Here is a 72,089-nt window from a genome sequence, read left to right on the forward strand (position 1 = left end):
CTTCTCCTCTCCCTCGGACCCCCAGACCCTCAGACCTGATTGTGTTGCATACAAAGTCAGGAAACGGCTGGCCTTTGAGAGTGCAGGGAGGAAGCACTGGTCACTGGCTCTGCTCCAGAACACAAGAGGTACCACTACAACACAAAAGAATATGGACTCAGCTCATGTTCATACACATGTGTCATAAGGTTTAGAATTAAGGCTATCAGAAAAAAAGAAAAAAAGAAAAAAGTATAATTTATAAAGTAGGTTATTTTCATGATAATTTATGAATTCTCCTTGTAGGCGTATCTATCTATTGGAAAATAGTAATAAAACATTGTGGTATATTTAGTAAAATAAAAAAAATCAAATCTCTGACCTGGACAAAAAGTTGTAGGCGTGAAGATGTTTCGTTGCTCTTTTTCAGTTCTGTTACTATGGATCAAATCTGGAGCACTGAGGTATTACACATTGTCGTATATTGCAACATCATAAAACTAAACCGCAATGTTTATGTTTCATTTTTATGTTTTCCCTTTTTGCATAATAATTTAATACTACACTTTTTTGACTATTAAAATCATCCCTGATACGTGAGTCATAGGCCATGTTATAAAAGACGTAAAGCGCTCCGGTCTTAAAGGGAAGGCCACGCTGCGGCCTCGTGCGCTCCTCTCAGGCTGCAGCTGACGCCAATGCGGCTGATTGGGCTCGCGCGGCTCATAATTGATGAGCTAATTGAAGAGAGGGAGGGCAGTGGCGGGAGGTGGTGGCGAGAGGTGGAGGCGGGGGTCTCCCACTCACACACAGCCGCGCTCCAATCACTAAAGTTCAGTGTGCTTCCCTTCCTGCTCCGTGCACAGCTGAGGGCACAAGCTGCAGGCTACATGTGACGGACTGGGCTCGGCACACACACTTCTCTTCCCCCTCTCGCACCTCGCACACGGAGCACTCACACCCGGTCTCACCTTTACTTTCGGCGCTGCTTTTTCCAACTTTTCTTCGTGAATGATTCTCTCCCGCAGTCCTACTTCCACCGCCACCTCTCCAACTCCGATTCCAAGTTCTGGCAAGAAGTGTTCAGACAGCGCGCCGTCCTCACGCCCTCACCTTGCCACCTCGTCTCTAGTGAAGTTCAAACGCCACCAGGACTCGTACAACAGCTGCACTCGCACTTGGGGCACCTCTCACTCCACCACCAGAAGCTTACTCCTCAGCGCGGCGGACGCATCTCAAGCCCGGGTCAACATGAGTCTGAAGGACGAAGCCAACAACAATGTGACCATCGAAGAGGAGGTGAGTGTGCACTTCACTGCCCAGGACCTGCTCGGACCACACACACTGGTCCTGGAACAGGCAGCGAGGAGTGGAGGATGTAGGGCGAGTGCGTAAAACAAGTGCGGAGGAGAAGGGCACACTCAGAGCACAGGGAGCCAGAAACCAGGCTTAAATTAATTGGGCACGTGAAGCTTTTGTAATGATTTTTTCTTGGCTTATTTGTCTTTGGGCACGACCTGTAGCACTATTTAAAATGGGTCTGATAGGCTATAAAAACTTAAAACGATAAGGAATTTAAGCAAATAATGGCATGCATTATTTCCATTGTCTATGCAGATGTCCTAAAACATAAAAGTTTTTTTAAAATGCAAAATTAAAAAAATGTACAGACCTGAAGGCAATACACATGTTTAGGTGAAATAAAATGATAACTTTTATATGAGTTATACTTTTAAATATTTGCCATAACCTTGATATTTTTTTAAATGAAGGGGTGATGAGTCAAATTGCCCCTGATTTGTATGTTTTAGTTTCCACAATAGCCATGTACATAATGCAGCCCATGTTTAGCATCTGTTTTGTCAAAATGTGTGCACTTTAATTTTAGGCCTATACATTTTAATATAAAAGGGAAAAAATGGGATGCATGAGCCGTAAGTATTGTCCTGCATTCTACAAACCAAATGGCCTATTAAACCGTCTCAAATATTTGTATACTAAGCATATGTTTGTCTATATAGTGATTAGGGCCTTTGGAGGCCTCTGATCAGATGTGACGCAGTCTCTTTGCGCTGACAGAACAAACAACAACACATTGCGTCATTCAAAGATTCAATTGACACCAAACAAATGCTGAAGTCCTGCCGGACTTTAAATCTACTACATCCAAGCACAATAGTGTGAATAGAGTGCTAATGAAGCAAATGAGTGTTTGCCTTGACTTCTCCTCGTCTTTGTACCACAGTGTTCTGCTCTAAGTGGCTCCTCACAAGGAGAGTTAGGGGGCCGCGGGGGCCTTTTGTCTGCTGCTCCGGTGCATTGTGATGGGACAAAGCTATGTGGTCATTTCCCATCTTAGCCCAAATGAGACACGATGGAGACCAGCCCACGCACTTGTAACTGTTAACCCTGTGTCAGATCATGTGAAGTCTGCAGTAGGGAGGGCCAAGGTTATTCTACGACTGGATGGGTTTAATCGTGATTGTACAGGTCACAATGTAGCTATACAAACTCAAAAGGAAACTGAGGTTTATGGAAGCCAAAATATGTAATTTCAATCTACTGTACATCTCTTCCAAAAAGTAAATGATTAGGTGGTGTTATCAAATGAATATATCCATCTCCATGTACACAAGCAGGTGATTCAACTAGACTGTTACAGGTCAAATCTGTGGAGAGGCAAGCCCACTCACAGTATGAGTGCCCGTTATTCAATATATAGATTTATTATAATTTTTTTTTTTTTTTCGGAAAAAACGCCTCTAATTTCATAAATGCAAGTTTGACATGTTCAGTCATATATATTGTGGAACATTCCTGACAAAATATTTCCATGGGGACAAGCAGGTGGTGGACCCTGCACCAGCAAAGTTATAATGTGCCTGTTAAATTAAAATGAAGCTGCAATAATTAAATGCTCTATTAGACTGTGTGAAAAGTGGTGGTGGTGTTACGGAAAATTGTCTTCCAAAATAATTTTCATATGATGACATCCTAAAGCTCCTGCCTCTCCACATTGCTCTGTGGAGGATGCTCTTGTCGGCCTGAGGAACTCTGTAGGAGCAGTGTGAAGCCCGGTCTGTGGCTCCATTAAAGGAAGGAACTGGCGTCTTGCTGTGCTGCTCCGGCCTCTCCTGCCACGCTCAACTATAGGCCCCAGTTCAATATAGCATCACTCTATAGGACTGCAAGATTAATCCCAATTTGAATGAGCACAAATGGCAAATCAAAGGCTACAGTTTTTGAAGTACCATAATTTCCTTCACAAACAACAAAATATTCAATTTGATTCTGCATAAAAGCTGTATAGAGCTAAACTACAAGGTTAACAAACATGTTCTGAAATGTGATTAATGTAATTTTGTGTGTAAAAAAAAACACAAATCGTTCATCTCAAGTGTACATCCTTACACTTCAGAATAACTTGTAGTTTAGTAAAGTGTTTACTGTCGGTTTGTACAGATGAATATCATTTTAAGTTTTTTCTTTTCTTTTTTTCTTTTTTTTTTTTTTAAAGTAGCAATTCAGATTTGTTTCTCCAATGTTTGTAAATGATTTTGTCTTTTTCCTGTAGGTCCGGACACTATTTGTCAGTGGGCTTCCCGTGGACATTAAACCAAGGGAACTATATCTTCTCTTCAGACCCTTTAAGGTAACTGTACAACTCATTATGGGATATTGTCAGAGGTGGGTCATATTGACAAAAATTAATGCTTCAATATTATCAACATTTTAATTTTTAGACCAGTCTACTTATTTATAATCTATGACACCCGTGGATCATTGTTATAACTTGGACATTTTAAATTGTTTCTTTTACTCAAATAATTTTGGATCAATATTACAAGTCGGCTGACTTCCGCATTAAACTGCAGTGCGCAATGGGAGCTGACATCATCCCAACAAAGCGCTGCGCAGTTATCAGACCCTACAATTAATAGCTGCACATTGTGGATTTTAAAAAAATTTGTACCAGAGAAACGGTGAAAATGTGGGTGAATCAGAGCAATGACATCTTGAATACAGGAGAATGAAGATTAGTCAAACATGCATGAATCACTCTTAAATACAACCTCAAGAGGGTAAATGAGAAGGACTTGAGGCTTCATTGCAAAAAATCTGTACTAAATCATAAACTTGTCTGGAAAATTATGCTACAAGTTCCAGGCTTTTTTATTTACAGTCTGTATATTGCCAAAACTGCTGCCATATTTATTTAAAATCTCTCCCACCTTTAATTCCGCTATGAGCCAAAGAACCATTTGAAAGTGCAGCACGATGAGCTGTCAGCCCTGTTCCCACTGAATGTACAATGGGTGTATTAGCATATATGAAAATGAGGCCAGCGCATTGTTCCCACTCTTCAATTCCATAAACACACCTCCCTCTGTGGACTAACTAACCAAAGTGAAGTGGGTTCGCTCGCACATGGATGAGCTGCAGGAATGTGTAAATGAGTAGCTCGAGATGGGCCAAGCTCTCAGCTGGTCCGGCAGCTCTCCTCCTTTGCACGGCTCCCCACACATGTATCTGCAAGGAGAGCACAGCATGGAGATGTGCATCTAGCTTCTCTGTTAGCAAGTTTTAAAATGGAACATTGGAGTGAACTGGAGCAGTGGACACAGACCACATCACTATACCTGGTAGTATCGAAATGGTTTGAAATTATACTGTGACAACACTAAGGAATAGACTTGTTACTCAATAGCGATTCCAATGCTATAATAAAGAAACAATATTTGGACAATAGAATGTGATTTCAACAAGAAACCATAGTACTTTTTCTTTAACCTATGGCCTTGTATCTGTGTAATCAAACAGTCGTCATTTGGTCTTGTATTCTGATACGGCTCAAGATAATTCTAAAGCTATTCAGAAAAGATTAATCCTGTGAGTGTGACTTATTTGGTACCGGTACTTGCTCACATGAGTATCTGATTTTCGATACTTTTGACAACCGTAATACCTGGATCAGACCAGGACTGAACGAGGTCCAGGCTTCCTGTTACAACTATATTTGTGTAAGTGAATGTTATTTCAGGACAGATAAGGGCACCTTTTTCTTTCCTACAATGGAGAAAATGCAATACAGCAATAGAATGCCTTTGACCTTTAACAATTGATACACATTTGGCCGTCAGATTACAGAACTTAAGTACAGTGTTTTTGTAATCACACGCTTCATTGTTCCGCTGTTGTAAATACTGGAGAGGATAACTTTAGTGCCGCAAAGTGCAACTAAAGGTAAAGTTGCTGTAAGCCGTGATGTGTATATGGTAGTGGTGTCTGATGTGTTCTCCCTCTCTCCACTGACGGGCTAAATCTGGCTTAAGTCACTCCAAAGGATTCTTTGGGTCGATGGAGGCTGTTTAAATTTCCATGACTGTAAATCAGGATTAAGAGAAGAGACCATCTATCAGAAGCACACTCTAAACTCCCCATGTAAGGAATGCGGTGCTCAAAGTCCTGTTTTCTGTTCACTGCGCCTATATTTGGAAGCCTTTCTCATTTGTTTTCATTCATCGCTAGCTTTTCTCTAGTTGAGTAATTTTGCCTTTGTCAAGAATTGAGTTGTTGCTGTTTTTCTATTCAAGATATAATTTATTCTAGGGCTGTCAAAAAAGCAATACCCAGTATTAAACAAATTCGAATGAGCATCTAGTTTTGAGTTTGGTTTTAGTACCTATACAAGTGTCTGCCAAATGTTATAGCATTTTTAACGCTTACAGTTTGGCCTTGTTCCTAACGATTTTGAGAACATTTCAATGGAGCATTAGATGAATAAAAGTGAGCATTAAATGATTGTTTGATCTTGAGTAGGAGCAGGCCTCATTTGTGTGTCTGCGCTCATGCCTGACAGGCTGCATGTGACTGTTCCTGATGACTGCTGTCTCTCCACAGGGGTACGAAGGGTCACTGATCAAGCTAACATCAAAACAGGTGAGTCTGCATCACACTTGAGCATGAAGAAGTATCTTCTAGTCTCCCTGAAGGAAATGGGCAATTACTTGATACGATAGGCATGCACAATAAAACTGAAATCTCAAATGTATAAACATGGACTGCTTTCATATTATCTGCTGTAGCCTCATTATGTCATTTTTAAATTGTTGGAGCAGTCATAAGAATGTTTATGTGCTAGTTTTATAAAGGCAAGACTCTTTAAGATGGCATTTAAAACATTTTTAAGTTCAAATCAAAACGACAATTATAAAATCTGCATTGAAGTACATATCAGCTTTTGTAAAAAAAAAAAAACTTAAATTCAATTGACCTCAGTTGTGTTGAACAAATAATTGAACATGAAATGATCGTAGCAGAGTTAAGTGAAATGAAGGGTAAACTGTTGCGTGGGGTCAGGGGCGGGGCTGTGCTATACTCTGCTAGACTGTGTGCTCTGTGTTGCAGCCTGTCGGGTTTGTCACTTTTGACTGTCGCTCTGGAGCGGAGGCGGCTAAAAACGCACTGAATGTAAGCACATACTTGCGCTATCCAAATAGATGTAATGCTGTGATGTTGAACATGTCTCTGTACGCTAACATCTGCTTATCCTGAATAACTGGGAATACAAACAAATCTGTTACTAAGACTAAAAGCCCAACCCCTTGTGTCTCTTATAATTCAATGACAGGGCCTTTTTTGGAAAGAGGCCAGAGTCCCGTAGACTTACGGTAGTTTACTTTGACATTGGTCCACTTCCCTTCTTAGTCTGGTCTAGCTTTCCTTATGTTGCATATCACTGCTTCGTCGTTCCTCCTTCTGTAGGCACAAGTGTAGTGTTACTGGCCACATGTCGAGTAGTGAAAGTCTTATGTTGTCACAATATCTAACACTAGCCTTCAGCCACAGTGGCAGTCACACACAGACACACACAGACTCACCTGCATGTGGGCACAGCGCTTAGGGCACAGACACAGGGTTTAACCACATCGACTCCACTTTCACTTCGCCTGCTCTCCTCCTCCTCGGGTACGCCACTGCTCAGTACCACGGCCAGGTCCTGCACACAAGGGCAAATCATATTGTGGAAGCTTTAACTTGGATTATTGATCATTTGACCATGTACATTTGTGCTAGTAGTAGGCACTACTGGCTATTGGCCCTCTTTCTGGAACTCCACACGGTGCTGTAGTACTCTCCGTGTACACCGCCCTGTGAGCAGAGGGCTGCGGTGAATGACCTGAGTACTGAGCGTGGTCCAGGAGAGCAGGCCGAGTGAGCAGAAGTGACAGTTTACTGAGCCCACGTCCCTTACATGTGTGTCCCCGCTCCCCTCGTCTCTCCCCCAGGGAATCCGCTTTGACCCCGAAAGCCCCCAGACCCTGCGCTTAGAGTTTGCTAAAGCCAACACGAAGATGGCAAAGAGTAAGCTGATGGCCACACCGAACCCCACAAATATCCACCCCGCTCTAGGAGCACACTTCATTGCACGGGACCCATGTAAGTGTACTGCTGCACCTCATAGGCTCTCCACCGCACCCTGCAGTGCAGGACTATTGGGCTTTACTCTTAAGTGTACTCTATCAAATGTGTCTAACCAATGAAGGACTAACTCACCCTTCACCTGCATGTGTCCTGACTTGAACAGCTCTGCTCATGATCAGGGTGAAGGCAGTGTCTTTGACTCTCAGTAACATCATATATCCTGTATATGCAAAGTCTGTTTGAAAAAGACAGTCAGTACTGATATATGGATTCACTGTTTAGTGTAGAGGAGTTAAGTTGAGTTTCCTGGTGCGTCCACAGATGACCTGACAGGGGCAGCCTTGATCCCAGCCTCCCCTGATGCCTGGACCCCATACCCCCTGTACACCACTGAGCTGACCCCGGGTCTGCCCCACGCTGCCTTCACTTACCCTGCGGCAGCGGCAGCTGCAGCGGCCCTCCACGCCCAGGTGAGTAACCACACAGGTCCTGTCTAATGTAGTGTACAGGCATGTTTTCACTAAACCATGTTCAGAGCATCTACTGCATGCATCTGAGACCTGACTGTAGTACAGAGTGGCCCAAATGTCTCCACTGCTCACTACCTGGCTATGGCGCAAACTCTTCGTTACTATGGCAGACAGTTTGGGCCCTACTCCCTCCGCTCCTATAAGAATTTATGTTGCCATCATGAGATCCTTGGAGGTAAATGCTGTAATTTAATAGCCATGACTATTGAGGTTGTCTTTACATTTCTGAAGCTTGAGTTGATTTGTTCTTTGACTGATTACAAGTCTTTGAGTGTCAGTTATAAGGGGACTAAATAAAACACTTTTGTAGAATATATGTAGTATTTCATCGTGATTAATCCTACACTGTTGGTTCTTGTTTATCTAGCATTAGACTAGCAGTAGTGTGAGTTGCTAATGATAACAATGGAAAGTATTCCTCATTGGGTCGTGTGGAGTTCAGAACAGACTTCCGTGTGTGATGCAAGGCCATGGGCGCACCAGCTCAGGAATGTGAGCGATGTGCCTGGAGAAAGTGCCCTTTGGCCCTCACAAGGTGCCAACCTGTGCATGCTGTGAGGGGGCAGAAGCTGGCACCACTTTAGGGAGGGCTTTTATTGAGATGTGTGGAGAGATCCAGTCAGTACATGGCTCCTTCCACCGTGTCCTTCCCCTGTGCCCCATGTCATTAGATTTGGAGAGCAGTGTATGCAGTTATGTAGTTAGCTGTGTTTGGATGGTCCCTGGTACAAGAACAGACTCTGCGCTGTCGAGTTCCATGGTTCCTAATTACCACATTGTTCTGAGCAGCTCTGGCCCACATTCCCATGGCTTCAGTCCATTCTCACTGTATGAACCCAGAGAGAGGGAGTGTGTATCATCACTGTGTTTGTGTCTCTTTAGATGCGCTGGTACCCCACTCCATCTGAGACTTCCCAGCCTGGATGGAAGTCCCGGCAGTTTTGTTAGATATTTAGTGAGTAACCTTTGGTCCAACAGTACATTTTTAGTTTATTTCCCTCATCTTCACTCCCCTTTCCCAATGTGCAGCATTGTCTGAGGCCATCCGTTTTCAGTTTGTATGCATCATCACAACCCTCAGGCAGTTCATATTTGGTGTTTAGTTTGGGCATGGCGTCATTTGTGGTAAAGGATGGAACAAAGCAGTGTGGTTTTGGCAAAGGCTGCACAATATGGGGACAATGGGCACTTTGGATATTCTGAAAAGTGAACAAATAGAAGTAAATCTGAATGTGTGATGTTAAAGGTGCATTGTGTAACTTATCTAGTGAAGGTTCCACCACCTCGTCATATTTGCTTTTCCTGGAATGTTCCACAGTGTGACATTATACTTGCCTATCTCTAATGTTGACAAGCAGGAGGTGCCGTCAGGTCAGATCTGTGGATAGGTGAGCTTGCTCACAGTAAAAAGAATACATGCTGTTAAAGGACGCCTATTATGCAAAATTGACTAATTTAACTTTCATCAAAAACATACCTTCATTCACTGTGTAATCCTGTGTACTAGGTGCTTTCCCCTGAGTGTCACTAAACACACTTTCACTTAGAGCAGTGTTTTCCACCTATGACGCAACAGTCCTGGAAAAACTGTCCACTAATCATCAGCTGACTCATTCTGAGCATTTCTGCCATCAAATTGTGTTCATTACTAATACAGTGTGTTAGCATGTTGGGGTCTGTAGCTTATTTTTAATTTTTTTTGCCTATAGTAATTCCCTCTGCTAGTCAATGGTGCTCTAACACCGGACCCTAGTAGTGAAATTGTGTGAATCTTTACCAAAGCATTATTTAAGTTGAAAAACTCGGCGTGAGTGTGTACACACATTGGCAGTAAAACACATGTAATGCCATATTATGGAACGTGGCAAAGTAATGCCTCCATAGCGAGTGGCGGACCCTCCACTAGATAAGTTACAAGTGCCCCTGTTTTAAAATCCAATGGTATGGGTATGTTGTGCAGTCTTAGTTGTCTTTTGTATCCTCACACTTCTAAAAGTAAAAACGGGTCTGCTTTTCTCCACAGGTCTCTGGGAACCACACCTTTGTCCAGCTGAAGTGAGGTTTGCTGAGTTCATCGTTAATTTAATCAGGTTTATTTAATGGACAGATGTGCATTAGAACCAGTATTTATGTCCTCCCCGCACCCGAGGGGAGCGGAGTGCTTCTTTACTGTCCACAATCTTGAGCTTTTCCTTGGCAACTATTGCGGTACCGTCTTGGCCCTTCGGAAACCTCGTTCTCCTACACTAAACCATGGAAGGTGACGCTACAGCCTGTGATCATGGCTCCCCTCCGAGTGTGCGGGAGGTTTAGAAGTGTTCAGTCTTTGCATGTTAGACGTTTTGGCATGAACTTAGAACGCAGAGTTGTGTGTGTGATCCTAATTTCCCTTGTGTTTGTGTTGCCTCTTTATCCGTAGACAGCAAATATTAAGTTGTGTTTTTTCTGTCGAACTTGGCTCTGTGAAAGCTAGGCTGTTGTGTAAATGGCTTATCTTGCATGGACTATTGTGAATGCATCTCTACGTTCTGACAATCCCAGTCCTTTCTGACCATATCAGTGTCTGTCATTATTTGAGCAAAAGAAATATTTGTACTTTTGCGTAATGTATATTTATGCATTTTGGTGCAACTAAATATGGAGCCTGTATAAGTTTTGGATGTTTAGTCGTCTCTTGTGTTTTTGGTGTTATTTTGAAACTATAATCCTGTTTAAAGTAGTTTTAAAGAAGAAAAAGTGCAATTTGTTTAAAGGGGAAGTGGGTATTTGTCAAAAGTATTCAGAACGTGGCTTGTGCCAGTCTGCTAAAATGAGATTGCTCTCCAATCTTGAGAATGTGAAGGTGAACTCCAAACAGAAGGGCTGCTTTGGGGATGGCCTTTAACTGCAGGTTTGGTTAGTATGAAGGAATTTATTTTGTGGTTTAGAACATGTTCGTCTCTGTATCTGCTGTGCATAAGATGTAAAAAAAAAAAAAAGACTCCATCTTATGAATAAAATAAGTGAATGCATTTAGTGGTTGTGTCATTCCTTTGTCGACTCAACAGCCAATCAGATCCAAGCACCACACAGGTCTTTACTCAGCAACTCGACATGTTAACATCAATAACGCGTCCATCTTTTCATTTGTGATGCACCAATGCATTAGGGTTTGCATCACATGTGCGGGTGGCCTCTGCTCATTGGACCGCGAGACTCCCGGGACTCGGCCTGTTCTCATACCAACAGCTGCTTAATACATACATACACGAACATTGACAGATGCTATAATGGAAACACTATACCTTATTACAAATTCTAAGGATGGATTTGAGTCTTTTGCCTCGATCGCTCAGTCAGTAATTGGTAGTTGTAGGCCGATGTAGTGCCAGATGCTTTCTCAGCGCTGGCAGCTCCTTTTGTGTTTTAATCAAGTAACTATGAAATTGCTCAAATTACCATGGAGTATAACAATGTTGATCAAAATTCACTGAAAATGGCTAGTGAAATGTATAGCCTTCTTTGAAATGATGTCACTTGCATTATTTAAATGTTCTCTTTTTGCAGATTTGGTGTGTGTGTATATAATACAGACTGGGATAAGTGTTAAAACTGAAATTCTGTTTTTTAAAAGGTCTGTATTTTAAAAAGGACAATGCAGAAAGTAGATCCTGGAGGTTAAAATCCCTACAAAGAAAAAATGTCTCGCAGGCCTGTGCCCTTCAGCCAGCTTCGTCACTTTCACAAAGAATATTTGGATTGACATAAGATCAATACAGTGCTAAGATGTGGGTGCAGCAAATTGAGCACAATTTCTGTCCTATTTACAGCTTTGGACCCTTCATCATAAAGAGAATTTGTGAAAATATTCCGTTAATCATGATTAAATTGTAGTTGAAAATGCTATTAAATGAAGCCTAATCTTTAATCTATGGAAAGGGATTTTGATCAGCCAAAATGTGTGTTACATAATTAGACAATCAGTTTCATTCAAGAAATATTGGGCAAAGTGCAGCTTACTGCAAAACTGTACTCAAAAGTACAGTTGTATGGCATCAAAATTTACTCAATAACAAGTACTACTTCCAAAAATGTACTTAAGTAAAAAGTACACATTAAAATACTACTCAGAGTAGACCTACTAGTTGGGCCACTAGTTACTTTTTAACAAATTTTAGCAGTATCAGTATTATGTAGAAATTAAAAACAATTAAAAAACCGTAATCTGCATATTGTCTGAGCTCTGCCCAGTCAGAGCAGGAGATGTAGGGCTGTTACGTGTGTGGGTTTAGAAAAGAGCAGATACAGCCGTGGATTGTGACGATTGGGACTTGAGTTGAATGTAACTCATTACTATTACATGGTTAAAATGTCTCCTTCAAATATTGCAGTTACCCGAAAACTCTACTCAATTAGGCTACAGTAACGTGAGCATTTGTAAGTATTTTTTTTCCCCACCCCTGCTATTAATGTTACTGTCTCTATGTCTATAATGTCAAGAATTACGTCAATAAATATAGGCCTAACGAAATACCTCTTTGACTTGGTGGTTTTTTGTTTTTTTTTTATTTGTTTTTTATTTCTGGCATAGGCCTAAACGGAACATTTTGTCTTATGCAATCAATGTTTATTTAAAAAAAAATTGAGTTAAAAAAAAAATAAAAATTTATGTAACCTATGAGTGTTTTTAGCGTATTATTCGTTTACAATAAAGGGGCCGCATACAAGCTCATAGTCCACACACACCACTGCATGGGGGAGAACGCTAACGAGTAGTGCAATATGCTTATTAAGATTTGATTTACTTATTTAAATTTTTTTCCAATGCACTCTAGAATAGAGCAGTAGTCTATATTGTGGTGCACACATTTTCCATAACATGCCAACTATAATTCGAGACTGAAACTAAAGAATCAAACGTTCACTAAACATTTAACAGTGAACTGCTGCCCTCTTGTGGGAAGTCAAAACATTCCTGACTCTCCTGAACGCACCAGGAGTCTTCTGTTTCCATGGATACGGACTCGCGGTGGAAAGCTAACCTAAACTGGCTAGATCGTTTTAAAATTACACTTAACAGGTACAGCATTTTGCGGTATGGATGTGCCCCAAACCCCCGCAAAAGTCCTCCCGCACACTGTGACCGTGACGGTGGAGCGGGGGAACAGACTGGTATGTTTTTACACGGTTTATCCAGCTCTGAACACTGCTATAAACAACATATTTTCTCATTTGATTGTTTTAACGTTACCCTCGTTGGTTTTAAGTAGCAGCTAACCATTCAAGTCGTTTTACCTCCTGTTTTAGGCTGTTTTAATCTCCATATAATATACTGCTGTGATGAAAGCAGAGGTGGGTACTCAGTTACTCTTCCCACCTCTGAATAAAAGTTAGCAATCAAGTTGTGGAAGCAAAAAACACAAACTGAATGTTAGTTATAGCTGACAAGGCAAGTTTATTTGTATAGCACAATTCGTACACAAGGTAATTCAAAGTGATTTACAGAATAAGAAAGGCATTGAAATCACAATAGAGCAAATCAAAACATAAATAATCACAAATAATCATCATAAAATTAACATTAAAGGAGAAAAGTTCAGAATAAAATCCTTTCAGCCATAGCTGCTAAATTAGCTAGCTTAATTAATATTATATTGACTTAATGTTAAAGGTTCACCATGTAACTTTTTTGGTGATAGAGATGTTATTACTTTGCTTGATTGTTCCACAGTATGGCATTACGAGCTTTTATTTTGCATTTATTGTATTGCTAAGTTTCAGATGACATCACAACCTAGATAGAGGGAGTCAGACACAGTAAAATGCTTCACATGCTTCGTGCTTCACAGCAAAAAGGTTCCGGGTTGAATTCACTTTTTGTTTGGAGTTTGCATGTTCTCCCTGGTTTTCTCCAGGTACTGTAGTTTTTCTCATCAACCCAAAACATGCACAAAAAGTCAAATCCTCCAGCTGAGGTAATCTTGACCAAGATTAGCTCAAGTTCATGGAGATGGGTCTGCACTGTGGTGCTCACTACTCCTGAGGAGATGCCCTGGCTGCACTGAAGGATGGGTCAAAGAGGACAAATTGACCTACGGGGACAATAAAGTGTACCTTAACCTTAATATAAATGATCAGATTCAAGTTTGTAAATGTAAGGTGATTTTATTTAGAACATTTCTAAATACTAGAAATATGAACTCACAGTGCATTATCATAACATTGCAGTGTACCAATTTGTCTTCTGTCACCTCCCAAAAACGTGTGACCTCTTATGTAATTTTTCTATGCTCTTTGTCTTATTTATTAAATTTTTTTGCATTTGCATTTAGCAAGGGCGTAAGGCAGAGTTCCAGAGTTTTGTGAAGGTGGAGGTGGATGGGACTGTGTTGGGGGAGTCAGAGAAGAGGGTGCGGCACCTGTCTGAGACTTGCTTTAACTATGAGTTCAGCTGCAGCTTCCAGTGCGCCAGAGACCCCCAGGCCATTGCTGAGCTGGCCAGGAAACTTGGCATAGGTACAGACAATAAAGCTTTTACAGTTTTGTCAACAGTGCCTTCTAAAACTCACTACTTGATGCAGAACAATACATTTTAGACAATAGAATGTAATTTTAATTTCTTAAATATAACCATGTTCTAAACTAGTTTGTAATTTTCAAGCATTGTGATTGAGATTAGATTTGCAATTTAGTTCACATTCTAAGCACATCAAAAAAAAAAAAAAAAAAAAAAAAATAGACAAAAAAGATTGAAATTTGACCTGACAAACTAATAATAACTAAGTAGTAGTAGTAGTAGTAGTAGTAGTAGTAGTAGTAGTAAAGAACTAACTGAGGGATTTTATAAAATCTTTGTACAGATCTTAACCAAATGGTTGTTAGTTTTGATGCAGAATAAGATTGGATATTTTGATGTTTGTGGAGAAAATAATAGTCCTTATAAAACTGCAATCTTTGTGATTTGCTAACTGTCCATTCAGATTTGGATTTGATTGTGATTAACCTTGCCATAAGATTGCTAACTCTATAGTTTAGATCTGTACAAACATATTCTAAAATGTCATATTTAGAATGTGATGTAATATTTGGTGTGTGATATTATAATGTGACGTTATATCAGAATGTGACGTCACTTTGGAATGTGATTTCATTTTGGAATTTTGTTTCATTTTATGATGTCCTGTAGTTTACTCCTGTACAAACATGTTCTGAAATATGATTTTTGACATCATTTTCATTGAGTTATTGTCCCGGTCAATGTGACCAACAAAAAGAGTCTAGCATAACCTTTGATTGGAATGCGATGACACATTGAAACCTGAAGTCATTTCAGAATGTGAGGTCATATCAGAATATGATGTCATTTTGTAAAGTATTGTCATTTCTGAATGTAATGTCAGATCAGAATAGATATAATGAAACTTTATTAATCCCAAAGGAAATTTCAATGTTCCATATGGTCAATGTTCCTTTTACAAGTAAAATGTCATATTAGAATGTGATGCCATTTTGGAATGTGATGTCATAGTCCCGGTTTATACTCTAAACCAGGACTACACAAGGACTAACAAAATGGAGATCAATGGAACCCTCTAAACCATCAGCGAGTACACACGAGTTCTAACAGTTTGAATACCAATGTTCAAGCATTTCAATATTGATAGAATACAGTAAATAGCTCTTTACACAGATTCTTTATACAGTATTTTGCCAAATTAATGACCTACCATATATTTGTTTTGTTTTATTGTTTCCAGTGACAGTGTTAGACTTCTTGCCTGAGGAGAAGAAAGCCGATACCAGGACTGTAGTACTGGGCCAGGCTGTGCTGGACTTTCTGCCGCTTCTACATGGTGAAAACATATACATTTTTGTGTGGGGGGGGGCACAAGTGGCACTGATATTTTGTTGTCTGCTTGTTTTTCAGGCCAGACCAGTTTCTCATCCAGAGTGCCTCTTTATTCAGCTGCTGCCATTCAAACCAAAACCCAAGATAACAACAACAAGGCTCTTATTGTAATTATAAGTCGTATATTTTAACCACTATTCTACTTATGGTTGTTATGTAAGGATGAAATTAAATAAGTTGCGTTCATGTTCACAATAGATATAATATTTTGTTTTAAATAGTAAATTACTATGACAATGGTCCTATATTCTCATCATTCCAAAATCCATGAATATAGTTGCTTGCCTTGTAGGCCCATAGGTTCCACTCTCAATCTGAACCTAATCGCAACTTATTGAACATGCTGTATTGTCAAACAACCTTATTTGTTAGTAAATCATGAAGAATAGCATCAGAGAGAGTTTGAATATTTGATAAGATTTCTCCTGACTAAATGTTGTGCAGTCACAGAGCAGTCAGAATACAGGAGCTTCCAAAGAGAATGAGATGGTCAGGAAGGCTGTATTCCAGTGGAAGTTAATTAAGGTAGCACAACATTCTGTCCATCTTTACTTGTTTCAAAAGACATATTAAGACTTTTTAGTCCACACATGATTTAAAGGTGACATATTGTGTTAGATCAAGTTTCATAAGCTTTGTTATAATGGTGTAGTGTTGTCATGATACTGAAATTTTAATTTTAAACTCGATTTCAATAGTAAAGAAATGATTCAATACTCGATACGGATGTTGATATCCAGATGGTCATCATCTAATTTTCAACATAAAATAGTATGTTTATTATACCATGTGGTCTGACACTAGTTCTGATAAGACCCAGGATGAAACTTTATCCAGTTATGTGATTTTATTTTTCAGTATTGATACTTACTTAAATGAGTATCTAGTTACAATATTAGTTTTAGAATCGATTAGTATTTGATTTTTGGTACGTTTGGCAAACCTATAATGGTGTTCCCTTATTGATGACTTACTCAGAGTTATATTTTTGATTGATTCATGCATGTTTTAGTAATCCTGTATTGTTCTGCTATTGAGTCATGAGGCTAAGAGAATTCCTGTTTTCACCTACTCCATAGCTCCACCCATTGCTCTGTACTTATTTGTGATTATTAAAAAAAAAAAAAAAAAATCATACTCCAGGTCAAATCTGAAGGTTTCAGAAATGTCAGATTGCTCAAAATGTATTGGTCACTATGAAGAGGTGGGGCCTATCAGTTCTAAAGTTTTGAACAGAAAGTCAGTGAACGTATTTTCTCAACTAAGCTGTTTTAGATCAATATTGGAGTTTACAGTGAACTAAATCTAAAGTAATCATTGATCTGATTATATTTCAATACTAAATACCAAAAAAAGCATAATATTCCTTCTTTAGCCCAACTGGTATTTTCTTATTTTCTTAAATTGAGTCATATTACATATACACTTAATGAAATGCAAATTTCATAAACAGCTTGGATCATGTCCCTATTAGTCAGCAAAAACTGAATGAATATCAGTGTAATTAAAATGTACAAGAATTTTTCCTCAATAATTATAACAGTGATTCCAGTCATTAACATTGACTGTTGTGTGTTGCAGCCCACTGTGGACGTGGTAGTGCATGTATCAGAAGCTCTGGTGTCTGCAGATGCCCTGTCCTTCTGTAACCTGCTGAGGGTTACTGTAGAGACGGCCTTCTCTGTCCCGGAGTCCTGGACCCTACCCTCTGGTTCCTCCCCCACTGCCAGCTCTTACACTGCGGCCCTGGAGGTCCCTCTCACGGCTGAGGTTACATTCAAAAACACTATAATATCTATGATGCACATATTTAAGGTGCTGTACCCATAGACTATGTATACATGGATATTGCAAGCCCACTAGTTACCGCGTTCCAAATAGGAAGTGGCCATGGGCACAAAGTGTTTCCAGTTCACATTCTATTGAATTTTTAAAAACTATGTTAAAAACATGAAAAACAGAACTAGTTCATTTTAAACAGTTTGCAGTCGTCCAAAGATATTCTTCTCATGCATTCCGAGCATCCTAATTATTCACCACAATGAGTTTATAAGCGCTTTTCACACACCTCATGCAGTAAAGCTAACAACAGCTAGCGTGCTAACACACAACAATAGAACTCTTTATAATTGGAAGCAGACAGCACACAGAAGTCACATTTGACATCAGGAGCTGCTTATACACTATATCAGTGTTGGGGCAAGACAAATTTTGCCAAAAAAAAAAAAATCAGGTACACACTCTTTAATTTCTTCTAGTTGTTTCCAATAATTCTTTTTTTTTTTTTTTTTAAAGTAAATGTAAAGTACAGATAATAAAAGTAAAGTACAGATATCTTAAAGTTTTACATAAGTGGAATACTTATATTCAGCGATACTGGTTGTACTTACTTTTCACATACTTACTTTTGAGTTGAAAGGCAAAGCTCTCTATTTACCGGTCAATCTAAGTTCCTACTCCCCACCTATGGTCCTGAGCTTCGGGTAACGAACGAACAAGATTGTGGATACAAGCAGTCAAAATGAGCTTCCTCTGCAGGGTGACTGGGCGCTCCTTTAGAGATAGGGTGGGGAGCTCAGTCACATGGGACGAGCTTGGAGTAGAGTTGCCACTCCTCCATCTTGAGAGGAGACAGCTGAGGTGGCTTGGACATTTTTTCCGGATGCCTCCTGGATGCCTCCCTAGGAAGGTGTTCCGGACATGGAGGGACTATGACTCTCAGCTGGCCTGGGAACGTCTTGGGGTCTCGCCGGGGAGCTGGAGGAAGTGTCTGGGGTGAGGGAAGTCTGGGAATCCCTGCTTAGACTGCTGCCCTACGACCCGGCCCCAGATAAGTGGAAGAAAATGGATGAATAGAGGCCTAATCAAATGATCGGGAATACAATTTTGGCACACTTAATACCTAGCTGTTAGTTGTAGATAGTCTTCATTATTTGGCATTATATATGCTGTGTGATTTTCAGAAAAATCAGATGTTGGTTTTCTGTGATGGGACGCTCAAAGCTGGAGGGGTGAGAGAGGAGAGGGGTCGGCAGAAAAAGAGACCCTTCCTGCCTCAGCTGCTGCCTGCAAACACCGTGGTGCCTGGAGCCTTTATGGAGCTGGAGTCTGTCGAGAATGAAAATGGGGAACTGATGGGCAAGGAGGTAAAACCAGTAACCACCCATTACTCGTTACTACTCAAAAATACTTTACAATCATGTACTCAAGTAAGATTACTGAAGTAGAAGAACAAAGTTTACTCTGAGGAAGAAAGAGTAAAAAATGATTTGGGAAAATCACTACTCAAGTAAGAATAACATCTGATTTATAATTTGAAGGACAAAACAGTAAATAATGCACAAAATCTAGTAAAGGTAAAGGATAGATACAAAAATTTGAAAAAAAACTATGTGTGAATTAGCAGAACAAGAAACACTAATGTTCAAATCAATTATCATCGTCATTAAGATTTTATAACTTGTAGACTTACTAACAGCGGGAAGAGTAACCACAACTTTTACTCAAGTACGTGTACTGTTACATCAATAAAAACTCAAGCAGGAGTAAAAGTATGCTGTTAGAAAAAGTACACTGAAAAGTACATTTTCTTTAAAGAGGGGGTATTATCAATATTTACTTTTTGGAGCTTTTTACCATAGTAAAACATCATCAAATCCTGGTTAGCAATACTGTCCAATGCTTAGCCCACAACCTACATTACCCATAGAAGTGGAATACCCCCTCTTGAAAAAGTTACTCAAGTAAATGTAACAGATTAGATGTAACTGAGTACTACCCACCTCTGATCATGTACACCAGAATATTAATATTAAGGACTGTGTCATATGAGCCTCTTTCCATTGCCACAGGATCTGTCATTCCGCAAAGAGGCGGAAACCAAAAAGAACCGAGTGAGCTGGGATGTGGAGATGTGTTGCTTTCTCAACAGAGAGGCCACAAACAGGTCAGAGTGGAATCTAACCATATCACAAACTGTGAAATTGTGTTCTATCTGTTATTCCATAGCTGATGTGATCAATATTCCTTAGCGGTGTGGTGCTAACTATAGGCCATATACCAGGTAAGTGGCAGTTTCTGGGGAAAAGTTGAAGAAAAATATAATACAGGAAGCAGCAATGAGTTCTAAAACAGAATCCCTCTTTGTCATCAACATGGAAAATTCCATGTTTTTGTCATCAACATGGAAAATTCCATCCAAAATACAGAGACAATTTTATGACAGATTTAACATTGATTTACCAAGATAAATGTGCTGTCATCTACTTTTATTTCCCTAATCATAACTACTGTGCAATTTAGACAAGTTTTTAGCCCATGTTTACATTACGGTATTCTCGGTAACAATTATGGAATTACCTCTACGCATGTCACAACACGGAGTTCAACCAGGAATTGATACTTTGCAGTGACATCATATTGCAGGTGTTCTACATGTATATCTATGATGGAATGTTCAGTAGTTACCATGGAGACTCAATGCACACATTAGTAGTCACTGTCAAAAACTATAGACTGAAAACTCAAGTAAAAATCCAAAATGGATTTAGTCAGCTATCATAGTATGGACTAATGTTAACTAACTAAACAACTTTAGATAATAAAAAAAAAACTTCTTATTTGTACTTACTTTATGAAACTTTTTTTTAAATTTTGATATGTAATCTAGGTTGCGTGAGACAATCACCAAATGCAAACTGTGGCCACTGGAGATCATGAGGTCAATGGTTGGTACTAAAACAGTAAAAAGGCTTATTATTACATATTATTTATTTGTTACCCCTCTCCGATCAAATTTGAATCTGCCTTGTGTCTCTGTGCTGCAGCAGCCCTTGGAGGAGACCTCAGAGATCCCTTTTCATGGAGTGGCCTTTGTGGACATGACCCACCTGCTGTTCCCTGGAGCCACACGCATCAGAGGAGCCTACTGCATCCAGCCCTTCTCTGAAAGTCTGCTCTCACATAAGGTGCAACATGATAGTTTATGTTTGAGATCTGATTTACTACCTACTATCAATGAGCTTAGTTGACATTGCTCCTATCTGGTCTGGGTGGGTTTGGCAGTCTGGTTTCCCTCATTAATCAGGTGCTACACTGCGACTACCCACTGCAGCTACCCACTCCTGACAGGTTGCTCCAGCAGCCATGAAGAATGGGTCAAATGGAGAATGCAAATTACCCTATGGACGACATGAAAGTACCTCAAACGTTGTTTAACAAATGCAGCATAAATTATCATAAGTGATTGCAAAATGTGCCAATAAGCACAGTATAAACCAGTACTAAATGTTGGACTGTTGGATGTTGGACTCCGCCAGGGCTGCCCTTTGTCACCGGTTCTGTTCATTATATTTATGGACAGAATTTCTAGGTGCAGCCAGGGGCTGGAGGTGGTCTGGTTTGGGAACCACAGGATTTCATCTCTGCTGTTTGCGGATGATGTTGTCCTGATGGCTTCATCGAGCCAGGACCTGCAGCAGGCACTGGGGCGGTTTGCAGCCGAGTGTGAAGTGGCTGGGATGAGACTCATCTCCTCCAAATCCGAGGCCATGGTTCTCATCCGGAAAAAGGTGGTTTGCTCTCTCCGGGTGGGTGGTGAGTCTCTGCCCCAAGTGGAGGAGTTCAAGTATCTCGGGGTCTTGTTCACGAGTGAGGGAAGGATGGAGCGGGAGATTGACAAGCGGATCGGTGCAGCGTCTGCAGTGATGCGGTCGCTGTATCGGTCCGTTGTGGTGAAGAAGGAGCTGAGCCGGAAGGCAAAGCTCTCGATTTACTGGTCAATCTACGTTCCTACCCTCACCTATGGTCATGAGCTCTGGGTAATGACCGAAAGGACAAGGTCGCGGATACAAGCGGCCGAAATGGGTTTCCTCCACAGAGTGGCTGGGCGCACCCTTAGGGATAGGGTGAGGAGCTCAGTCACACAGGAGGAGCTTGGAGTAGAGCCGCTGCTCCTACACGTTGAGAGGAGCCAGCTGAGGTGCCTCGGGCATCTGCTCAGGATGCTTCCTGGACGCCTCCCTAGGGAGGTGTTCTGGGCATGTCCCACCGGGAGGAGGCCCCGGGGAAGACCCAGGACACGCTGGAGGGACTATGTCTCTCGGCTGGCCTGGGAACGCCTTGGGATCCCACCGGAGGAGCTGGAGGACGTGTCTGGGGTGAGGGAAGTTTGGGAGTCCCTGCTTAGACTGCTGCCCCCGCGACCCGGCTTCGGATAAGCGGAAGAAAATGGATGGATGGATAATATGTCTACACCTCCAAAGCTCAAAATGCTCTGTTCCATTTTCTGATGTCATGCAGTGGTAGTTTTCAACTTAAAGCCTACCTTTTATATTTAGTTCAGTAGAGATTGGCAATTCCAGGTCTGAAATCATCCAAACGATTCTAGTGAAGGTGTATGGAGTTTAAAAACACAGTGGAGTGCTTTTTGTATTACTATATGACATCAAAAGGTGGAACAGAAAAACTCAGCCTAAATATGATTTGCAATTCCAGGGTTGAAAATCATCCAAATGATTCTAATGAAAGCGTGTTGAGCTTAAAAACACAGTGGAGCATTTCCGGTGTTACCACATTCCATGTATGTTTTTAATGAGCAAACATTATTACATAGATCAGAAAATAGCTTAATATGGGCCTTTTAAAAAAGACAGACCTAAACAATATATATGTACAGTCAGTGTATTTGTGATTTGTGTTTAAGGCCAAGCGAAGTGTGAGTGTGTTAAAGGAGTATACCAAAGATGTGGCTGTTGCAGCTCGATGTTCCTCTGCAGCTGACAAGAAGGCTGCAGGCAAGGGCTCTGCCAAGAAGGTCAGGCACTCCAACTGCTGTGATTTTACATACAGGCTATTGATACTTTGCAGTGACATCATACTGAAGGGTTCTGCATGTATGTCTATGATGGAATGTTCAGCAGATACCATGGTAAAACAGTAACAAAACATTGTCATGGTAACACTGTCAAAAAAGATTCAGACGCTTTCAAATAGATGATCTAAAAACTTAAGTAAAAATGCAAAATGGATTTAAACAACACATTTCCAGGTGCCTATGATCAATTAACTCCTTTGTGTGTTTGATTTTCAACCAAAAGATGAAACAGACTAATTGAAAAAAACAGTTAGCTACTATTAGTTAATTTGTGATTGTAATTTTATGTGTGAGAGACTTGTTTAACAGCACAAATCGTCTCAACTATTGTAGTTCCAACTAACTAACTTTCTGGTTTGTGTAAAAACAAAGCTTAGAATAAAGTCTAACTTGAGTAACAGAGCCTCAGACAGCAGAGCTTCTGTTAGCATTACACCCTCAGGGAATGTTGATGACATCAGCTGCAAAGTATCAATATGTCATTATAAAGGTGGAATTTTGAACTCCTAAGTAGTTCAAACCAAATACAGTATCAGATGAAGAGATTCGACTCCTCTGCATTATAATGAATCAGACTTTTTTATAGCCTGTTGTGAAAATGAATCGAACTGATGCTGTGACTGAAATTATGTCTGAAATGGAACAAGCTGTCAACACACAAGGAAATGTAAGACTTTAATCTCCAAATAAAATATAAATTTGGCACTATATGCCATTGTTGATCTTTTTATGAAATCCCATATGCAGTTATATGTAGAGGCCAGGACGTATATTATGATTGAGATTTCTCTGGAGAAGCCGTTAATCCCCAAAACTCCCCCTGAGGAGCTGTCCAGAAGGTAAAGGACCCAGAATAGATAAACAACAATGTCTAAGGACAGCTATGATTGACAGCCCTTATACTGACTTTTTTGTGTCTACAGAGTGATGGCACTGATCCCTCCTAAACCTCCTCTCCCTAAAGGACCCACCAAAGCTCAAAGGGTAAAAATACTGTAGTATTTCGTATATTTTTGTTTAGTGCTGTTTTGTTAGAAAGAGTTCTGCTTAATGTGCTGCAAGACAAAATAGCTGTGAATTCAAAGTCTCAATTCTGAACCATGTTTTATGCTTCATCATCATGTGACTTAAAGTTGCACCATGTATTTTTTCTAGTAGAGATATCTGCCACCTGCTCGTCTTCATAGAGGTGTTATTGGTTTGCCTGAAATACTTCACTGTATGGCACCCTCCAACAGAAAAGTTGGAGAAGGCCACATAGTGTACCTTTAAAGCAGCCACAGTGTGGACCTATTGTACAAAATCAATCTTTTTAACCATGTTTTTAACCATGATTCACGCATGTTTGAGTAGCTGTTATAGTCTTATTTTCAAGACGTCAATGCTCTGATCAACCCCCACTTTCACCACCACCAATATACGGCCACTGCTCTGCACTTACTTCCTTCTCCAATTTGATTCTCTTGATCAGTGATACGTGTAGGATTCAGCAGCGTTGCATATTCATTTTGTTACAAATGAAAAAAATTGCTGCTCATTAGTGTGATGTGCAGCTATCCATTGGTGGTGCCAACAAGTCACAGTGGGAAGAGGGACCTAAACCCTATTTCAGAGTACTGTTATTTCAGAAAAAAAATGTTACTCAAGTAGGAGTAAAAGTGTGCTAGAAAAGTACTCTGAAAAGTACATGTATTATAGTAAATGTAACTGAGTACTACCCACCTTTGCTGCAGTGTTTTCATAGAAATAGTAAAAGTTGAACCCAGATGCAATTAGTAACCAGTAGTCGCTTATATGTAATCTCCAGACCTGTCAACATATGTACACTTATACGCTGTTGAGGGTCAACTGTTTATGCATAAAAAGAACTAACAGAAGAATAGATATGATGACCCCAAAGCGTCATTCATCACAGTAGATGATTTGACTTAATACAAATACATATTCTCACGATGTACATCTATTTTTAAAGGCCGTGCAGAGCTACCATGAACAGGTTGCAAACGTGGTCAGCCAAGTTTGTGAGCAGGTGGAAGAGCTGTACTGTTGTGACTGTTCACTGACAGAGATAAACCGTGAACACATGAAGGCCGAGGTGATGGGCGAGCTCAACATGTCCGGCAGATACTTTGCTTTCAAAGAACAGCTAAAGGTATTGTTTTATTTTAAAAGAGACATGTTATGCAAAATTAACTCTTTAGAGGTTTTTATAATATTGTAATTATGCAAGTATTTATTTTTGCTGCACACTGGTTTCTACTTTCTTGTATTAGAAATTGAAAACAAAATCAAAAATGCCTATGCATAATTAAAACCTTCACTGGAGATAATTTCATTGCAAAATATGACAATCTATTAGCTGTCTTACTACTACTGCCACTCCTGCTGCTGCTACTAATATTTTCTCCTCACATTGTTACTAACAGGGTGACAGACCCAGTTTCTGTTACACATTTTTTAAAGTTATAAACAAGGAAAATGACACAATAACATTTTCATATCTGTTGTTAACTCTTAGCATGCTGTTGTGAGGATTGTTCGTGATAAAATGCAGAGGACTGAATCCATCACTAATCCTAGACAGCGTCAGGAGTTTGTCAGTAAACTGTATGTGTACCTGGTGGATGAAATGCACGTGGCTCTCAACAAGGTGGTAGGAATAGCACTGAGCAAGATAACCGTACATATGTAAGTTTTCTATTTACATTGTTATTGTTATTATTATTATTATTTATTTTTTCAGATTTACTCAGATGAAATACATGACGAGACAGAAGGCTTTCATTTGAGTCAGGCCCAACTGAGACATTTTGCCAAAGAAGCTCAGAGTATTGGCGATTATGAGCAGTCTCTTGAATACTACCAAGAGGTACAGCTCAACACTATTTACACAGACCCAAGGTACATTATCATCAGGAAGTGTTATATCAATGCACTTGTGACATTGCTCTTTTTAAACTTCCTATATTATGCTAAATTGATGTTATAATGTTGTAACCTCCAAAAAACACACCTTGAGTTGTGTTTTGTTTCAATCACACATGTTTGATTAATCAAGCATTATTTATCTGTCTACATCTCCAAAGGTCAAAATGCTCTGTTCCTCCTTGTGATGTCATGAAGTGGTAGTTTTCAAATTAACAGCTACCTTTTATCTTTTGTTTAGTAGAGACTGAAATTGCAGGGCTGAAATTATCCAAATGATTCTAGTGAAGGTGTATGGAGTTTAAAAACACAGTGGAGCACTTCTTACTATATGACATCAAAAGGTGGATATTTCCTGTTTGAGAGGATGGGGTGTGTGTGTTAAAAATGTCAATAAACCAAACACAATTCCAGTTATGTTTTTGATGAGGATACAACATTATAACATAGATCATCATATAATATTGTCCCTTTAACCATTTTGCTGTCAAAATAGAATGATTTATTGAACTAGTATGTCACATGATTACACAAAAACTACTCAAGTACTGAGTACTTTATTACAATGTAACAGTATAAAACCTTAGCCATTTTAAATTTCAGTAATTAGCAAATCTCAAACACTACACTTATATTCCCACTGGATTGTGTAACTATAAAACCTGTTAACTTAAGCCCACCACACACTACAGGTTTTTTTTTGTTCTTAAACGATTTTTAAATCTGCGAGAAAAAATGCAGACCACAGACATGAGGAGAACTGGATGAGATTTTAGACCACACCACAACCTATGTGATGTCTCTTTCACCTCTGTGTGTCTGTCATTCTGTCTGCTCCTGACGCTCTGTTTTATTGGCTAGTGGTGATGTTTTGTGGTTATGTTATGAAAGAGCACCTCAGAATTGCACACGGCACCACACACGGCAGAGCACAGCAGATTAAAAATCGCATACAAAATCCAAGGTCACGCCTCCTCGAAATCAGGGGAAAAAAAGAAAATTGGGGCCTAAATTTAGTAAATTATCCTATAATGTGGGGCAGGTTTTACATTTTCTAAAGGTGTAAGTGATGGTTAGAGCATGTCTCTCTTAAGTGAATAGTATATTGCCATAAAATTGTCATAAAAATTTGTGTATTGTACATTTTAACTTTATTAATTTCTGTCTGCATTTGTAGCTTTTGGTAAGGAACCCTAGTGACCCTCTGAACAAGTTTGACTTAGGGAGCCACTACATGCTGACTGGAGACTATATGAAAGCTAAAGAGTATTACCATGATGCCGTAGCCACAGATCAGGCTCACCAGCCCAGGTGAATGACAATATGTTTGTTGTGAGTGTATTTGTTAGCACCGTTTCTTCATAACCCTCTCTGTGGTCTTCTCCCAGTCTGATCATGTGTGGGGTCTTGGCTATCATGTCTGAGCAGTATACAGAGGCACAGACTTTCCTGGAACATGCAGCTACACTGGAGAGCTATGGTGTGGAGGCCTGGACTTTACTAGGTTAGTGAGTGCTCAAATTCAACTGTGCTAAAATAGTGTATATTTGATCTACTCTACTTTACTTTTTGGGATGACAAAATATTACTTTTTTATACCCTTTTTTGATGATTGTGTTAATAAATTGCATCATTATGAGTAAAGATTGTAAAGCTGTTAGATGTTTTAAAATGTATACTATTTGCTCAATAACACCCAAAGCACATTATTCGTTCACTCTGCACTCAGTGGTCATGAACTTCTATTGTAACCACAGCTGCCCTGGGACAGACTAATAGAAGGCAGGCTGCTAATCTGTGCCATCGGCCCTTTCTGACTACCACCAACACTCACATACACATTTGTAGTAAAGCCACTGCCCCACAAGTACGGACCAGATACAACCCTGCTTAGCTTCAGACAAAATTAGGCATTGTTAAAAGGGTAAGACCTAAAATACTGACAAAATATTTGGTGGTTTGTCACAAAAGTGTTGTGTTCAAATCATCTCCAAAATTATAGAACAGAAAGTAAAAGCACATTTTTTTCAGAATGCCAGAAAGAAACTGTATTTTACTAGGAGTTTTCTCTTAAGTTGTAGCTGAACTAAAACTCTCTCTGAACTACATCTCTCTGTGTACTTGTAGGCCTACTTCACCAAAGTCAGGAGGATGAGGTTCTGTGTGAGAGGGCTTTCCTGGAGGCCAACAAGCTCCTCAAAGCTAAAGGGGCCCCTAGGCTGAAGAATGTGCTGAAGGTCTGGTCTGAGCTGATGGAAAGGAGTGCAGAGGAGAAAGAGAAGTTGGGGACTCGGGCAACTCCACCTACACCTCAGGAAGAACACCAGCAAGGTCTGACTGGGAAAAAGAGACAACACATTTACAGAGAATTGTTACATCAAGTAGAAGTAAAATGTAGCTGTAAATGAGTCAAGGGTATGCAGATATTTGGGTGTTTGGAAGTGATGTTTTAAGGCCTGTTTCCACCTGCCCTACTCAGCCCTACTCTACTGTACTTGGCCCTGCTTAGCCGGGTTGTGCTTGCATTGTGCTCAGACTGTGGAGTCAAAATCAGCCAAACGACTCTAGTTGCGACTCTTTTGGGGGCAGCCCCTTGAAACTCATTGACACATGTTGAATTTTGCCAAAAGTTACATTTTTTGACACCCCACCTGAACACTTGAAGCGTGTTGTGGAAATGTTGGGCGTGTAATGTAGAGGTGTGTCCCCCATAGACTTTGCATGTAAACCCAACGCCCCTGATGCCACTGACACCACTGTCTGAACACTGCATTACTCTGTAGAAACTGAAAGTGGCCACAACAAATCAGTTGGTGGTTCTCAAATTCAAGAACGTGATGATGTCATACTCCCAGACGGTCATCAGATAACTTCCTTTGTTGATTACATTACTTTGCCATGAAATATCCACAATTCACAAATGTTTAACCTAAGCTATAGTGACTAGACCTATTAACTCACTATAAAAATCTGCACTATATTTTAGCTACCCCCATCTGCATTAAATATCATGGGCCTATGGGATGTTGTGATATCATCTGAAACCTAGCAATATTCATTTAATCTCCATGGTAATCTTAGAAATTTGCCAGGACTCTGACTTATCATTTACCAGTTAGAACAGTTAGAACTTGCTTAGCCTGGTTAGAACCAGTAAGGAGGGCAAGTGAAAATGGGGTAGAGTAGAGCCAAGTAGTGGACTTTAGTGCTGCTCCAGTATTCAGACTGGGAACCCTGAAATCATGTGAAAATTCTAATATTTCTTAACAAAAAAATATTATTGAAGAAAATATATGACAAGTACAAGGAGTTAATGGTTTTATAAAACCAATATGTAGATCTACTAATGAGGAATAAGATAGAACATTCTATAACTATTTTTATGTCTAAGGGTTTTTTTAAACAAACAAAAACAAAACAAAACACTGAAACAAAACTAACTGAATACTTTTTTAAAGAATCCGAAAATGCAGACTCGAAGCACGAGGAAAAGAAGCATGAGGCAGAGGAGCAGAGAATCTTAAATAGAGCCAGCATTTACGCTGAGACGGTCAGCTTCCTGCTACAGAATTCTGCTCTACAGGTAAAGATTTAAGGTTCAAGGTTTGCACATGTGGCTCTATAATTAATCTTTAATAATGTCCAGTTGCCTCAGAATTCCCTCAGTGCCCCACATTGTCTTTGTATTAAAACATATAACTACGGTAACTAAATATAACAGATGGATAAAAGCAGAGTGTGCTTCATATTGAGCCCAATCTACTGTGGCGCATTGTGGATAATTTGAGGGCATATTTCCCGCTGTCCCCTAAACGCTCTATGTGTGAGAGATGTGTTTAGCCCACTCCTTAATAACATCTTCAATACACACCAAAACGAGAACCGGATGGACCCATATCGTTTCACCTCCCAGCTTTGACTCTCTCAGAACAGCTCAGACTAAGGGGAAACTCCTCTAAACATGGATCCACAGAAAACACTCCAACTGCACTGGTTTAACAAAGATTTAAAACATGAACACAACTCTTAATGCATTCTTATGCTTATACTGGGAAATGCAACCTCTGATTCAAGTATGACATCACATTCTAAAATTATATCACATTACAAAATGACATCAAATTATGAAATGACATGATGACATAATCCGAAATGACATATTTCAAAATGACATCACATTCCTGTATGACATCACACTCTGATATGACAGTGGCTCTAAAACTTTTCACATCAAGTACCTCGTAAGAAAGCATTAGGCTTTCCGAGTACCTCCGTATCTAAACCTGCATTATAACAAGACTATTTCAGGCCTAAATTAGTGCTAAATTAGGTGGAAAATTGGACTACATAATTGGTAAAGCACCTATACCCAAGAAACTACCCAAAAAGTAGGTACATTTTACTCAAAATTATGCAAATATTGGAACTGTAGAGGACCTCGCTCACCATCAAAAGGAACTTCCATATATGTACCACTGCAATCTGATTCTGGCATTGCGATATGACATCGTATTCTAATGACATCACATTCCAAAATGACAACAGCATTCTAATATGACATCACATTTTGATATGACATCACATCCTGAAATGACATTGCATTTCGAAATGATATCACATTCTGAAATGACATCCAAAATTCCATGATTCCAAAATGTCATCAAAATCTGATATGACATCAAATTCTGATCAGAGGTCAAGCTAGACTTTTTTCATATCTGAAGGAGTGGTACTTGTAGACTGGAAAGAGTAACCAAAACTTTTACTGTGACACATTAAAATATATTACTCAAGTGGGACTAAAAGTATGGTGTTTGAAAACCTCTCAAGTAGTACCTGTATCTATTTTTTTTCCAAAAGTTACTCAGGTAAATGAACATGAGTAAATGAGTACTAGCCACTTCTGATAATAATTGTGTACCATGGTGTGTATATTTGCATGTACATTTGTAGATGGCAGAGCGCGCATTGGCCCAGGAGCTGCTGTCTTCAGATGGAGGCCAATCTGTCTTTTACCTCCTTCATCTGGCCCGTCTCCACCTGCTCAGGAAGAACTACAGCAGTGCCTTAGCCAATCTGGAGGTGGTGCTGGATCACAACGATGAGGTCAGCTCATCAATCTAATAAGATCTCATTATACTTCCTGGGTCAGCTACACAAATTTGCCTGGGATCCAGAATACACATTTCTTCAATACTTTATGAAGTTATGACTCACCCCTCCGTATAAATAATACAGAGAAATATCAGTCTTGATTTGCCAGGCAAGTGTGTGTGTGTGTATATGTGTAGGGGTGTGTGTGTGTGTATATATATATATACATATACACACATATATATTTATCATTCATTTTATGCATTGCAAAACATGTTTTATTTATGTTTATGAAATAGGTTATTAATAAAAGGATAACTCTGGATTATCCTTTAATGTTATTGTGTCGAGTAGTTTGAAATTAACTTCTGTTGTAATTTTGTCTGTCCTATGTCACACTTGTGACATATGAGGACAGACACTGTGTTGGGGTAACAGATTCTAGTGTAAAACTGTGTAGAATGATGTCCCTCTCTCTCACAGAATGCCGAGGCATGGGCTCTGAAGGGCCACTGTCTCTTCCTGCAGGGCTCCCTCAACTCTGCTCAGGAGAGTTATGAGTGCAGCCTGAGCTTCCATCCGCCTCCAGAGAATCCTCACCTAGTGCTGCTGAGACTGGGGGACATCTGCCAGCAGGAGGGACAGGTCAACTCACACACAACTATGACTAGAACTTAAGATGGTAGTGTCAATTTGTGTTACACTGATTTTCAAATTATGATAAGTGGAAGTAGCTATTTAAATGTATCTAACTTGCTCCCAGCTCTCACAAACCCTTTGGCATATCACTAGTATCCACAGGTTTCACATGATTTTTTTTGGCCACTGTCACAACTTGAGAACAGCTTTTTCAGACAGAGAAGTGAAGCAGCCAATCAGCTCTCATCCCAAAGTGTCATATAGTGACTCACATGGCTCTTTCTTACAAGTTTGTATATAAAATGTTTTCTAATTAGATACAATAACAATAATACAACGATATGCTACATAATACACATTTTTCATTTATGTGAAATAAATTGTGTAGTTTAGCTCTATTTACATTGACTAAATGATTTTGTTGGGTCTGATGCTCAGTTCAGTTCAGTATTATCTGGTGTTGGACTCTTTGAATGCACTTTTGCCACCTATCCCTTCTGACAATTTGTCAGTCAAATCAAACTTTTCATACAAAAATGTAGGACAGGGTGCTTTACAGTCTTTTAAAAACAATCTCACATGCCCCTCCACCCAACCACCCTTTTCATAAACCTTTCTTACTTTACAAAAAATAACTTGACATTTAGTTCTAGCCATTAATTATGTATTATGTAGTTTTACTTTTTTATTATTGATCAAATGAAACACTGACTAAATAGATTGAAAAATATATTGCTAGGCAAAAAGTTAACACTGGACCATAACAGGACTTTGTATTGTGTCCTCAGTTTGAACAAGCCAAACTGGTCCATCTGCAGGCCTGTGAGCAGTCCCCATCCTGCCTCACCTGGCTGGGGTTAGGAGCTGCCTGTTATCGGGTAAATACAGATTACTACACGGTTATTAATAATACTTAGATATTTATAGTTTTTGTACTATGTGACCATCCTAAATGGTTCTGTTACTGTGTGTAGTTAGGGGAGCTGAGCCTGGCTGAAACTGCCCTGACTGAAGCCAACCACCTGAACAATCGGAACGCACAAGTGTGGGCCTACCTCTCCTTCATATGCCTCAAGGTGACCTAAGACTTTATATAAGAAAAAATATAGCAAATGTACTAACTAATATACTAACTAAGTACATTGTTTAATAGAGTAGTGGCTGTTGGGCTCAAATCTGACTCTAAGACACTTCTGATTGCTTATAGTGATTCTTCTAGTGGGATACTGAAGGTAAACTCTTGTCTTGATCTGTTTTCAGTCTGGGAGGCTTAAAGAAGCAGAGCAGTTTTATAAATATGCAGTGCAGGTGAGTTTGAAAAGTAAAGTTCATTATAATACCTTTTATATTCACTGTATTTATGTTGTGTTGCAGTTTAAACTCCAGAATGAAGATCTCATCAGAGAGTACACACAAATGTTTGACCAGGCCCGCTTCAGCTATTTGGACCACTGCTTTGAAGGAGCTGCCTCTTAACCAGTGTATATTTTGAGATATTAAAGATGTACTGTGTAACTTTTCTGGTGGAGGAGGGTCCATGACCTGCTTTCCTCCATGAATATTTTCTTTCTTTGCCAAGAATGTTCCAAGGTATAGTATCAAACTTATATCCATGGAAAGGTGACACCATAAATATAATGACAAAGATCAGTTTAATGCCATATTTGAAATATTCCAGGCAAAGCATTAACGTCTTCATGGAGAAAAGCAAGCAGCGGATTACTTAGCAGAAATGTTACGACTATGTATAATACTGACCTTTGCTGTTACAAAAATGCATTTTATTACATATTTGGTCAGGCTTTGAGCATAAAATATAAGTTTAATGGACAAAGACGTAGATGATAATCTGATTAATTTATCTGCATTAGCACGTTTATGCATTTCAACACATTATTCACAATCACTGCATAAAGAACAGTATTATAAGTCAGAAAATAAATCTCTACAAATGGCATTCAGTGACTCCAGTATTGAGTAATAAAGAAATGTAGTTTATCCAATACATTAATCCATGTTAAATGTTCAGTTTTAGTGTCTTATGAACTTTGGCATAGGCTGTTCACTTCCGCATTCGGCAAAACAAATCTTTCTCAATGAAGAGAATGAGCTCCAAACATTCAGTATTCATTGACATTGACAGTGTTTTTCAGTGCTGCTGGCTGTTCAAAAAGGAGCCCTGGTGTCTGACCCGAGTGAAAATATCCTGGAGCCAGGGTGAATCCTCGTAGAGCCGTGGGTCTCCCAGACACTCGGCCGTGCGTTTGTAGAAATAATAGTACAGCACTGAAGCTGGACATAAACATATGCACATCATCAGTTATACTATTATACAAAAACAATTAAAAACTCATTAGTCTTATTAAAATACCTTCTCTCACTTTGGACATGACTTCTGTACTGACATATTCATGAGAAATATTCAGATAAAACAAATGTTAAACTTGATCATTAAAGTTGCACTATGCAACTTTTCTGCTTTTCCTAACAAGTACAAGTCATGCTATACTGTGGAACATTTCAGGCATCTGAAGGTGGCAGATCCTCCACCAGAAAAGTCACATAGTGCACCTTTAATACAAGAGTCTTACAATACTGTTATTTTAGTGAGATCCTTTATCCTCAGTATACAAGGTGGAATATGGATCATCAAAGCTTACATAATAACTATAATGATAATAAATGATACCTTTCAGTCTCAGTGGGGCTTTTAAAATAAAGATTACAATAGTTAATTACCTGGTGTCTATCTTATGGGTGGGTCTAAATGCTAAGCAAACAGTAGCAGACATAACATAAACAGTCCGCGTCTTGATGTTAGACACTGGATCACCTCCTGCAAAAAATGCTAAACCATAAATCCTCTCATCTGCTTATGAGCTTATGAACGTGAATGAACTACACCCATACAGAGAGGAGATGGCAGCATTAGGCACACACACAAATGTACAACAAACAGGTTACAATTCATTTTAAATCAACAAATAAGAATGAACTATAATACAAATGATTACTTCTACTGCATAAAAATATTAACTTTTCCAGTAGCTCTGAAGCTGTAGAATTGTGTGATGTGAAAATGTCAGATGGAAGGCGGGGTAATGTTACTTTTACTGATTATTTGTTCCATATTGTTCCTGTGACTTAAGGTTAAGGGCACTATTGGTAATTTGTCTTCATAATGGATGTCACAGTCCAGCACCTGGTTAGAGTTACTGCATTGCTTTCTAAATCCTCCTAATGTAACCTATTTTCATCCTAGTGAAAAAATATAGATTTTATTTTTTTGTTTAATGTGGATAGGGTCAGTATTTGCAGTGTTAAACCAGGTGTGTTACTGAAGTTAGACTTAGTTTTGTTTTAACCCAATATGGCCAAAACAGCCGACCTGTTCTAGTTGGAACTTAAACAGGTGAGCTGATTTGTACTGTTAAACAAGTCCCCCTAACATTAACATTAGCTTTTTCAGTCACTCTCACCCTTTTTGTTGAACAGCAAAACACCTAAACAGACTCTATGGGCCTGTCACCTTACATTTTTTGGAAGATTTGTTTCCATGAATTTTACCCATACCCAGTTTGTTTTCATAGTTGAAAGTTTAAAAGCTCTTGACACTGTTGAGAGAACTTGAGAACCGGTACATGAAAATTACCTGTTCTGTGAAGCATAAACAGCACTTGCAGTCCGTCCGTCCAAATATATGTGTTAGTGTTAAACCAGCGTAGATTCTGGAGAAAAAAGACTGTTTAGAACATGTCACAGATCAGTTGAACGTATGCTAGCCTAATGTTAGCCTGTACCATGAGCCAGCAGTGTAGCGTGATACTGAAGGTCAAGTAAAGCACCGAGAGCATGAGCAGAGCCCGGAAACGCTCCAGTAACACAGACACCAGCCCCACTTGGAAGACGTATGTGTTAAACAGCATCAGCAGGATAATGATCAGGTTCAGCAGAATGGAGATGTCCTGGACACTGTGAGGCCAAAAGGACAGAAGAGGAGAGGTTTTCAGGGGACAAATTTTGTCAGATGTTGTACTTTTATGAGATTTTAAACATGTTTAACATTTCACTGCATCTTTAGTTTTCTCAAAGTTGTATTTTAATTGATTCATGCATGTTTGAGTAATCCTGTATTGCCCTGCATTTGAGGCCTGAGTGCTCAGAAAACATCTGTTTTCACCTACCCCTTGTCTCCGCCCACTGCTCTGTATCTACTTGTGTTTATTCTAAAAACTCAGACTCCACGTTTTGAACAGGAAGTCAATGGACCATTAAGTTTTTTTTACATCAATACTGCTGTTTACAATGAATACATGTTATATTTTTAATACTAAATTCCACAAAAAATACACAATATCTCTTCTGTAAAAGTGTTGGCAGAAGTGGGTAGTCAGTCAGTAAGAGTAAAAAAAGTATATGAAAATTCTATTCAAGTACTGAATAAATGTATATGTTTGAATGTAGCATCTGATTTATATTTTATTACTTAATGTGTTTCTTAATATTAAAATGATAGTATTGCTAAACTGTAAACAATATGTAGGAAATGACAAAGTTCAAATCTGTGAACTGGACAAATTGTCCAGTACAACAATTTGTCCAGTTGACAGATTTGAACTTCATCATTTGCTATGAATCAGACCTGGACGACTGAGGGTCTACACAGACACGTAAACAATACAGTAAATCAGATATTGAAATGAGATTTCAGATTTAAAAGAAATGTTTCACTTGTACTGTACACTTAGAGTGAATTAAAGTGGAGAGTCATTAAAGAGTCATTAAAGTGGGACTAAACAAACTCCTCCAACAACCGCATTTCAAGTAGAGCTGCTAAACTGGGCAGCACCTGGAGGACTAAAGAAAAAAGTGAGGGGGGAGGAACAGTGTGATTGGTCTATTGGTATCCACACTTCAGACTCTACTCCTGCAGCCAGGTGTTTGTTATTAGAAACACCTCTCTATAATCAGGACAGTCCTGTGTGATGTCATGTAGTACTTGAAATTACAGTAGACACTGGAGGCAAATGTACCTAGTTCATACTCAAATTGTCAAAAAGGACTAGGGACAGTAGACAGCTATTCAAACACTGTATATAGAGTTTAGTAGCAAAAAATGTTTTTGGTTCCAGTTTAATTATATCGATGTTAAAATGATATGACAAATCCAATCACAAAGTCTGTCTGAAATATATTAATCCAAAATGGTTCCGCTCTAGTTCAATAAACACATCTTGAGTGTGATGTGTAGTGTTCCTCACATAAAGAGCATGAGCTGGTTGGCGGGCTCATAGCGGATCAGTTCACCGCAGGAGTTGACAAACAGGTCGAAGCAGAGCAGGCTCATCTGAATACAGAGCACCACACAGTAGTTATTGGTCTGGAGCCTCTCGGGCCCATAGCCTGATGGGAGCCCGGGCTGGTGCTGAGCCCACTGGGGATCCACTGCTGCGCTGCTCCCTCACACACACACCATGGAAACATCAACCGTCTGCCAGTACACTCGAGCACTCCTGCACAGAGACACAAGAGTTGTTTCTTTTCATTTGCTGATTCTTGGTGTTTTGGTTTCAGATGAGATGACAATATTCTATAAGCCAATAATATTTAATACAGACATGGAGGAGCGAAAATGAATATCGGTGTTGTATTTTGTTGTAATACAGCAAGATCTAGGGTCTAGTCACTAATAGAAATTGTCAGGTTAATCATTTGTGCATCTACTTTTTTGATATTTCATGACATAGTGCATCACAACATTCTACAATCCCTATAGTTTAAAATTAAGATGGAGGACAGGTCAGAAACTTTATGGTGGAATTTGCTGTCAGATTACAGATTTGCTGACCTGGATTATGGTTTAATGTCTGTAATGACTGGGCTGTCTGAAACTATTCTGAAAAAAACATCACTTTTGTTTCTTTATGCTGACAGAAAGTATGGCCGCTATGAATGTCAGCAGAACCATAAATTTAATGTGTCAAGTTTGTGGAAGCAGCAAATTCTGATAAGTTTCAACATTAAAACAGTGAGTTATGTGGGTCACTGCCTTCCATCTAGACAAATAAACAGCTATTGTGATGTTACTGTCCTCATATTGTCCTCATATCCATTTATTACCCATCTGGTTTGGAGGATTTTTACTATTAAACTGACACAAATTATGACGTTAATGATCGGGCTGCGGGATCGGGCTGCGGGATCGGGCTGCGGGATCGGGCTGCGGGATCGGGACAATTAAGACAATCATCAAATTGCCAAGGCTACAATTATTTAGACGATGTCCTCGGCAAAGAGCAAAATATCCTTTTAGAAAAATCTTTTACCTGTAGATTAGATCAATGCAAACATTCTTTTATTAGTTTATCAGTTTGTATTTCAGTATTCTCTCAAATGTTGACGTCCACACGCTGAATCATAGTTTTTAAACATATATTGCAAATCTAATCCCAATCGTAGCACTTGTCTGAAAAATCACAGTTAGATTATTTTCCAAAATCGTGTTATTTCGTGTTATTTGATGACCTGACAAAACTCTGGGGACCCTCTACTATCTTTAGTGCTCTCCTAGGATTCCCCATTGCCCAAGTCAGGAGCTACTGTTCTAGAGCATGACCACGACCTATCGCTTCTCCTTTAATTGCTGTACTGCGACCAAAATAATCTATGGCATCTCTACCTGTTCCTTACAGGCTGGCCATGTCATCCTTCGGTTCATGTTCTGTTCACATTTGGCATCTTCAGCAGTGAGGATCACATTGTTGCAGGTCAGAACTCCATTTCAGACACATAAGGTTACCCCGCACAGCTAGCACCATCCTTAAAACGTGCAGTCAGGTTTCATTCATACCTCTTGGGTCAACTGATTCTATATAAAAAAAAAAACGAAAGAAAAAAAAAAGCATATTTAAATAACAAAAAACACACAAATGGATATCAACAAACTATAACAAACAACAAAACAAATAGCTGTGTGTCTAATTTAAAGGTACATTATGTAACTTTTTCTGGTGGAGGGTCAGCCACCTGCTTGTCTTCATGGAAATGCAATAGCTTAACTTTTCCTGGAATGTTCCACAGTATGGCATTAAATATATCTACTTCAGAGTTAACAAATTGTTTATGTAATGATTAGCCTTCCAGTTTATCTTGTATGTGCAGTGGAGTCCCTTGATTATCTCTCACCTCGCAAGTAGGAATTACCAGTTTGTGTGGCGTTCCAGAGGTTTTTTAACTTGGAGGTTACCTGGAATGCACCCCCCACCAGAAAAAAGTTACATAATGCACCTTTACCTTCCATAGTTCTATTGAACAATGTCCTAATCTCTTCCTGGTAAAATCTAAATGATTCATCCATCTTAGTTTCCCCTCTTGACTTGTTGATAGGATTTGATGGCTGGGTTCGTCTTCCAGCCCAGTCCATACACACAGGCTGGGATGGGTCCTGCTCTGACCTCTAGCCCGCTCCTGGACAAGTATAAATAGTGGTGCTTGGAGGTGGCAGGTGGATGGGAGATTAGGACTAATTCTCAGCATGGAGGTTTACGCACTCAAATTGTCTCACATTCTATCATCTCACGGGGGCACTGCAGAACTACAGGCTTTTTGTTATAAAAGGTTTCATATTTACAGTGTATTTACAGATTTAAATAGAGTGAAAAAGTGTGTCTTCATGTACACATAATCAAATAATCATAGTAGGTTTCAGATGATGTCACATTCTACAGGCAATAATGTTTAATACAGATGGGGAGCAGGTAAAATGAATTTAGCGGAAATGCAGATTTTTGTTGAAGGTCTAGTCACTATATAAAGGTGAAACATTGGGAAATCTGGCTCTTGCCCCGCGTCTGGGAGTATGACATAATCACATGGTAGAATCAAAACCACCAATAATCTACTGACACATTTCCACCAGCCTACTTTACTCAGTCCTGCTCTACTTGACCTGGTTGTGTTTCCATTACTCTCTAGAATCTGGTGCTGTGACTATGGAAACTGGCCAAAACAAATCAGTATCCATGGAAACTCCATGGTAACCAAGGATTCCGCTAACACTGCAACCAATCAGCAACAGTTTAGCACTCGCTTGGCCTAGTTGGAACCTGGACCAACTAGGTACTAAAAAAGTCTGGTACCTGGTCAAAAGAGCTAGTGGAAAAACTCCAAACTGGGGCAGAGTAGAGTAGGGTCAAGTAAGGCCAATGGGAACAAGCAATATTATATATCAGTACTAAAATGACGCATAGCCTAGAAGCCAATGTGTTACTTTACTACAGTTATTTCAAATATAAATGCAGAAAGAAGATAAAATCCTACCTGAGGAAAGCGTAGTATCAGAGGAAGTACGTGTATGTTATGCTGGGGACAAAAAGCACTGTCACAGATTGAGTCCAGCATGTTTAATGAGATTATCCTCCACGCACCCTCCTCCAGTCCCACACAGCTGAGCACAGATTCCCACAAAACACAACTCCAGGTATGTTTTGATGAGGAAACAAGATTATAACAGTTAAGAAAATAACATAATATAGGCCTTTTATACTCAAACTGATATTTGAAAAACGCCTAATGTTGACATTTGAGATAATTTTGTAAAGATATTCTCAGGAAATATGATAAAATTAATATGAGTTTATATTTTATCAGTCTGTTCACATTAATTCTAAAACTGAAATCTGAGACTACATAATCATTTAAGATTATTCAGTCTGTCTGCTCTGGTTGTATTTTACTGTTAACATGGAACTAAACACTAAATCCACTTTTGTCGCTACTAAACTATGTGCATGATGTTTTAATGGCATTATCTACTGTCCCCAGTCATTTTTGGTAACTTCAGTGCTTTTCTGGTCTAAATCTGAGTGTGCTGCCTTCAGTGCCCTCTGCAGTTTCAACTAGTTAATTAATAACGTCACACAAGTCTGCCTTGATTAAAGGCAGGTGTTTCCATTGCAAACATGTGGTTGCAAGGTGGAGGTTTTTTATGTATTTGTAAAGAGACAGCATATATTAATGAATATTTTACATTTTAAACGTGTAAAGATTATAGTCAACGTGGCTAATTTCCATATTCAGTCACTCAGCAGGTTGATGTTAAACAGTCTCATTATACATGTAACACACTCACTATACACACACAGCACACTATGTACATAATACAACGATCCCCTCAATATAAAAATGTAATATAGTTTTACATGGTGACATATTTGAACAACCACTGTTTTAAAGATACAAAAATGCTGTCAGTGTTGAGAGTTCTTGTGAGCAGCAGTGTGTTTCACGTCTGACCTGCTCCATATGCAAAAAAGAGTTGTCCAAAAGCACTTTCCCTAAACAGCACAGACCAGTCACGTCTAGAACCTGCTCTTATCCGGTTTGAATTTCTTTTCACAAACTCCTTTAGAGGAGGTGGAGTCAGATTGTTAAAAAACTTTGTATACTGAAATTATATCTGTGTATTGGATTATGTTGTCCCGATTAAGAAATTTGCATTTGTCAAGTATTCTGTCACATTTCTGGATGCTGGTGATGCTTCCAGGACAAGCTCGGTGCATTTAAGTATGGCTCCATCTTGTGGTTCATATGTGTTAGTTCACATAGGCCAGTGCATTTAAACTTTTACTTGACCAACCTGTGTCTGTGTTGTTCCTGTCAATCAAAACTTCACTGTCCTAAATCCAGGAAATAATGATTTGGCAGTAGGTTATAGGTTGTTTGTGGGGGAGCACAGGAGGCTCCAGCAGTCGTCGGAGGGGTTAGGGAAGGGTGGAGGTCTGCAGCCAGATCCCTCTCTGCTCCTGGGAAAGAAACAAACAAATTCTTATGCAAATGTTGAAAGTATATATTTTTGCCATAAAACATAATTCAGAAATTCCATATTCTTTGTCAAAAAATGTCAGGGTTCAATTATGAATTAATAATGCAATTTTTATGGGCAATACAAATGGGTCATACATTTTGTCATACAGTGCAGTAAAACAAAGACTTTTCAAATTAGTAATTAAGGAAAGAAATTTTTTTTACTCAAATAAAGCTAACGCTACTTACCCAAGTTGAAGTACAAAGTAGTGGTCCAAGAAACTACACAAGTAAGAGTAACAAAGTATTTGGGGCAACTACTATTTAAAGAGTACTTTTGGGAAGTAACATCTGGTTTATAAAGTGAAGTTAATGTCATTAGAAGGACAAAATCTGGTATTTTAAAGGTATAGACACAAAAATTAGACAAACTAAATCATATTTGAAGCAGCAGTGCAAGAAAAACAAATGCTCAAATCATTTCATACTATCAACATAAAGCTTTTGTCACTTGTAGACTTACTCACAGTGGAAGTGTAACCACAACCTTTACTCAAATAAAAGAAGATAAATCATAGTAAAAATAAATAAAATAATAATAATAATAATAATAATAATAATAATAATAATAATAATAATAATAATAATAATAATAATAATAACAAAATTAATAAAATTAATAAAATTAATACATAAAAAAATTTAAACTGGTGCATTTCTAAAATCAAATCAAATCAAATCAAACTTTATTTATATAGCACTTTTCATACAAAAAAAAAAAGTAACACAAAGTGCTTTACAAAGCATTAAAATCAGTCCCACCCACCAAACCCACCCAGCCACCCGACAGCCCAACAACCCAACCCCAACACATCAATAATCATAACCAAACAACCCCCCACCCCAACACACACTCCCACCCCCCACCTCAACACATGTTAAAATACCTCAGTTTCATTTAAAATATGTTTAAGTGGAACAGGCTGGATAAAGATGAACCAGATGAGAGAGAGAGAACCACCAGAGGAACCATCTGCACCAGGAACAGGGTCACCCACAGCCACAGGACACCAGCCCAGGGCCCAGAGAAGAGATGAGGTCAAGACCAAACCTCCAGGGCCCACGAGCCAGGGCCCAGCAGCCACAGCCAACCACAGCTCCCGGTGCAGAGGGCTCCTCAGAGGAAACACTGGCAAATCTAAAATGATTAAAAATAATAAAATAAGTCAAAACTAATAAATAAGTCAATAAATAATAAAATAAATAACCAATAAATAATAAAATAATCAATAAATAATAAAATAAGTCAAAACTAAACAAGTAAATAAAACATAAGTAAAACATAAACACACTAGCCAGCCTAAATAAGACTAAATAAATAAACTAAAATGATAAATACTAATCAAAAGCTATGCTAAAAAGATGGGTCTTGAGCCTGCTTTTAAAAACCTGAATGTTCTCTGCGGCCCTGAGGTCCTCCGGCAGACTGTTCCATAGACGGGGGCCATAAAACTGGAAAGAGGCAATACAGGGCAATGTCAATTAATGTCCAATATGATTTAGTAGCACATTTGCAATTTTGGATTTTATAGATTTTAAACTTTTATAATATAGTTTTCTTTCATTGTAAAAAGCTTTAAAATTGAAAAAAAAAAAAAAAAAAAAAAAAAAAAAAAAGGCTTTCTGTATATGTTTTGCCATTATGAGGACATTGCATTAACCATCACAAATAAATAAATAAAAAAAATAAAAATAAAAAAATCAGTAATTGAATCTTTCTATGTTGTTTTGCAGATTTTGACAGGTGATCTCTATTTATGAATTACCAAAAACACATGAATTACTTTCTAAATTGAATCTAAGTGTAAAGAAATACGTTTGAGGGATCCAATAGTGCGGTGTTGAGAGTGCAGCCTGCGGGTGTGCAGATCTGGCTCGCTCGGTGTCCGGGGTGGAGCCTGCCCAGCGCCTGCCTTTGCCTGTGGAGGAGACGGGGCAGCCTCAGAGTTAACCCACACAGTGCACACAAACGGGGAGGCCAGTGGAATGAAAACGGGTCGCATCGGGAAGGTTTTTCATCCAGTGTTTTTGACCGATTTGTGACTCAAACTCCAGCGCAGACAGGTACGTCCGTGGATTGGCGGTTTGGTTACGCACGCGAGCTTCAAAATGCGGCCACGCGCGGGGCGTTATCAAAGAAGCTAGCACCTTTCGCGGATAAATCCTAGAAACATTCCCCTTCTAAGACTTTTTGCTTTCTCTATAAATGATCCTACTTTTGAGTTAGAATTAGAAGCATTTATATCGATATAGCACTGTTGTTTTAAGGAAATGTAGAGGACAGTGGCTACGTCATGATAACTTTAGTGCTAGCTTACCTTACAAAATAACACAAGAAATGTCCGACTAGCTCATGCTTTCATAATAAAGGCACGTTTTTGGTCTAAATAACCTATTTCTTTAGCTTTTCTGTCTTTTAAAAGCTACATAGGTGTACACAACTTTAAACTTTAGAGGTAGTTTTGTGGTTAAACTGTGATTCAATTTAAAGGGCCCATATTACATTATTTTCTGATTTATGTTATATTGTTTCCTCATCAGACAGACCTGGAGTTGTGTTTTGTTTCATTTACCCAAGTTTAACACACAAACCCTGCATATTTAAGCTGAGTTCTTCTCTCAAACAGAAAACACTCCACCTTGTGATGTAATGAGGTAATAAAGGAAGTGCTCCACTGTGTTTTTAAAGTCCATATGCCGGAGAATCAGCTCTGAAGCTCTGAAACTGGCAATATCTACAGATCAAAGGGTAAAATTTAGCTGTTAACTTGAAAACTGACATCACAGGGTAAAACAAAGCTTTGGAGATGTAGACTAATTATAAAGGGTCATTCAAACATGCGTGAATGAAACAAAACACAACTCCAGGTACGTTGGTAATGACGTTATAACATGGCTTACAGCTCACAAGAGTCAATTTTATGTAATATAAGACCTTCAAATCTATAGTCTGACATTGTTCCTTCAGGCTAGGAACCAGAGGAACTTGTTTAAAGAATTTTCCCTTTTTGTATGAAAGTTGCTGTACATTTGAGATGAAACTACTCTTTATAACGTTGCTCTAGGGTAAGGATTGTACATTTCTGATACACTGTGGTATTTGTATGGCCCCAGGTCTGGTGAGGTCACAGGTATTCATGTGTGACTCATGAGAAGTGACACTGCCCATTGTTAAGTAGTTATCCAGAATGAATGTTGAAAAAAAAACGTGATTGAACCTGATTGCAGTAGAGAGTGTGTGACTAATAGTTTATACACAGGTAGTGAAATGAGTGTTGCCATACTGGATTTAAGCTGTTATTATTGTAAACAAATTCTGTCCTATCATAACTCTGTCTATTTTTATCTCAACGTTATCAGTGGCATTGTTAACATGCAGACAAAAATATAATCATAATCTGATTTCTGGATCTTTAAGATTAAATAAATGACATGTAAACTTTGCTTTTTACATGATGTTATAGTTGAAATAATCTTATAACTGCATAAATTGTATATTAATAATAAGTGTGCATGTATCTACAGCCATTGTTTTGAGTTTCACTATCTTGACTATTAAGACATTTCACCTTCTTTGTTACCTACTAATGCTGTCACAGTTGGGGCTTAATGGACTAATTGTGACTAGTTGACTTTAAAAAATGGACTTTACAGACTAAAACATACAAAAAGATTTGTGGCTTTTTTAAATCAAAATGTCTTTACCAATACACTTAGGATGTATTCACACGAGAAAAGTGCTTGTTTGATCCAGATTGAATGCGGAGTTTATTTTTTGCAGTTGGTTTCGATAGTATTCTCACTGGACATGTGGTAAATGGAATATAAAAATAAGCAAATGCTTATGACAATCAGCGCACAAAATGGACAGAACTGACGGGAGCGGGGCAAATCAGAGGCAAATGCATAATCTGTAGATTATGACAAATGTGAATAAAAGAAGAACATTATATAAATAGCAGCCCATAATTTATTTTTATTGATCAAAGAGACAAAGGTTGCCATTCATTTGAATCAGCCAATAGAAGCTCATGCTTTAACGGGACAGACGTGACGCGTGCACGGCTGAATAATATGTGGAGCTCTTCAAACTTTTTTCTGGAGGATTGGATTTCATCCTGGACACATGGGAATAAAGTCCGGACTTTCAGGAGAACCACACTCTAGTCAGACTAAAGCCCACAAGTGTGAATATGCCCCTAATTTTTTAAATGGTATCTTTTGAGAACCTTTCAGTCACCATATGTCAACATTTATTTAATTGATATGATGTATAAACTCAATGTACAATAGAAATAATAATTTTACCAGTTGAAAAATTTAATTGCTGACTAGTCAACTACTAAAGTTTCAAAAGCTATTTCAGTTTTAGGAAAAGCCTCAATAATTAAGAAAACAAAACCATAAAAGTAGTATTATGTGGTCTTATATGATGGGTGTTCTTTATCCATTTCACCACTAGTATATCTACCTATTTAGAAAAGGTCAAATGCTGTAATTATTATGTTTTAATCAAATGAGTAGGTTAACTAAACTAGTTTTGATGCTATACATTGATAATATTTTTTAGTTTCTGGCTAGTAATTTATTTTTTTTTGACAACCTTAGACTCTACAATGATGTGTTTGAAAATATACTTAAACCATGTGTTTCCAAAACAGCACTTAATCATCAAGGAATAGCAGATAAATATATGTTAAATCGTATGTGTGAAATGCAGGTGTTATAGTAAGTGTAGGCGACGATACAGTTTATTGGTGCTAGACATTTTGCAGTTACATTTTTTCCAATTAAATTCTTGTAAAAGAGTCTTTGCATTGTGGGGACATGCTTGATACGGCACATTCCATATTCTAAGCATGAATCGTACAAATGATTTTAACTCACATTTTCACTCATTGTTCATTCACTAACCCCACTGCAGTCACTATCACTAGAAGCATGTTTCTCTTTCCGTGAAGTGAAGAATGGTGAAATGCCCTATAGCTGGACTTAATATAGTAAAAACGCTTTCTGGCAGCATTCCAAGTGCTTGCCCATGATAATCTGAAGGGTAGACGAGACAGCCTTACCTCACCGGCCGCAATTTACAGAGTGTGTCAGACACCCTGCACATGCTCCAGACAGTCGCATGCTCCATCTGCCCTTGAGGGAGAGGAAATAAAGAAGATGAATAATACTAGAGATAAAGGTCAAGTGTTTGTTATTTTGTTTTTTTTTTATCTTCATTTTAGGCCTGTCATGATAATTGCCATATTGACTTATTGTTCAATATATGATGGAAAGAACAATAATTTTTCATCCTCAAGAAATAGATCCAATGCAATATTTGTATCTTTTGATCCCCTGGACATAACGATTTATGGAATAAAGATCTACTTTTAAAAATGACTCTCAAGCGTCCTGTGTAAAGTTATAATGGGAAGGAAACATTTACCCCCAGTGTGACAGTGGCAATTTTGAATTGGATGTCAAGGCAGGGTTGATATGCAGCCCTTTCACTGAAGCGTGCCCTTCCATGGTCACAAAGTTTGCGAGTGCCCTTTATCACTGCTTGCAGTTTTAATTGAAAATGTATGATCATTTATTTTACAAAATCCCTGATGGTTAGTTCTGATATTGTTTCTATGACAAGTTATTAGGTAAATAAAACAAGAAATGGACTTTGACTGACTATATATAAATATAAAGTATGGGCAGAATAACAGTACAAACCTTTCAGTGCAAGAAGAATAATTACGGTTCATGTAAGTTGGTTAAAGTGACAGGTGTTATAGTGTATTTATGAGTCCAGCACCAGAGGGGAAGACGCTGTTCTTGTGATGAGAGGTTCTGTTCTGCATGGACTGTAGCCTCCTGTCCAAGTGGCTCAAATAGTCTGTGTCCCGGGTGAGACACAGATCCGACCTGCTCGTGAGTTTCTAAATACTGGAAATGTATAGGTCCTGGAGAGTAATATTGTATACCGTAGATTTATCACAAAGTTCATTTTTGATTTTAAAGTCTTAATACGAACATAGGTTGGTTAGTTATTGGTTATCGGCAACCACAGCAGAAAGACAAATGTGGGATACCTGTAATGGCAGTAATAAAATCCAGGAGACTCTGGATGTCTAGTTTAGTTTATTTACCATCAGTACAGCACAGTAGTGCCGTACACATGAACACAGTGTGATATTATCGATTAAAGTCTGACCGTGTTTCTGTTGTAGGGAGTATTAGTGACCTTTGATAATGCAGCGTACATAATAAGGACTGGGCTGTTGGTTTCTTTGGGACAGTAGTTCAGTGCCTCTATCACACACTAAGCCTGCTGTATTAATCAAAATGATGGAATTACAAAATAATACAACCCTTTAGTTTTAGTTTACATCTCCAAATGCGTGTGATTCTTGTGTCTGGTTTAGCATTCATCCCTGCTTTCCCCTATCGATTTACTTTTTAAAACGGTTTTCTTGACTCAGCTGTGGTTTAAACATTTAAAAAGGGAGCTAGTCCATTAAGCACTGTTTGTATTTGATTAACAGGAGTGCGCTAGGAGGTAGCCAGACAGTGAAGTATGTGAGGTGAACACACGGGGGGGAGGGGCAGGAGCAGATGGCAGCTCGGGTTAGCGCTGGAGTCAGCAGCAGAAGAGGCGAGTCCTGACACGAGTGGAGCTGTCTGCGAGAGTGGTGAGGTAAAGAGAGGTGGAGGGAGTTTCCTCAAGAGTCTACGATGACGCACACTTCATTTGAGGAGTTTATAAGGGGGGCTGTGGGCGGAAGTGGAAGTTTGACCTAAATATGTGGATATAAAGATTGGATTGTACCTATTTGTGTGAAAGGGCTAAAAGGCACTGGACCTGATATTTACTGTTTAAAAATGTGAAAAACAAAAGATTGGTCCAAAGTTAGTCTTCACTTACACATTCCGAGTATCCTATATATTCCCCAGGATGAGTTTATGAGCACTTTTCACAACTTTTGGAGGTCAGAGTGGAGATTTGTCATTATGGTAATGCAAACGACAAGTAGCATGCTAACGTTGCACTCCCTGCTCGTCATACAGTTAGCAGTTGGATGCAGACAGTACACAGTTGACATATTTTGACCTCATAAAATGCATATACAATAAATATCTACTGGGGCAAGATATATTTTTGCTCAAATACAAAAAAACAGGACCTTTGCCCCACTGTCAAGACAAGACAATACATGAAAGTTGTTGTCACTCTTCTGTCTTTTAAGTTTTTGTTTGACGATGCCTGAGTCAAAGTTTAGCTCTTGCCCTTATCAGGTTTAGTCCTGTTTCTGTCTTGGTTTAGATTCACAGTAAACTTCTTTAAAAATCCTGAGATCTCGACCATGAAGTCTTCCTTTTCAATAGATGTCAGGTTTTTAGTTAAACCCTCTGCAAAATTCACCAAAACCCTTGACTTGTGTGTTAAAATCTATTCCATGGCAGAAGCGTAGTCTCATAGTTCTGTAAAACAATATCCTGATAACAATCTATTGGGACACTAAAGCTGTTCTTAAAATGCTGGTACGACATTATATCATAACATACTTCTTGGCAATATCCTTATCAACATGGGGAACTTGTAACTTGTTTTTACTAAACATTGAACAAGGCTGTGGTGAGCTTAAACTGTCTTCTAATCTGATGATTCCGTGAGTAAATTAAGGATGGTCTGATATGGATTTTTTTTTTTTTGAGCCAATGCCAATATCCATTATTTATCTGACTGTTGTGGCCTATTACAGATATTTACCGATATTAAGCTTTTAAATTCATACAAAGGACCAGATTTATTTTAAGTTATAGTGACATTTACAAATTAACTAACACTAATTTCAAAATGTATTTATCTGGGATATAAATTCCTATTTTTCACCCATTTAGTCTGTTCAGAACAGGCCTGTCATGATAATCACTGTATCTTATTGTTCTATATATGAAAGCTGGAAGTTTTTTGTAGGTGTCAGTATTTATCGTGTGTACATCTTTTTTGCACCTAAAATGTTGAATAAATCACTTCTATGACTCATTATAAATACAAACTGAGTGTTTCATTCTGCTATTTATTCATTGCAGCTCAGTTTTTTTTTTTTGTTTTTTTATTTTTTTTTTTTATGTTGTAGATTTAGATTGTTTTGAGGTTTTTTTTGGAGATAATTCTACTTCCGGGTTATTGCGTCAGTAGCATTAATTAGTTTCAGTATTATCGTTCATCGTCGATATTTTCTTCATCAATATATCGCACATCAGAATTTGTTACCGTAACAGGCCTAGTTCAAAAAGACAAATCTGATGCACGGAGGACAAACCGGGAATGATACATGGCGCACAGAGATTAAGGCAACGCAAAAGTATTGGCGCCAAATATCGGCTAAAAATTATCTTCAATAATTGATATCTAGGGAAATCTTCCTATGTCACCGATATCCCTAAAATAAAAAGTTTGACTATGATGTCTGTCGAGGACTGTTGTGTGGTGGGTTTTTATTGCTGGACATAAGTTATTACTCACTGTCCTCGTGATCTTCATATTAGGCCAATACAATTACATTAACTGATTAAAATAAACTGCCTTCTAATTTGATGAAGTTTCAAAGTTTCAGTCAGCAGTATGGGTCAGCCAAGCCAGGACGGAAACAGGCCACAAACAGACCAGTGAGCCAGCAGCAACAAAGTGGACCCACCCGCTTTTATGGACCCTTGTAACGCCAACAAACACACCTCCTAAAGCACACAAAAGGAACATCACTGCCATTCTCCTCTAGTGATTAGGGAGCAAGTACAATGTCAAATGGGGTCCAGCTGGATTTAGTGGAAGACTTTTACGGTTTTCCCACCCTACAGTCTGCTCTCAGTTCTTGACTTGTAGAGTGCAAATCAGGAAAACTAATTTATCTTTTTTAATAAGTCATAAGCTTTGTTTGTTTTGATGTGTTTAGAAGTGTTGTTATACTAAGATTTCAAACTTTATTTCTATACTAAAGAACAGACTCGATATGCAATTCCCGATTCCGATACAATGATAACAAAAAACACTCTTTCTTTAGACAATAGAATATGATTTTCAACATTAAATCATAGTACTTTCTCTTATATTACCATGCGGTGTTATATCTGTGTAATCTCTCAGTCGTCCAGTAGGTTCCATACTGGTCCATGGGTGTATATACCAGTCTGTGTGTCTTATACTTGTTCTCATACAACTCAAGATCATTCTAAAGCTATTCAGGAACAGTTCATTTCTGTCTGAATGTGACTTTTCTGTGTTGATACATGCTCAAATGAGTGTCTAGTTTTAGTATCGATAAGTATCTGATTTCCAATATTTTTGACAAGCCTAGTGTTAAGTGCTTTTTCTCTTAATATTAAAGATTTTGTATTGTTGTTTTTGTCTTGCAGAATGGGTGTCTACGAAGAGAAGAAGGAAACATGTGGAACCATCTGCCTCAAATATCTCCTGTTTACGTTCAACTTTCTCTTCTGGGTGAGCTTTTTTACTCTTGATTATAAATTCTTCCCAAAAAATCAGCATTTTCGAATTAGCTGATTTTGATTACATATTTAGATTTTAGATATTTAAAGGAACAGTGATCATAAATGACCATACTATGTAAATATGCTGGAATTAGCCCATTGACTATTTTCCATCTGTATTCTGTACAATAGACATGTATACAAACCATATAAAACAGTACACCCACTCAAAACAAACAGTGAACACATTACAGTATTGGAGTTAAAACACTTAGGATCAGTGATCACAGACTTAGTTCCTCTTGAGACAACGTTTGAGGTTAATTTTGTATGTGTTTAATGTGAGACTGTCTCTGAGAGCAGCTGGAATGCTGTTCCAAACCTCTGTCCCTTTGACTGACAGCATCTGTAACTGTGTCATTTCATTCATTAATACATTTAATACATATCCAAAGGATCTACAATACATTACATGAAAGTAACAAAAGAGACTTCAGCTGCAGCTTTACTATATTTGTTTTTCTCTAGAATTGTGAAAAAAGTCTCTAATTCCTATCCCACTGCTTCTGCATTAAAGCCAAGCAGCACAGAAGATGCTTTCATATCACCAGCCTTCTTAACATTCCACTATGTTAATTATAGCTTTGAAATATGTGCCATTTTTGAGATGGTATCTTAGGAAACATCGTTTTCAGATAGATTTTTGGATTTTAGATGTTCAATAGTTTAGATCCATCAAGGTGTGTTTAGATGTCCATAATCATCTTAAAACCTCTTGATCTTCATATGTTGTGATATTATTAGGCAAGATTATTCTAAAATTCTACTAGAACTAGAGAGAGAACTACCCCTTCAATAAGAAGAAATCACTCTTAAGAAGACATTCCCATGACTTGATTAGTCTTAATTTAGGTGCTTTATGGGGATATTTATGCTACACATTGAAAGGTTAAAATGTTTATACAACATTGATCAGCAGAGAGTGGTAAACTACATGCTTTTCAAGACCATGAATACAGCCATAATAATCGTGAATGCTGATATTCTCAAAGCTGATACTGGAAATATAAACACATTTCACTCACATCTTTTAATACTTGGATAATGAATTTTGTGTTAATGACAGAGTGCCTTCTCTCTGAATACAGCAGACAGCAGTAGTGTTTGTGTGAGGAGGTGGCAGCTGCCTCTGACATATGTGCTGTTCATATGTCTGTCACACTCGGCACAGGCTTTCACACCTCACACGCATCACGTCTGTCAGCTTTCAGGCTAACTGCTAAAAAACCTCTCAGTGGTAGATGTATTTACATTACTACATTCTTTATAATATTCAGAATATATTTTCACAGTGCATGAGAAATGGGCTAAAACATGCCTGTAACTGTTTTGATTACACAAACAAATTCACCATAAAAAAGTGCAGGAATGTTGTTTTATGTTTTTAAATGTTTTTTTTTTAATTTGATAAGATTACACTAGACCAGTGGCTGTCAAACCTTTCTAAAGAGTATCACCAAAGATAAGATTGAGCTTTTCTGAGTACCACCAGATTTAAATTGAGTCTATAACAGGACTATTCCAAGTTTTAAGTTTTCAAAATCAAATGTTTTTAACTCATAGAGCTCACCAAAACTGCTTGGCCTCAGCCCCATCCCCACCGCACTCACTACACTCCCAGCTCTAACGTGTGCCTAAAATAATCAAAGGGACATGCAAGATTAAATATCCACTAAAGTCTTAAGGATTGTTTAAATGTCTCAAACTGTGGATGAATGAAAAATTTAAGATGACAAGATTTTATTATTTTCAGCGCTTCATTGTTATACATTTGGTCTCCACTAGATGTCACTATTGTTCCTCATATTGGTTACATCCTTAGCTGTGAAAAACACCATCTTCTTTGGTTCATTGACTAATCAGGCATAAGGAGACTTAACATGTTCTTTTGTTGTTTGAATCTAACACAACTTATATTACAATTTTAAAAAGTGGATTAGAGTAGGTTATAAGTTTACTCAGGGGCAAAAGCAAAAATACAAATGTAATATAATTCTGGTATCGAAATAAATTTAGATGCAGTTCCCACAAACAATGCACCTGTAGAGAAACAGCATATTTTTGTGTGTGTGTGTGTGTTTTTGGACCTTTAAATGATGTTGTAGTTGTTTGCCTTCTTATTTACCCTCTCAAAATTGTATTTAGAGTGATTTGTGCATAATTCTTCTCCTTTATTCTAGACGTCAATGTCAATGTATGTACGTCAATCTATCCCCATCTTCACCACTACCGGTTCACACTCACTGCTACTTCCTTCCACAATTTCATTTTCTTATTGTGATACACGCAGGATTTGGCAGAGTTGGATAACCATTTTGGCACAAATTTCTATCATCTTTGGTTGTGTGTCTACTGTAAAGGGGCAGGTGGGAATCAGTCCTAATACTTCATTGGGACATGTTTCATTTTAGATCAACATTGCAATTTAAAATGTCCAGAAGACGACATAATTATCCACAGGTGTCATAGATTATAACTATATAACAACCACAAGCTCAATACATCTTCTTTAACTAAGTATAAATGAGGCGTGTGCTTGGTCAGATTGACATGTCGGTCACAGTGACTGCTTCATCTGTCCACTCCTCCTTCTCCTCCTCCCCCCTGCTCCCCCTACTCTTCCTATCCAATTCTATCCTATCCTCCTCTCCATCTCTCTCTGTACGTCCTCTGTCTGCACACTCAGACATAGCACTACTTGTACACACTAAAGCATCCACTCAACATTGATTGTGTGCTGTTCAGTCTAATTAGATTAAAGACTCCTCCTTTAGTCACTTTTCACTGCTTCATGTCTAGATATATATCAGGCAAATGTGTTTATCTTACTGTCCAGATAGAAACCTTTATTCTTTAATTATTACTGAAAGAATCGAGGTCATCGGTAGGTTTGTCACGATGCTTACTATATCAACTTATCGTCCAACATACGAAAGCATGAACAATATATTTTGGGGCTCTACATTTATTTTGTGTTCAATTTCGTTACAAAAATGGTGAGATGTTTGCCATTTTATGTAATAAGAGTTGCAGAAGATTGAATAAATAACCTCTAATGCTAATCATTATTTTATTCTGCTATTTGTTTATTGCACCTCAAGCCTTTTAATGATAATCTATTTAATATATACTATGTCTCAGTATTTCTCTGTAGCGACATATCGTGCTTCAAAATTTATTGTGACAAGCCAAGTCGTCGGACACTGTTTTACACATTTTCCATGTTTTAAGATGGCAGTAGATCCTATTGTACTGTTGTCTCTGTGACCCTGAGAATCCATGTCTTTATATCTACCTCAGTCATGTGTAGTTCTACAGAATTTGGCAAATGGATTGTTTACACGTTGTAGAATTTGATGGCGTCATAATCTCAGATGGAGGGCAAGGGCCTATGTAACTCTACAGGAGAGTCACTATTTTTGAGAGTAATATCCAAAATGGAAATCCACAAACATTTTATCATTTGTTAGGGATTGGGTCCACAAACCTGCAATTAATCTCAAGGCTTAAAGGTCCTATATTACACAAATTTGACTCATGTGAGCTTTAAGCCATTTTATAATTTTGTTACCACATCAAAAACGTACCCAGAGTTGTGTTGTGTTTCATTTACATATGTTTTAGTAAGCTTTTATTATAAGTTTAAAATGTTTTATTCCACCTTGCGGTAGTTTTCAAGTTAACAGTTACGTTTTAGCTTTTCTTTGGCAATTCCATGGCTTAAATTATCCAAATGATTCTAGTGAAAATGTTTGGAGTTTAAAAACACAGTAGAGCACTTCCTGTATTACCACATGACATCACAAGTCGGAGCAGAGTGTTTTCAGCATGAGAGAACTCTGCCTAAATATGCAGGGTTTGTGTGTGTGAATGAAAGAAAACGCAACTCCAATTTTTAAAGAATGGTTTCACTTTTGTTTATATACAGAAGACGCTGAACTTTGTCACTACTGGGCTTATTTATATGAAACAAAATGTGGCACTGAGATATCCCGTAGATACATACGCATACGCTCACTTGCCTGGCACTGTAAGTAGTCGTCTTTTGTTTCATTGTGAAGCGTCGCCCACTTGTGGCAGCAGAGAAAAGGTATATACTGACAAAGGCTTACGACTGCAGACTTATGCCCGTTTCAGTTCAGATGCTCTTTTATGTGGACCTAACTAGTAGCTGTGAGAGCTAGTGGCATGTTCAGTGTCTTCTGTCAAAATAAATGAACAAAAGTGAAACTGAAGTGGTGTCCTTATTCAAACCCAAAGATGTGATTGCTGCCAGTTGAAATGCCTTAACGTGATAGTCAGTTAATATGGCAAGTTTATGGAGCTAAAAAAAACAACTGTGAACTATTGAATTATATGGCCCGGCTTTCCATCTGAAATCATAGTGTGTGAAAGCAGCGCAATGCTAATTAGTGTTGTCTCTATACTAAAATTTCAAACTATATTTCAATATTATGGAAGAGACTCGATACTCAATACAGATTCCAATACCACAGTGATAATAAAAAAAACAATCTTTATTTAGATAATTGAATCTATTTTTCAACATTAAATTGTAGTACTTTCTTCTATATCAGCATGTAGACTTATAACTCTATAATCCCTCAGTTCTCCTCCTTTTGGTAGGTCCATGGGCGTATATTAGTCTATGTACCGTAAATTTCGGATTATAAGCCGCTACTTTTTTTCCACGCTTTGAACCCTGCGGCTTTTACAGCAGTGCGGCTTATATATGGAATTTTACTGGATAACGACCCCTGGGGGGCGCTCTCTAGCTGTAAACGTAAAAGTGAGACAGACGTGGGGAAAGATTCTGCTCTGAAGAATTCACTAGTTTTGATTTTGAACGATCATTTTGCGCATCATGAAATGGATATGATGCAGTTTTTAAGATAAAGAAACAGAAAGGAAACAGAGCAGGGGTCGGCCTTTAACACGCACGCAAAGAGCCATTTGGACCCACTTTCCACATAAAATAAAACACTGGGAGCCGCAAATACTTTTTGACATCTAAAATGAAGATAACACTGTATAATAACAATAATGTAACGGAATAATGTAGGTTTTACTTTCACGGACAAGCCTTCTACACGTGGCAGATAAATATGGCAAAAACAACTTAAGTGCATTAAAAAAATACAACTCACCAAACCGCTGCATCATGCATCGCGCTGATTATGTGATTATGTCTACTCTACTCCGCAGTTTCTTTAAAAAAACAACAACAAAAAAACTCGTAGCGTATCGTTTAATCCCAGGTGCTTATTCTCCATGTGCCAAAGCAGTTTTGAAGGTTTCATTGCCTTATTTGCTTTTCCCGTATGTTACGCAGAGCGGACTCTGTGCGTGAGTCACCTGTAGCGACAAACCCAGATTTTAAGTAGGCATTGTCTGTTAAATTTATCTTTCTTTTTCTTGGAGGTCGTAGTCTCTTCTTCTGGCTCCTCAGTTGTCCTTTTCCCCTTTGTTAAAAAGATCTCCAAAGACTTTTGTTTTGGCTCATTTTCACTCGCTTGTGGCTCTACTTTAATGCGTCGTGTCTGATGTGTTATACGTGATACGTCACCGCGGAGACAAGAGCAGATAATATACTTGCTACTACATCAAATAGATTTCTGTGGCGATTTCCAGCAGGATTTTCATGATACATCTACGGACGAGCTTATTAGTGTGTCATTAGGGACGGGCCAAAGTTGCTCCTGACCCCTGTGCACACAACGTCTCAAAATCAGGGCTCTTTACGCAGGACTGAGCTGTGTCTGTGTTAGTTCCCAAGCCACGCAGAGCCGCAGTATGAGGCGGAAAGAGGCGCATGCGGCTCCGGAGCCGCGAGTTGCCGACCCCTGAAATAGAGCCACTGCACGTAAGCTCGACATCAATGAATCCAACTTGGTCAATGTAAAAAGACGACAAAAGTTTTCAGAGGAAATAAAAGCAGATTTTCCGTGTTGGTGCAGCTTTATTTTCTAAACCTGCAGATGTGTTCATCCCGTGTTGTTGTCGTGTTGGTGCCAATTTTCAGGCACAGTTTAAAAAAAAGCGTGTCGGTGCACCGTCTTTCTGTGTAAATATCTCATGTTACAATATGAAAACCTGCGGCTTTTATTCAGGTGCGGCTTATATATGTACAAAATTGATTTTCTCTTCAAATTTAGCTGGTGCGGCTTATATCAAGGTGCGCTCTGTAGTCCGAAATTTACGGTAGTCTATGTCTTGTACTTGTTATGGTACAGCTCAAGATTATTCTAAATATATTCATGAAAGGTTCATTTTTGTCCTGCGATAGTTGCCAAAATGAGTAACAAGTTTCAATACTAGCACATTATTACTTTTAACACTATTCCTAATTAAGGATGTGACGATATACGATAATATCGTTAATCGTGGCATTTTTTTTTTTATAATCGTGATCATCGCGCACAATTATAATCGCCTTTTTGGCACCACACTGCCTCATGTTTCCAGTTCCAATGCAATGTTTAGATGTTAGTTCTGGTGTTTGCCCACTCTGTCATAGCAATGACACTTGTAGCTTCTGTACTTATCTCTGTCTGAACTATATTCTGTCAGATATCAACAATAAACAAAGTCTGATCCGTAACTCTCCACAGGAACGTACCAGTGCGCGCCTCACCCGTGCGCACAGATGAGACGCTAATGTGTGTACATCTTAGATTTTTACCTACAATAATGCGAACTGCAGAATAAAACAACACCTTTTAAACAACAGACAAATTAAGTCTAATTCATACAGCTGAACACAAATGTGTCAGAGCGCATGGTCCGAATGTGCACTATATGCACAGAAGCAAAGCTAACGATTATATACGGTATATTTTACCTACAATTAAGTCAATAGCAGAATAAACCACGCTCACCGATCGAGAACAGCATCCAATCCATCAAAAAATAAGGTCCTTTACTCCTGAGTCCACTTTACTCTTTGCCATGAACCGCTCCAGGTCAGAGATGCCTCTAGTTTAACTTGTACAAACATCCACAGTGTCCTCGATCACGTCCTCCCTTTGGTTTGTCCGTTTCGTCATGTTTAAAACGCAAAACAACAGTGCGTAAAATGCGCCATTATGCACACATTTCTGCATCCACTCGTTTCCCAATTCACCAAAGTGCCTTAATTAAAAAAATTAAGTGTTCGTCGACGGGCACTTGCGTCACTTCCGGCGCAACAAGGACTGGTCCATTTCGGCAGCATGGCATTGAGGAGTACACATTTTCTTCCGGGTACGTCTGTTTACGGAAAACCATGGCATGTGATACGTCATCCTGTCCCGCTGCTCATTGGCTGTAAGGGGAAAACGTCACTAAATGTGTGTAATGTAATTGGTTGATTCTACAAAGGGAAGAGTGGGGCGTAAACTTTCAGTCATCTGTAGCACTGATTCGCTGTCTGTGGCCTCAGTAACGCACAACCCCCACCTTATTGGCCAACACTGGTGTCAATCACAAGCTGACACGTGTGTTTAGCACTGGGGAACAAAGTTGGCGCTGTCAGAAGTTTATTATGCCTGAAATCGACAAAAGAAAGGCAAAGAAGTGACGGAGCAGATTTCATATTTGGAGTACTTTCCTGCAGCAGATTGGACTTGGAGGATCTTATTTTGTGGACATAATTTCTTGACTGGATTATATTCTCTGGACCTTTACGGAACAAATGAGACCAACTTTGTGAGAATATGTTGATGTTTGACAGAACCAGAGCGCTCAATGGTAAGTGAAGTCCAGATTCACACTTTGTGACTTTTCTGTAAAAACGTCTTCCCTGTCAGCACTCTGGTGATTGCAGGTGAAAATGGTTTGCATATCCAGAAAGACGAGCGCCGCAGCTTTCATTTGATGTGTAGATTGTTTGTGTGGGTGACGCAGAAGTGTATATACATTGCTGTAAAGTTGTAAAGTAGGCCCGGGCCGTCGGAACTTTAACAGGTTAATAATTATCGCGATAATATCGTTAATCACGATTGTTTTGGCCATGATAATCGTGAGTCTAAAATTTAATATCGTCCCATCCCTATTCCTAATGCCGTGTGTTGTGTTGTCAGCTGGCGGGCGGTGTGGTGATGGCTGTGGGCGTGTGGACCCTGTTGGAGAAGAGTGACTACATCAGCCTTCTGCCCTCCAAGACCTATGAGGCCTCAGCCTACATCCTGATTCTGGCCGGAGCCATCGTCATGGTAACAGGCGTGCTGGGCTGCTGCGCCACCTTCAAGGAGCAGAGGCGGCTGCTGCGGGTGGTAAGGCTCCACACAGCATGAACAGTCTCTGTGTGAGGACAGGAGGCGATAACAACAGCACACATAGATGAACAACTGTCAATATGAACTGTATGCTATGCTTCACAATTCTGTTCTTTTACAATATTATGTCTATGTAATCTAGAAGTCATTTTAGGCATATTTGTAGGGCTGAGCATTATGCAAGAAGGTCTGCATCTGACATCTATTGCCAACAAAAAATCGAAAGTTGCACATAGCAGCTTGTATGAGAAAATGTATGATACAATGTAGTACAATGTCTTAAAATATATTTGTGCATTTAGAGGTCACATATCACAGGATTAAGGCCCAAGATCTTTCGTTTTCCATCCCAGAGTCTTTCACTTAATGGAAACACTGGTCTGGAAGTGGTTTTATGCCGCCATAACCATGAGGGAAAGAGTTTAGATATGCCTGTCGAGATATGTCATCTCTTGACTGAATTACTGATAGACTGAACAATATTTTTTGGGTCCCAAAAGAGCATAATGAATGTACTGTATGTGATAGCAGAATAGACCAGACTCGGCTGCTCTCTTTTGTTCAGGCTCTTCGATCAATTCCATACTGTGACGGAGCTCAGCCATGTAAGTGACAGCATGAGCTTTGGTTGGTGAGGAGCCTAGCCAGCAAGACAAGTTTCCCTGTAAACAATAAAATATCCAACCTGTATTCTGTTAACCCTTTAGTTTAGATCTCTACAAACATGTTGTGAAATGTATTCTTTTATTAGTTCATTTTTTTCAAAAGTTATTGCTCTTGGATATCTTTTTATTGTAATTTAAATATTTTATACATTTTTAAAATAACATTTAAATAAGAAACTTAAATAGAAAATGTGCAACATTCTCCACCATTCTCTTTTCTTTTATTGTTGGTGTGAGGGGCTCCTTCCACATCACCATCAGTCTCACAGGTTACCAGTCCAATACTTTGCATTCAAAATTCTGGCTTATTTAGAAAGGGCACTTTGTCCCTTGTCCCCAAGTAAACACAGCCTGGGCGTCTTGGGCAGGTCACATGACAGCCAGCCCTGCATGTAGTTCAGTTCATCCATATTGGAGAGACCAGGGGACAGTCCCACAAAGCATGCATGAAAGTACCCGTGACATTTTTACATTTCCAGCATAGATCTTTTCTGCCAATACCAATTTTATGCAGCCTTGACTGGGTATGCAAAATCCTATTATTAAAACATAAATCACTAGTCTAATCACAGACTCAACGGCTGTCAGAAAAATCGCAATTAGATATGACTCAGTTGACTGCGCACACACTCCTAATTTAGTTTAGTTGTGTTTCTGAGCCAAACCCCGACTTCTCTGCGGCATGTGTTCCATATTTAATGAAGAGGCGCGTGCCAGCAGAGACACCTGTGATGTCCCTGCGCTCACGTTTATCTGTGAGGAGCTAATAAGGCAAATGTCTCCAGACCCTGCCAGAGCACACAGCCAGCAGATCTGGCTCTCTCCTCTCTGGGTCGTCTCTGTGTCGCCAACAACCGGGCACAACGGGATATTTTGGGGTTTGGACAAAGCATGTGCCAGATAAGTCTCTACCCAGCAGTATTTTTGGCACCAATATTAAAAAGGATGATTTAATTGTGCACTTTGCTGTTTTAGTGTTTAAGAACTAATAATGTTATATAAATGTCTAAAAGTGTGAAATGCATAAGGCTGCAGGTGCAAGTCTTGGCATTATAAAAGCTTTATATGCACAACAGCAAAAAAGAAACCCCGTTGTGAGTTTGAGTTACCCTTTTACATATGACAAAGTCACTGTTTACCTGTACTTCTCTGTGTAGTTGTGTTGTCACAAAACTACAATTTCAAACTTGATTTCAATATTAAGGAATAGATTTTATACAGATTCCGATACAACAATAAAAATGAAAACTCTTTATTTAGACAATAGAATGTGATTTTCAACACTAAATCGTAGTACTTTTTTATATTATCATGGGGCCTTATATTTGTGTAATGCCCAGCTTCCATAGTGGCCCATGGGCGGATACTAGTCTATGTGTCTTATACTTGTTCTAATACAGCTCAAGATCATTATAAAACTATTCAGGAAAGGTTCATTTCTGTCCTGTGAATGTGACTTTTTTTAGTATCAATATATGCTCAAATGAATATCTACTTTCGATAGTAGTTTTAGCATCGATTAATATCTAATTTTCAATACTTTTGACAACCCTAACACATAGTTGATAACGTGTCTAAACAATGAGGTTTGGATTAGATACATGGTCAGACTGTGAGAGCTAATATCACGTCCCATTTTATTTGACTAATCAGTACACTGACTACGTTTTTAGTTTACCCTGAATTTCTTCAGTGGACTGGTTCTGGTTCAGGTTGATTAATCTGCAAACTCCAAGTGAATATCATGCTGATGAAGGGACTACAGCCCTACAAGACATAGATGGTGAAGTATGTTGATAGTGAATGAAATTTGTGAACAGAATTGAGGGAAAAACTGATAACTTTAGAACTAAACAGGCATGGTAAACATAATAACTTTGCAGGCAGGATTTAACTTTAAGATTTAAGGTGTTAGACTCCACTGGTGTGAAAGGTTTGCGAGCCATTGCTTTCAAGACTTATAAGTGTACAAGTACCACCAAAAGAAAAGATTTGGCTTTTCTGAGCACCACCAGATCTAAATCTAGTATATAACCGAACTATTACAGGTCCAAGTATCACCTAAAGGAATTCACTGGAAAAGTTAAATGTTTTTTACTTTAAGTATTCTAGCACAGGTGGCCATTATGGATCAGTTTTTAAAAAAATTAAAGCATCCACAATGTTTTTATTGTGTTTTTCCATCTTCTATTTCAGTCTCTTAAAAAGTCAGTCTCCAGACAAAGTAAAACACTAAAGGCAAATAGGCATATATATCTGCTGAAAACGTGGGCAGATAAATCACTCAGAGGTGGCAGTTTGTGGCAGACAGAAGTGACAGAAGGCCAGACTATTTTTAGACTTTCACAGATAATTGAAAAGTCCATGCACCTCTACTCAATAAATGAAGTCGGCCTGTATGGGCACATAATCAATAAGGCAGCACCAGTGTGTAGGATTGTTCTCAAACGCGCCGCGCATCCTGACGGCTTTGAATTAGTGCGGTAAAGCCACAGAGGGAGGCCAAGGGGAGATGCTATCTATATTGTTATAAAGGGCATGCATAAGGGCGCACAGAGGAGTTTGGTGTGTGGGTTTTGGAGCAGGTGAATATGGCGGAGTAAGCAGGAGTGGTGCAGAAGTCAGGAGGTCAGTGGAGCTTAATTCAAAGTTGGACCATAGAACAGTTTATACAGGGCTCTGATGAAACAGTGCTGAAATAAAGACGCTCTTAAAACAGAAGGAACAGGAGAAGTCCCAGGAGAAAGCAGGTGCAAGTGTTTGCATTGTCTTCTGATGAGGGAAACGGCGGGCGAAAGGGAGAATTTGGATTGGATTTCCCAGGAAAGAAGATGACAAAAAGATGGATTGGATCACCATTCCTTTATTAGTATCTACCTTTGTGAAAGCAATGAAAATATAACGATGGTCAGATAAAAAAAACCCAAACAAAAAACAGTTAAATCCCCAGTGTGCAACTTTTTTGCTAAAAATAGACTAAAATAAAAGCATGTTTTTTTCATTATGAGTTTCAGACTAGGGCTTTAAGTTTAGTTTTTTGGAGTATAGAATGATGTATTTGCCTCTAAACTGATTACCATTTTTTAGTTAATTAACTGACAGATCAATCATAGTAGGTAAAAAAAAGTATCTCAGATTTAAAATGCAAACTTTTTATGTTTCTCCTCTCAATAGGTCCAGTTTAACATTTTGCTATATCATAATCTCCTCTTTTGTTGTTGTTTTCTGTTCTGTTTACCTGAGTTAACCAGTCTTCTCATTACCAGAGTCAGAGGTTAAATACAGCGGCTCCACAGTCTGTGCTCACCATTCCTGCAGAATCAGTCCGGTCTTTAACAAGGCCCGAGCTCAGCAGAAAAGTGCCCAGTCACCACTTTAGGCCCATTAACTTTTACTTTGTGTCACTTCATGTCAGGAGGATAGCCCACTTTTATTGCTAGTAGAGCTCCATCTGTCAGAGGGACGAGTGCTTGTGTTTCCAAATGTGCAACGCCTCACAAACTTTGAACTACAGCCATGAATCTGAACAGAGATTAAAAGGGGTATATGACTTTAGTGAGCCTTGACCATAGCATAATGTGCCATGCTTTATTTCATTTACGAATGTTTATGTAATCCAATTTCATGAGTTTACGTTCCAAGTTGCATTTAAAACCACAAATTAACGTTCTTGGCACTGTACCAGATGACTTAAAAATGTGGAAAACAGACCTAGTTAATTTTAAATAGTTTTCAATGGTCCAAAGTTATTCCTCATTTTTCTAATGAATTCGGACCATCCTAATTATTCACTGTGATATGTTTTTAAAAGTGTATTTAATCATTTTCAAAGGCCAGAGCAGATTTGCCACAAGGTTAATGCTAACAACCACTAGTATGCTAACAGCACATCAGCATTACTTCCTGGTTTGCGGCAATAAGCGCTTTATATTTATAACTCAAAGCTGCTTTTCACTATATTTGTACTGAAATTTAACTTTAATATATAAAAAAGGTAGTAATAGCCATGCTGCTAATTTGTCTCCAATGTCGTCAACAGAGGGCTCCAGAGACCTTGAGAAAGTGCTCAAAAATAAAATATTCATGTTTATAATTCAAAGTAGAACAAGAATCACCAATTAAAAATATCAAATAATATCCAAAAAAGTGCAGCAAAGTTTTCACAGTTAAAAGGATAGAGAAAAAGATGTGGTTTGTTTGTGTGTCTGTGCTGCTGTTGCACTTTGAAGTCTTGCATCAAAAACAACTGGAGGACTTGCTTTTGGCAGGCAAAGGCGTTTTAACTGGGGAAATTGTCCACATATATAAAAAGCAAGTTTGTCAATATTTAATGTCCTAAAACCCCAGCGGACACAAGCTTTACGCAGACTGCAGTTACAGTACAGAATATATCACTTTTAAACTACATCATCTGTTCTGCAGGGTCTCAAGTTAATGTTAGCTTAAATGAGCCGCTTTTAAAGTTCCTATTGATTCGGGGGACTGTTTCTATCTTCAGTCTTTCATGGTGAGCTTAAAGGTGTACTGTGTAACTTTTGTGGTAGAGGGTCTCCCACCTGCTTGTCCCTGATGAACTTTCTGTTTAAAAACTAACTTGAAAAACATGAATTTGTACAGTGAGCAGAGTTGCTTTTCTCATAGTGTTGTCAGGATACTGAAATTTCAAACTCGAATTTGATACTGAGGAATATATTCAATACTCAATACCGATTCCAATACCACAATGATCATAAAAAACACTTTATTTGGACAATAGTAGTAGTTTATTTTATGCTACCATGTGATCATATATCTATGTACTCCCTCGGTTGTCCAGGTATGTTCCATAGTGGTCCATGGGCGTATACTAGTCTATGTAGTCTTATAGCTCAAGATCATTCTACAGCTATTCAGGAAAGGTTCATTTCTGTCTTGTGAATGACTTTTTTTAGTATTGATACTTGCTTAAATGAGTGTCTAGTTTCATTACTTGTTTTAGTATCTTGTATTAGTATGATTTTCTAAACTTGTGTCACCCTACTTTCCATAGATTGAACTTGAAACTTGGCCAGTAATCAATACAAACCAAAACATTGTGGACCCTTCACCATAAAAGTTATAGTGCGTATGTATATGTATATCTTTACAATTTTCATATCTCAAAAATAACCTATAGCAGTAACCCAAAGTCCTCTATACGACATTGATTAGAATATTGCATCAACTGTGCAACAGTGAGGATGTAATGTGTGCTGATAGAAAATGGATGACAAAGCACAAACTCTGACCTTGGCGCAGAGTTGTTGGTTTGTAAAGGCATGCTGCAGAATGTGCCTATGGAGGATCCAAGGGGGCAGAGGGAGGCACAGGTGTCCAAATATTTGTCTGTTCAAACGTCTTCCATTTCCCCTGGAGCAGTGTGTTGTGCAAGCAGAAGGAGTCTGAAGCTACAACTTTAGTCTGAGCCCTTTCACATAGACCTGCTGCTGACAGTGTAACCACTAATTAGACTGTGCCCTTAAGTTTGCCTAGAGAACATGAACAGAAAATGAAATCTGGGTACTGGACACTGACAATACAGCACTATCGTAGAATGCTTTTTGACCACTACAAAAACATTGCAGAGACCATTGCATCGACAATAATTCCTTGCTCCTTTTCAGTCCAGCCAATGTATTGAATGAAGCTTTTTTCCCCCCTCATATATATTTTAATTCAAATTGTTTCAATATTATGGCCTTACGGTCACATAATAACAATGTTAAAAGGTGTAGAAAAGACACCCCAAACCCCCTTCCACCTTTCCCCAACCCCTGACACCACCCTCCCCCAGTCCCACACCCCTAATGAAGCTTTTTAAACATATTAGTCTTGAATATTGGTTCATGTTTCGATTTTCAAATACTTCTTTCATTTTTACAGGATTTATTACACATTTACCATTGTCTCAACTTGGCTTTACTCAGTCCATAATGATAAATTACAATGTTTTCACAAATCAGTTCTACTTCTACTTGAGATTAAACGGTTCCATTTTCAATCCTAAATTCAGGTATTTATTTTTAATGTTTCTTGTATTGTCCCATCAGTGTCCCTGTCTGTGTACAACCTGTGTTTTGTCCTTACGGTATAAGATGGTTTAATATTGTATGTGTGAGATTTGGATCGCTCCCACTGCTGATGTATTATTCACCCTTCACTTTGCTCCTGTCAGCAAAGCAAAACTCTCCAAAGGGACATTCAACTTTTACTCAACTCTAAGGCCAGGGAAGAGTTGTACCTCTGACCCACATGTGCATGCACGGTTAGACACAGTGAATGAAAAAATGAAAGTGTTTGGTCGTGGTGTCAGTAATCATTCCGATATTATTCTGACTTGTGTAGGTAATCTACTAAAATGTATTCATAAGTATACCCCGTACCTTCCATCTGAAATTGTATAATACATTTATTAAGTCTGCGAAACCCGTTGGCATGTTATTTTGCGGCTGGCTGCTTCACTGAAATACAGTTTAAATTAATACATGACTAACAGTTGTGAGACTGATTTGTCTTGTTTCTCTTTGCAGTACTTTGTCCTGCTGCTCTGCATCTTCTTGCTGGAGGTTCTGGCTGGAGTCCTGGCTTACATCTACTACCAACAGGCAAGTCTCACACCATGGACCACTCGCTGTGCTTATTGGATCATGTTCTACAAATCAGATTTAAGACAGGTGTCACTGTAAGGCACTGTTAGCATGCTAGTTGTTGTTAGCATGAACATGACAGCCAAACTCCCCTCTGGCCTCTGAGAGTTGAGGAAAGTGCTCATAAATTCACTGGAGTGATAATTTAGAATGCCTAGTGACTGTATAACAACCACCACAAACTGTTTAAAATGAACCAATTCTGTTTAATTTTTTAAGACCGTAAACATCAGGTACAGCAGCTTTTTAAGTAGTATTTTGGAATCTTATGAATAAATTGGAGTGATCACTGAAATAATTAGTGGCTATTTTTATGAATATTCTTTAAGAGTTCTACCTATTCATATTACTAATACTGCAAAGGCACTGTAGAAATAGTATGACTTACCTCAACCACTGCATAAGAAACACAAGAAAAATCAGTGGTAAGTCCAACCCATACACATCTCCCAATACTGTGAGGGTATGAGAATTCCCTTTCCCTTAGGCATGTTGTGAATCACTGTACCTCACAGGTCTGCAGGTGTATGGAAAGCAGTGCTCTTAACACAACCACAGGTACATGGAGTTTCTAGTGTAATATTCATGCTGCCTTTGTCATGTTGTGATGAGTTGGGAGAGTCTCATTCATAAAACACCGCTCCAGGAGACAGCTCTGTGATCCAGAGGCTTCTGTAGGCACAACAGAGCCTACTAGAGGATCTGAATTATATACTGCACTGTTACTGTATTAAATATTCATCCTGCCCAGCTATTTGTAATATTACACTCTATAGAGGACTGCTAACCGAGCCATGGAGTATTTCAATAATGATACACATCGTATTGTGTCGATCCAACAGAAATAAACATGTTTTTAATGGTTTATTGAGTGAGGTTTAAGTATCAGACAATTGTGAAATTACTTGAAATGATCTTACTAACATATTTTATTCTTTTATTTGGAAGTAGTTATTGTGACAGTTTTATTACACCCATAGCAAAGCATGTTACTAATATATTTTTATTCATCACTATTGCCAGCAGAGGGCACCAAATACCTATTCCATGGTTCTTTTTTTTTACATCAGTTTCCCAGTACACCTGCCACCTAACCCACTTTCAAAGCAAAAACATCGTAACATATTTAAAAAGAAATCAAATTTAGCTTCTCTACTTTTGATAATTGGACATTATAAAGCTAGCTTGTTTACTGTCCCCACACTTTTAACCTTTTGCTCTCTGTGCTGTTCAGTCTAATTAAAACACAAGGACCAGAAACAAGCAGACAAAAGTAGATGGTGGATCAGGTTCAAGGTATTACAGGAAATCAAAATGTACTTTAACAGCTGCCAACATGTTCATATGAGGTGAGGGTTAACCACTCTGCCAACTGTAGCTTTTTGACAGGAGCCTAGAGCAAAACAATGCTCTTGCTGCTGAAGCTATACAAAGATCTGAAGAAAGAAAAAAAACAAAACAACAAAAACAAAAAAAACAGCTGAATCCAACTATTTTATTACTCTTGGACCACAACTCACCAAGAAGAAAACCAATGAATGCAGAATAAACTAGATGAAATACAAAAATATTGTGACAAAAATACCTCACTTTGGCTGTTTTCTCATCAATAGTTGCTTCCCCCAGACATTAACTTCTTGTTGTGAAATCATAAATATGTTTTAAAGCAGATGGGATAACCTGGTATTGTTTTCTGTGACCTCCTTTGGACAATGTCTTCTTTAGAAACTACAGTGGAAATGATGTCCAGTTTTAGACCTGGTTTAGCCCTAGATTAGACCTGGCATAGTCCAGTTATAAACTTGATTTAGATCCGGTAGTACTTGGAAAGCCAAATCTTTTCTTTGTGGTACTTGATGTGAAACGTTTGAGAGTCACTGCATTAGATCACAGATGACATTTTGCTGTGGAAATTCACTACAAAACAATGATGTCTCACTCCCAAAGTTATATTGTCCAATCATAGTATTGTGTTTGATTACCTAGACTACTTTTACATTGAGTTACATTAAATTACTGTGAAAAAAACATGACACATAATTACAAACAACTTTATTTTTGTTGTACTGCTTGTTATGCAGTATTTTCTGTCTAATTACAGATGAAAAATCACACATGCCTCATTGCAAGAGCTGTGTTTTCTTTATTGTTACTAATACTATGCAGTTCAAAGCCAAAATTGCATGAAGCATGTATTCCTTTTAATTTAAGAAGGTAACTGTATTCTGAATACCACCCAATGAAAAAGTAACTGCACTAGAATACAGGTACTCAAAATTGGTATTCTGAATGTATTTCCGGTACATGTATTCAGTTGCTTCCCAACACTGAGAACAGTACATAATGTGGACATCTTAAATTAGTGCCATTCTGTGCCCTCATCTGTCAGAACGTGCTATTTTACCTCAGTACTTGATTTATGTTGATACATTTGCTGAGGCCACCCAATGCCAACTGGCACAGGCTGGCATCACATTGGCACAGAACACCTAGACTTTGTCTGTTGAAGGTGTTATATGGACCCATTGTTTTGTTCCTGCAAAAGACAAGTGTAGTTTTTGCTATTTCAGGTGTTTTTAGACTTCTTTCAAAAGGTTTAGGAGTTTGTTCCCTTTTATTTTCATGTATTTTTGGCAAGTAGAATTGGAAAATGGTTATGTTTGCTCCTCATACTTTCCCAGCTGCATATAATTTACACCTGAGGAAGCCTCAGAAACCAAAAGAATCGAAAATCTGATACTAATCGATACTAAAACTAGTATCGAAAATAGATACTCAATTTACTAGAATACTAGAAGAGTATTTTTTAACTTTATCAACATCAGTATAGAACCATGTGGTAATTTAAGAGAATAGAATGTAATTTTCAGCACAAAATGATTAAGTGTTTTTTTTTTTTTTTTGTTTTTTTGTTTTTGGCATCAAAATTAGTATCAAGCATCAGGCCTTTTCCTTATTATCGAAAATTATGAGCTTTGGAAATGTGAACAGCCTAATAATGCAGCATTACTCAGATATGTGTCAATGAAACAAAATGCAACACCAGGTATGTTTTCATACCCTTGGGCAGCAAGATGGATTCTCACAATATTTGTGAGTTTACAAACTCACGAGAATCCATCTTGGGGTGCCCCCGCTGGTGCGATAGGGCCATGGATCTATTAAAATAACTGGATAGGGTATTGCTAGCTTAGAGCTGTCTCGAGTTGGATTAGTGGCCACTCAATAGTACTACAACGAAAAAATCCCTCCTGCCCAGAAAGGAATTTTCTCATAGAGCACAATGTAGTCGCAAACTGCTCGCGTTCGGCTGACAGCAGTTTCACAAAAGTCAGTTTTTACCTATTTTCTGATCATAAACTTTTTCAGAGCTCAAAATCTGCCACAAAATTTGTGTTTTGTCTTAAAGTATATATTTTTTTGTTAGCTGTGGCTCTAGCTAAGCTCAAGCTCTAATTGTTTAGGTGTGACATGAATGAGCATCGAGCGATGTGAACGAGCTGCAGGTTTAGAACATGGTACAGAAGTGCCCTAGGAGCATAAACATTATAGCTTATAATTTATTTACTATTCTATTCTGTCACTTAATGTCTCATGGGGGGTAACTCAACTCCACATGGTCGATGCGCAGGACCGGATCTACCTGGCCGCTAAAGGCTAAACTCATGGCCTATTAACTTCAATGGCTATGGATAAGTCCTGACAGGGGGTCGAAGGCGAAGTGCTCATGTGATGGTGACACCCACAGATGTACTTCAGCCTATTTTGGCATCCATATGGACTATTTTGTTTGTGAAAAACTTGCAGAAGGTGAGAACTTTGAGCATTTGTGGACAGGGAAGATGTCTGTGCTTTTCACTCCAGTGGATGTAACAAAAGTTGGATTTTCCATTTTGTTCTGCTGTTACGTTTCAACCACTCAGATTCAAAGTCGTCATGACGTTCCGTGTTTTCCGATTGCTTTCGGTGAGAATCATCCCAGATATGAGGAACTCGATTCAGAATGACACACATGTTTTCAGTGAGATAACATGACAAGGTTATCACTCACAAGAGTCAATTTTGCGCAATGTAGGACCTTTAATTTTACACCCACACACCCACTTTTTGTGTGATGCTTAAACTTCAACCAAGACATTATTGGCGCGTTTTAGAACAGTTCTGATGGATTTTCATAATATCATCTGCAGAATGATGAAAATTGAGATATAAATTGTTGTCAGTGTGACCCGTCCCTCCATCTGCTGGAAGGACGTCTTCATATTCTAGACTCTAGAAAGCTCCAGCCATGTGTCAGTGTCTAATGTGATGCATAGCCACATCTGCTGTTGATTGCAGACCAAAGCCTCATTCGTTTGTTTCACGGGCCCACTATAATACAAATTACACCTCCATTATTTTTTCATCTGGTTACATAACGCTCGCTCCCTCCTTCACCTGATGCACCACTGTTTGTGCGCTGTCAACAGGTCCATTCACACTCCTCCTTCTCGCCATCTCTTTCCTCCTTTTCCATTTTTTGCTCTTTTCTCTTTCTGTCTTCCTCGTCTCATTCTCTCATTCCCCTTTTCTCATAATTTCTCTTTCTCATTCTCACTCTTGCACTAATTATTTTTCACTCTTTCTCATTCTCTCCCTCTTTTTCTCTTTTATTCCTTTTTCTCATTCTCTCTCGCATTCTCGCTTCCTCTCATTCTTTCCCTCTCCTTTTCTCTTTCTGTCATTCTCTCTCTCCCTCTATCCTCCTCCTGTCCTCAGCCCCTGCTCTTTCTAATCATGCCATCCCCTGATATCTCCTTCACGCTTTGATTTGCCGCCGCGCGCTCCCAGCTGGCCCGTTGCCATGGAAACTGAGCCCCAGGACCGGCTCCTCCAGTGCGCTGTCTGCCGCTGCTCCGGGAATAGGCACGGCGATGCGACCGTCTCAGTGGCTGTGGGGTTGGTGCTACAGACACTTTCTAGGGCTGCCAGGGAAAAACAAGGCAACTCACCATTCTGCATATTAAGGCATTCACAACTACTTTTGGATACCATAGTTTGGGGAGTTCATGTTTCATAGGTAAAAATATGTGGGAATACGGGTTGGCGATATTGACAAAATAATTTTATACTTTTTTGGTGATCCCAGTTTATAATGTTATGACACGCCAAAATGTGCAGAAATGTCTTGGTTGAGATTTGATCCTCAAAAAATAAATGTAGTGCAAAATTAAACACAAACATGCAGAAAAACTTAATATTTATACTCTTGTTTGGGTGATTACGCCTCACATTTCTATTCAATGGCAGGAAAGGGACTATATGTAAGATTTTTATAAAAAATTTCATAAACATAATCCATCTTTTTAAATGTGAGCCAGATATGATCTGAAATCAAATATAGTTTTTACTGATGATTGAGTGTTCTGCTTTCTGATTGGATGATCATTCATCAAAGTGCTTTGCATCAAGGAACCACTCACCCTTTCAAACAGACACTGAGGGTGAGATGGGTTATGGATGTATGTGTACACTGGTGTAAGTGTCTTGCCCAAGGACACAACAACAGTGTTACTCTGTGGGAGCTAGAATTGCACCGCCAACCTGTGGGTCAGTGGATCTGACTACTCTACCAATGATGTTTTTTTGCTGGGAGGGCATTCGAACCACTTTTGGATCAATGGACAAATATTCTATCAACTGAGCTACTGTCACCACATGCGTCTCTCATTTGGGTTGCTAGTTAAAATGCTGAAATCCACTTCATTTAAAC

At 38.7% G+C, this 72,089-nt stretch overlaps 4 protein-coding genes across 5 annotated transcripts in view; 3 read left to right on the forward strand and 1 right to left on the reverse strand.

Moving 5' to 3' along the window:
* Positions 1–734: 734 nt before the first annotated feature.
* On the forward strand, positions 735–10,948 carry rbpms2a (RNA binding protein, mRNA processing factor 2a). Of its 2 annotated transcripts, XM_033988147.2 has the most exons (8): positions 742–1,278; positions 3,554–3,631; positions 5,881–5,919; positions 6,388–6,450; positions 7,269–7,419; positions 7,726–7,874; positions 8,817–8,889; positions 9,958–10,922. In XM_033988147.2, the coding sequence occupies exons 1-7, from the start codon at positions 991–993 to the stop codon at positions 8,880–8,882; spliced, it is 834 nt and encodes a 277-aa protein (XP_033844038.1). In that variant the 5' UTR covers positions 742–990; the 3' UTR covers positions 8,883–8,889; positions 9,958–10,922. The 2 variants fall into 2 exon arrangements, with proteins under 2 accessions (XP_033844047.1, XP_033844038.1); XM_033988156.2 differs by lacking the exon at positions 8,817–8,889 and having other exon boundaries at positions 735–1,278; positions 9,958–10,948.
* Positions 10,949–13,010: 2,062 nt separating this feature from the next.
* On the forward strand, positions 13,011–33,644 carry cfap70 (cilia and flagella associated protein 70). Its single transcript, XM_055229854.1, has 27 exons — positions 13,011–13,085; positions 14,246–14,429; positions 15,671–15,766; positions 15,841–15,920; positions 17,404–17,592; positions 18,786–18,968; positions 19,674–19,768; positions 20,492–20,549; positions 20,649–20,789; positions 22,526–22,636; positions 23,283–23,363; positions 23,444–23,535; positions 23,620–23,680; positions 24,669–24,848; positions 25,215–25,346; positions 25,440–25,565; positions 26,799–26,932; positions 27,010–27,125; positions 27,749–27,952; positions 29,080–29,204; positions 30,575–30,727; positions 31,199–31,360; positions 32,143–32,232; positions 32,329–32,430; positions 32,615–32,662; positions 32,729–32,833; positions 33,498–33,644. Exons 1-26 carry the CDS (start codon positions 13,011–13,013, stop codon positions 32,828–32,830), a joined length of 3,120 nt encoding a protein of 1,039 aa, XP_055085829.1. The 3' UTR covers positions 32,831–32,833; positions 33,498–33,644.
* Positions 33,504–39,697, reverse strand: LOC117393843 (transmembrane protein 138-like). Its single transcript, XM_033991852.2, has 6 exons — positions 39,674–39,697; positions 38,034–38,216; positions 36,616–36,867; positions 35,155–35,326; positions 35,007–35,082; positions 33,504–33,646 (listed from the first exon to the last, which is right to left on the reverse strand). The coding sequence occupies exons 3-6, from the start codon at positions 36,699–36,701 to the stop codon at positions 33,504–33,506; spliced, it is 477 nt and encodes a 158-aa protein (XP_033847743.1). The 5' UTR covers positions 36,702–36,867; positions 38,034–38,216; positions 39,674–39,697.
* Positions 39,698–43,055: 3,358 nt separating this feature from the next.
* LOC117393702 (CD151 antigen-like) overlaps positions 43,056–72,089 on the forward strand; it is a 38,745-nt gene continuing 9,711 nt past the window's right edge. Inside the window, exons 1-4 of the mRNA XM_033991697.2 lie at positions 43,056–43,282; positions 50,618–50,702; positions 58,813–59,004; positions 66,221–66,295. Coding sequence (XP_033847588.1) covers positions 50,619–50,702; positions 58,813–59,004; positions 66,221–66,295 — 351 coding nt within the window. The 5' untranslated portion in view covers positions 43,056–43,282; position 50,618. The remainder of the gene's footprint in view (positions 43,283–50,617; positions 50,703–58,812; positions 59,005–66,220; positions 66,296–72,089) is intronic.

This window comes from Periophthalmus magnuspinnatus, chromosome 3 (assembly GCF_009829125.3).
Source record: "Periophthalmus magnuspinnatus isolate fPerMag1 chromosome 3, fPerMag1.2.pri, whole genome shotgun sequence".
NCBI classification, from domain to species: domain Eukaryota; kingdom Metazoa; phylum Chordata; class Actinopteri; order Gobiiformes; family Gobiidae; genus Periophthalmus; species Periophthalmus magnuspinnatus.

Coding starts and splice junctions, on each gene's coding strand:
- rbpms2a (XM_033988147.2), top strand. CDS start 991: ATGATTCTCTCCCGCAGTCCTACTTCCACCGCCACCTCTCCAACTCCG. Junction 6,451..7,268: donor CGGCTAAAAACGCACTGAAT/GTAAGCACATAC, acceptor TCTCTCCCCCAG/GGAATCCGCTTTGACCCCGA. Junction 7,875..8,816: donor CAGCGGCCCTCCACGCCCAG/GTGAGTAACCAC, acceptor GTGTCTCTTTAG/ATGCGCTGGTACCCCACTCC.
- cfap70 (XM_055229854.1), top strand. CDS start 13,011: ATGGATGTGCCCCAAACCCCCGCAAAAGTCCTCCCGCACACTGTGACC. Junction 14,430..15,670: donor GGCCAGGAAACTTGGCATAG/GTACAGACAATA, acceptor TATTGTTTCCAG/TGACAGTGTTAGACTTCTTG. Junction 24,849..25,214: donor CTTTCAAAGAACAGCTAAAG/GTATTGTTTTAT, acceptor GTTAACTCTTAG/CATGCTGTTGTGAGGATTGT.
- LOC117393843 (XM_033991852.2), bottom strand. CDS start 36,701: ATGAGCCTGCTCTGCTTCGACCTGTTTGTCAACTCCTGCGGTGAACTG. Junction 35,327..36,615: donor AACCAGCTCATGCTCTTTAT/GTGAGGAACACT, acceptor TTGGCCTCACAG/TGTCCAGGACATCTCCATTC. Junction 33,647..35,006: donor GTTTATGCTTCACAGAACAG/GTAATTTTCATG, acceptor GTTTATGTCCAG/CTTCAGTGCTGTACTATTAT.